Here is a 72,089-nt window from a genome sequence, read left to right as displayed (position 1 = left end):
TTTCCAGCTTCATTTTTGTTGGTATTCCTACTGATATTACTTCCTCAGTTAACTAGCAACTACTATTCTTAAAAAGTCACCTATTGGAATCCACAGATGACCTGGAATAGGGCTTTTCTCACTGAGTCAGCTCTGAGTCAATTGAAATAAAGATAAGCCCTGTTATTAGGCCTTTTCCAAGGAGCTACCATATTGCTCAAATAGTGAGAATTCTCTGAGAGGAGGGCTTTTTGGGGAATTCTGCTTCCGTCCTGTCCCCTCCAGTGACTTGCTAGGCTGCTGGTTTTCACAGCTAGCATTATTCTGAGGCTGTGGTTTTAAGGACTACCAGGAAGACGAGAGGCAGGAGAGGGGCTTGGAAATAGGACAAATTAAAACACCACAAAGCTTGTTGCCAAAAGTCAGCCATTTTTCTTGAATAAATGCTTCTTACATTGTTGCAAGCCTTTGGTTAATTTCCGGAATTGTGACAAGGTGGTTCTGACAATGTTTTCCAATGTCCTCATTGCTTTCATGGAGGAGCAGATTTTTGGAGCCACTTCGTATATCATTCCAGAATGCCTTTGCCCTTTGTCTTTCTTACACAAACTATTTTTGGAAAATCAAATAATTCTTCAAGGGAAGTTATTATTTTCAGAAGAATACCAGACAGTAAATTAAGAAGAAATAATAGGATTAAGAAAACCATGATTGTGGAATCCTCAATGGTATGGATCTAAGTAAAGATCATGAACAGATTCTGAAATTCACTAGAAGAAACGTTCATGAGAAAATGTGTAATGGATAGACAAAGACAAAACCTAAACACACTGCTCAATTTTAATGTCACTGAAATAGGACCACCAGTCATCAAGTGCCCCCCAAAGTGATGCAAAGGGAAGTGGTCATGAAGCACTTTGCCAGAAAATCCGAACCTAATTCTAATCAAGCCTCCGTATATGACCACTCGTTTCAGAAAATTAGGTGAACAGAAAAATAAGTTAGATGACACCACCCAGCAGCAATTAGATAAATACAGAATGTGGAAAATTATAAAGGACAAATCACCTACCTAGTTTTCTCAGAAAGTATACAGCATTTTATAAAGGAGGGAAATTGCAAGTTTTACATAGACTTGACACAAAGCAACCAAATGCCTTAAGTGGACCTTATTTGAATAATGAGGACCTTATCTGAATAATCAAACAAACCATCTACAAAAAGACATCTTTGAGACAATCAGAAATTTTGAATATAGGTTAAGTATTAGACAAGATCAAGAAACTATTGTTAATTTTGTTAGGTTTGATAATGCTATTGTTTTTTTTTAAAGCCCTTATCTTAGAGTATATTTAAAGGTAAATGATATGTTGGTCCAGAGAAAAACGAACAAGGAGAGGGTAACTGATAAAACAAAGTTGCGAAGTGTAACTCTCAGGCTGAGTGATGGCTACATGGGATCCATCACAGTCTTCTCTGCGTGTTTGAAATTTTCCGTGATAAAATGTTAAACATAAAAATTTCAATAGCATCTCATCTCACTCACAGGTAAAGCCAAACCCTAGCAAAGTCCTGTATGCCCTGGCTTCCTCTCGTCACTCCCCACTTCAGCCATTCCCTCCTCCTTGAGTACCCTCGGAAACTGCCCCACTGCTGTTCCTCACGCTGGCATCTTCTCTTCCCAGATATGCACAAGGTTCTCTCCTTCACCTTCTCTGGGCCTTTGATCACATGTCCTCTTTGCAGGAAAGATTTTCTGACTGCCCTCATTTTCATTTCTATCCACATCCCTATCTCCCTTCTGTACTTAATTTTTCTCCTAAGCTTGTATCACTCTTAACATACTATGACTTTTCCGCATGGATCTTGCCTGTTTTTGGTTTCCCCCTTCTTAATGTAAGCCCGCAAGAGGGCAGGGTATCTCATTTGTCTTCCTCACTGCTGTATCCCCAGCATTGAGAACAACGCCCGGCATGTACTGTCACTCAGTAAAAATTTATTTAATTAATTAACTGGCAAACACCAAACATAAAGGAGCTCATCACACATTAATCCTAGCTACTATTTATAATTAGCCATGTCATGTGAATAATTTAACAACTTAGACCAAATTTCATAGTCATTCATTTGTTCCTACATCTATGTGTTGGGACAGCTGGTGAACACTGAGTGTAAAAAGTAAACTGTCAGGTTTAGCAGGAAGGACGTATGTATACCTGACTGTAGCAGGGGAATGTGTTTGTAAAACAACTGTAGTCTTCAAAGCTCTGTAGCATGAGCCTGTGAGGCACCTGTGCTGATACCATCTCCACTCTACAGGAGAATAAACTGAGGACCGAAGAAGCTGGACCCACCACATCTTGTAGAAGATTCTTAGTTGCAGGGGACTTCTTCCCATTTGGGAGGAGGGAGGGGTCTGTGCAGTTAGAGAAGGGGTAGCCACGTGATCAGCCCCCGGGGAGCGTCAAGCGCAGCCTGTCCCCCCTGGGTGTGCCCAGGTCCAAGGACAGAGAGTGATGCTCACACGGACAGGACGGGGCATCTCCATCCGCCCCCGACCCCACCCTCAGCCTGGAAGCCTGCAGGCTCAGCGCTGTCTGCGCGGTCCCCTGCTCACGCAGCGCCCCCCGCAGCCGCACTCTTGGCGACAACCGCAGAGCTGGAACCGCGGGACGGGGGGATCAGGGGGCGATGAGGGGGAGCAGCGCCCACCCGGATACCCCGGCTGCGAGGCCCCAGACCGTGGGTACAGCCCACAAGATCACGCCCTTGTGGGCCTACAAGTGAGTTTAGGGAGCCTTGGCCGGGTAGTCGCCGGTGCTGGGAATAAAATTACACTGGGGGCAAGTGTTCCTAGCGACCCCTTAGTAAGAATGCTTCCCAAACCACTTACAGTTGGGAAGAACCCAACTACTCATTGTGCTTTTTGTTTATTCCTTTCAGTACCCCTTCTTCGAAAGTATGTTTTCAATAACTGACCCGTTTTACACACACAACATCCTCTCACATAAAGGTAAGCTGGCTAAATTATGGAAGGAGAATACAGAGTTTAGTGACTTGGGGATCCCCGGGTCATGGAGCAAGTAGTCGCAATACTGACTCTTGCCTTCCACCTTTTAACCATATTTCCACGTTCTTTGTGGTTTAAGAGATGTGTCTTAGGTCTTGCGTTAGAAAACATATGAACGTAAACACACATTCCTGAAGATAGGAGTGGTGAGTTAAGAGTTTCCCTCTGTAGTCCATCTCTTAGCTGAGTTCACAAGCACTGTTTGGGAGATTCTTTAATTGCAGCCACTCACCTGGAACAGGCCGCAGAGAGTTGAAAAGTGGCTTTTCCAGGAATCACTTCCTGCAAATCAGCTGAGCCGCCACAGAAATTCAGTTTGACCCTCAACATCAAAACCAAAGGCTGTTTTCTCTGCCCAAGGCTTCTTAGTATATAGCATGTGTCCCGATCCGTCTGTTCTTTTTTTCTTGAGTTCACTTGCTCTGCAGAATGACTATCTTTGTCTCTGTGGTAACCTCAGTATGGCCCAAAATTAGTTCAATAAATGCGGAGAACCTACACTGCAAGGCTGACCTTCCCAAATGTATGTCACATGACTGGTATAAACAGATCTATCTACTTACACACAATGTGGTAACAGACCAACAGAGAGAATTTAATTTTGTTTCTCAGATTGATTTAACAAGCAACTATCAAATTCCAACAATTTACAAATAGCGTTGCTAGAGCCAGACACTGTGACACCGTGTGAGGTTTTACAGCAGCAAAGATGTTTATGAGAAGGTGCTTAAAAACGTGAGTATACTCTCCCATGATAGTGGAAGTGCCAGTGGTCAGGAATGGATGGTGTGCCATGTGGGGAGAAGAGAGTGGAGGTCAAATCATGCTCAGCTCTACAGAGCCACACAGAGGAATGTGCGCTGGGGCCTGCAGGCAGCAAGGAGCCATTGAAAGATTCTGAGCAAGTGATTTCACATTGGATTCCCAGTTTAGAAAGGTGATTGTGGTCGTAGTAGAGAGATTAGATTTAAGGCTTTAGGTCCCTCCACTGTGGTTATTGGGTTGTTGTTTTGTATTTTTCTGTTCTTTAGCAGGTTATAATTAAGGGGCATAACCAATTTTGACTGACAATTTGGGGTCATGAAGCTGTCGCATTTGCAATGAGGGCCCAGCAGAAGCACCTTGCTGGAGCTGGAGGGCAGGTGCAGGCAGGCAGAGCTCAGTCTCCAAGCCTGATGGAGCCACAAACATGGCAGCAGCCGCTACGGTATCTGACGTGTAGTCTCCTGACACCTTTGTGCGAGTTGGATTAATATAGAAGCACACTAGGATTGCTGTAACCTGGGAATAAATACATGATGCCCTATACTCAACTCAAAGGAATAATTTAAAAGAATGGCGTGAAGTAATCAATGAGCTTGTTTCCAACAAAATACAGAATAGGAACTAAAAGAAGCATCCAAACCTATGGCAGAGGAGTGGACTCTGATAATTAAGGAACTGGAGAAAGGTTAGAGGGAAACGGGAAGGAACATTCAACTATGAATTCTTTCTAACATTCAACTATGTGTCAGTTCCTGTTATTTCCCTCTCAAAACAACTCTGTGGGATCAGAAAACTAATTCTCTGAAAAATTAAGTAGAATTTAGGTCAATTAATAATTGATATAAACAAGATTTGAACTCAAATCTATATCATGTGTTCCACAATATTATATTCCATTTTCTCTGTTTCATGGTACATCCATTTGGTAGCTTATCCTTGAGAATTGATGGTTGATGTAAACTGGAAGAGAAGTTAGTGTCAGTAAAGATTTTGAAACCAAGAACTTAAACATCAGTGTTGGCTACCCACAAAAAGCTGAGGAAAAAACCTAAACCAGGGAAAGAATGAAGATTCATTAGATTTTGAAGAATCAAAAAGTGAGTTCTCAAATCATAGAACAATAGTTATAAGAAAGACAAAGCAAGGGTGAAAAATACTTCGGTAACAAAAGAAAAGTCATGTTAGCTTAAGCAAAACAAAGGAAAATGTATTTTAAGGATATGAGTGTGTTTCCTAGCACCCGAGAGCAGGAATACATCTGAGTTTCAGGAAAAGACTGGAATTAGGAAGTTGAAAAGGCATCGGTTTTCTTCTCTATTTCTTCATTTCTGATTTTTCTGGATATCTTCTCAGCCTATATAGTAGAAAATGTCAGTGCTCTTTGTTTCAAGAGTTTATATCTACTTATCCAAAGACAATCCCAGATTAAATTATACGTTTAGAACAAACTATCTTTGTTCTAAGTATACAATTCCTGGGAAAGAGACACCGATGGGTCCAACCTAAGACAGATTTCCCACCTCCCTTCCAAATAGGTATGATCAGGGAGAAATTCCTACAGACGCCAAGCATGAAACTGAGGTGAATGGAGCACGTACTCCAAAGGGTATTCACAATAGTTAAGTGATGGAGATCAGTTACTCATGGCTACCACATCTTTTGAACGTCTCCTCTTTTTTATTGGTTGCTAAGTTGTGAAAGCTACCTTTCCAAAAGTTGAATCCAAAAAACTTATATTCCCCAGCCTCCCTTGTAGTCAGAGTGAAGGCATTTGATTTCCAATCACATACTCTTGCACGTAGTTTGATTTGGAAGCGAAAAACAAGAGACTTTACACCAAGCAGCAGTCCTGCCTGCACAGATGATGGCCCAGGCAGGCAGGGAAGATTTGACCATCTGCAGCAGAATTCTGAAGTGGGACATAGCAAGGAAGTTTTCTCCTCAGTCTAGATTGGTACTTTGGCTCTGGGCATCATTCTACAAGTTTAACCTTCGCAATGATTCTGTGAGCTCACTAATACCCTATTTTGCTTAAGCCAGCCAGATTAAAATCTGTTGTCTGCCTCTAAGAATCCTAAGGACATGCCTTTAAAGTTGGTAAAAGACAGATAAACTCTAACAGGAAAATTAAAATTTTAAGGGGCCATTAGCTTCGTCCAAAAGAGCATATCAATAAATTGATTTTAAATTCTTATTTCAGGGAATTGTTTCATCGTGAAAAATTAGAGAAAGCAAGAATAAATTTCTCAATGGCTCTTAAGTGCCTTATCTGAGAAAATCATTATGTTTATTTTTCTATATTTTTTTCTAGAAATAGATTTCATTCAGTCTCTCTAATGCCTGTGTTATATTTTGGATAAGATGCCACCACGCTGCATTGTGTTGAAAAAAGAAACCAGAATGTTGGGGGTAAGGACTGAGTGCTACTTGATTGGATAAATGATGTTGCATGTTCCAAACATTTTAAAACAGAGACAACTACCCAATGGAAGAGAACTGATGGATTGAGTTGCCACAGTCATACCTCTGTGATGTTCTTTTTTCTATCTGTGTATGTCTCTAAAGAGTTTGGAGTAAATCTGAGACTCTGGGTCCTAAAGGAGATGGTGAGGTCAGGGGTTGTAGTCAAGAGAGAGTCTAGATCACAGGGCTTTGTGGACATTGACCATCTCACAGCTTTGTGCTCCTGATACACTTCTTGCACATTTATCTTGGGAAAAATGAATTTGTAGACCACTATTTCTACTCGTTCACCCCAACCAAACCTAGCATGCTGTATCTTTCTTCATCATGCAGCCTAATTAGTGGGGCCTTGAGTCAGATCAAAAACCAGGGCTGTAAGATGATAAATTGTGGTTCAGGAAAGTGTCTAAGATCATCGGAGCCAGAATCTTAGGATTCAGCACGTCTGGTTGTGATCAGCCCTCCCCCCTCATGGTGCTGAAAGTCAAAATTGCTACCAGAAGAAGAGCATTGTCCTATTAACTGACTGAGGAGGGTGGAGATGGTGGAAATGAATCAGACAAAAAAAACTGGAACTGAGGGTGGTATACACAAGACCAAACAGACGAGAGGAAGAAGAGGCAGAACATGCAGAGGCTGCAGCTCTTCTCTCAGAGCTAGAGGACCCCAGGTCTCGTCCTTCTGACCTGGTGCGTAAACACGTCCCTAGATGTCTTCATTTCCCTGCAAGCAGCCACACCTTTACAGATCACTAAGAACCCTCGTCATTAATCCCCGTAGGAAGCACAGGTAGAGATTCCAAGTGGTTTATGGCTGCCACCTTCCTCCTTCACCTTGGTTTCTTCCCAGTTTGTGAATTTCTAAGGCTGAATAAGAGTAGCAGCAGAGATTCTATGATTCAGAAACAAAGGAGCTGTGCACCCCACAAGCCCTTGCTACCACCCAGTGTGTAACTCTCTTGAAACGTTATGTCTGGATAATTGATTTTGATATTCTTTTCCTACAGGCTGCCCAAGTAATGATCGGTGTGATCCACTGTGCCCTGGGACATATCTGGTTGCATTTATATTTCACACAATTTGAAGTACTTTCAGTAAACTATAATCCTTTCATCTTGCTATCAGGATACCCACTTTGGGCATTCTTCTTTGTGAGTAAATTATCTCACTGGTGATCATTCATTCATTTTTTTTTCAATATTATTTAGTGACTGCTTCTGTGGCCAGGCAACATGCTAGAGATACCATCTGTGAAAACATCCAGTCCTTACTGTCAATACATTCTTGTATCTGCTGAATTTATTTTAAAATGATATATTTATTTATAAAAATCTTCCATACAAAGATTCTATTTAATTAAGTGAATTTGGGGGCCAAGGACTGGTAAGATTCCCAAAGGGCATTTTAGATGAGTAGTAAATGGCTGGTGATGAACAGAGAGGTAGTTAAGCAAAAAATAGTTGATTCTGAATGTATTCTTATAATACAGCCCGAAAGGTTTCCTGGTGGAGTGGCTATGGGTTGTGAAAAGGAAGGAAAAAAAAAGAAATAAAGGAAACTCCACAATATTGGTTCAAGCAATCAGAAGAATAGATTCTCCAATAACTGAGATGGGCAAGGCTACGAGTTTGAAGGGAATGGAATTTTAGGTGCTCAATTTGAAGCACGCTGGGTTTGAAAACTCTTTGGACCAATTCACGATATCAAGTATCCTACTGTACATATGAGTCTGGAGTTAGAGAAAGAGGTGTAAATGGGGTCATTGGCATTCTGATGGTATTTAATGCTGTGAGACAAGATGAAATTATCAAAAAGTGATCTCATCTTGTGTACATAGACTAGAGAAGAGGACCATGGCCTGAGTTCTGGGGCACCTCCAACATTAGAAATTCAGGTTGAAGAGGAGGGATGAACAAAGAAAATTGAGGATAAAAACAAGAGAAGCCAACTGAAGAAAGCAGAGTCAAGGAGGAGGGAGAAATCAACTGTCAGACTACAGACAGGTCAAGTTCGATGAAGTAAGATCTAAAATGGCCAGTGGATTTTGCAACATTGAGGTCATTAGTGATCTTGACAAGAGGAGGTTCATTATCAACGTGGAGCTGAAAACCTGGCTGGAGTGGATTTAAGAAAGGATTGGAAGACAGAGCAAGTTTAAACAATTCTTTCATTGAGTTTTCCTGCAAATGAAGAAAAATAATGTGGCAGAATTTGACAGAGCACGTCCAGTGTGTGTTTTCATTCTGACGCAGTGACTCAGTCTAGCTTCAGAGTTACCATGGGAACCCAATAAGGAGGTTGAGAACACTGGCTACCCAATGTAGTTAAGCCACACGTGGGTTACATGTATTTACATGCCGTATTATTATTATGTTACCACACAGTTAAGAAAGCCACCAGTAACTCATAGTCAAAAGTGAATCCCAGAGATTGTTCAGGGACCCACAATACAATTTCCCTGGATGAATATTACAGTGGCCTCAGCTGGTTCTGTTTACCCTCATCATCCCCAATGTCTTCATCTATCAATTACTTCTAGTCATTAATTTTTTGACTTAATGTATGCACTCAGACAAGTCATCTGCATTTCATTTTGAACTAAGGGGCAAATAAAGAGGCAAATAAATGTATATAATTTTTTAATGTATTTAAGAGTTATTATGGAAACAGGGACCAGAAATACTTGCAGCCACTGGTCACCAACAACTGGGAGGAATAAGGGAGCCTTCCTGACAACTGTCTTCCCAACCAATGCCAGAAAATAATAAAATATTCAGGATAGGCTACTTTTGGAAGACAGCGTGTGATTTCTACTTTTAAAATTAAACTTCAGATTAAATGTTTTTAAAGGTTGTTTGTTGTTCATAAAATTGTTTTAAATAATATTATATTTAACAAAGGACTAAATTATAACTGTGTATTTTCTGGTAATAAAGCTGGTGGATTCAACAAGAAGTTATTAAATGAAGCCAATAACATTTTATTTACTCTCCACACAATAAAATCATGTTAAAAATATCCCATTATTCCATCCTATATACAAGTATAACATTAATCCAATAATGGCTCTTTCCTCATCTCTATAATAGAAAACAGTGGGATTTATTACGAGATAATTTTACCAGGGGCTGTCAGAGAACTACAGTAAGAATGTCGGTATTTCATGCAAATTACTCTTTGGGTGAGCTTCAAAAAAGAAAAGAAATTAGTTCAAATTCCTCAAGAGAAAGGACTTCAAAAAACGTTAAAAGCTAGATTACTCTTTGGGGAACCTAAGAAAATAATTGTGACACAAGAGAGAGAGCCCTAACTCATTTAAGCAAATATGACAGCCATAACTTTCTGACGTATAATAAAGAATTTGGCTAGCCCTTGGCGCCCTGGTTTCTGGAGGTAGCCTCTAAATCCTTGGAATTCCTCAAGTGAGAGGAATATCTTTGTTATTCCTGGTGGGCCTCTCAGTCCATACCTGAGTTTTGGGGGACTGGCCGTGCCAGAAAGACAAGACAAGCCATGTATATGTAATGAAACCCCCTAATGAAACTCTGGACAGGTGAATTTTGTAGTTGGTGATACACATTCATGTGCCAGGAGGATGCTGCATACTGAGGACGCAGAAGCTTTGCACAGGGGACCATCCCAGAGGTCACTCTATGCATCTGTTCCTTTGGCTAGTCCTGATTTGTATCCTTTGTGATAAAATTACAGTAAGTATATCACGCTTCTGAACTCTGAGTCATTGTAGCAAATTATCAAACCTGAGATGGAGAGTGGGACCCTAAATATTTGTAGGCAGCTGGTCAGAAGTACAGGTGGTCTGGAAATCCCCAAACTTACAGCTGTTATTTGAAGTGAGGACAGACTTAATAAGTGAAAATGAAAAATCTAACCTATAAATTATTTTCAAATGTAATGAAACTGTTGTGAATCCTAAATTTAGCAATTAATAAAGTTGATATGATGTTACATTTTACAGACCTTTTGTTAAACTTGTTATTAATTTTTAAAAAAGAAGTATGCTATTGAAATTGCAAAAAGAATCTCTTGGGTAATAATGAAAAAAATACTTACGTGTGCCTCTTTTTGTTTTCAGTATGTCACATCAGGAGTTTTAGCAATAGAAACAGAGAGGAGGCGTTCCCCATATTGGGTGAGTCAGAATAACTGAAGGAATTTCAAAAATAGAAATTTAATTTGTCAAAAACAAGAATATCAGTAAGGAAGAAATAGACTGTTGCATCTTAAATCGTAGAAATCTATCCAAAATACTAAAATGTAAAATATTGCCTTATAATATTTTATGATATATATTTAATGGATGTACTCCAATAGAGTTCTTTGCTAATTTCATAAAACATTAAAATAATATAGAATGTATGAAACAAAGCAGAAAATCAGAAGGGGAAATTTAAATAGGATATGTCATTCATTTCAAATTAATACATGGAATATGATAGAAAACATGTGTATATGGATACCTTGAAGCAGTGGGAGAGAAAAAACATGTGAATAACATAGTAACAAGTTAAGATTTATTGAATGGTTTCTATGTGCCAGATACCTCAGAGTTTTTGCATATTATCTCAAACACACACACACACACAAACCCTATCAAGGTGTGTAATATTATATACTCATCTTATTTATTTCTAAAATTGAAGTACAGTTGATTTATAATATCAATTTCAGGTTACATCATAGTGATTCAGTATTTTTGTAGATTATTCTCCATTAAAAGTTATTACAAGATAATGGCTATAGTTTTCTGTGCTATACAATATATCCTGTTGCTTACTATTTGATACATAGTAGCTTGTGTCTCTTATTTCCATACCACTAATTTGGTCCTCCCCCCTTTCTGCTCCCTTTTGGTAACCACTAGTTTGTTTTCTAGATCTGTTTCTGTTTTGCACATTCATTTATATTATTTTTTAGATTCCATATATAAGTGATGACATACAGTATTTCTCTTTCTCTGACTTATTTCACTACACTTAATACCGTCTATGTCCACCCATGTTGTTGCAAATGGCAGAATTCTATTCTTTCTATGATTGAGTTATGTGCTTTGTATAAATGTATCTGCTTTATCCATTCATCCGTTGATGGACACTTGAGCTGCTTCCATACTTTGGCTATTGTAAATAGTGCTGCTGTCAACATTGGCGTTCATGTATCTCATCAAATTTGCGTTTTTGTTTTCTTTGGATATACCCAGGGGTGGAATTCCTGGATCATATACTAGTTCTATTTTCAGTTTTTTTAGGAGTCTCCTTACTTTTTCCACTTTACATTTCCACCAACAGTGTAGGAGGGTTCCCTTTTTTCCTCATCCTTTTCAGCATTTATTTGCAGGCTTTTTCATGATAGCCATTCTGACAGGGAGGGGTGATATCTCATGGTTTTGATTTTTACTTCTCTAATAATTAGTGATGCTGAGCATCTTTTCAAGTGCCTGCTAGTCATCTGTGTGTCTTCTTTGGGAAAAATGTCTTTTCAGATATTCTGCCCATTTTTTGATTGGCTTGTCTGCTTTTATAATATTGAGTTGTATGAGCTATTTGCATATTTTGGATATTAACCCCTTGTCAGGCATATCATTTGCAAATATTTTCCCACATTCTGTAGGTTGTCTTTTCATTTTGTCAGTGGATTTCTTTGCTATACAAAATCTTTTAAGTTTAATTAGGTCCCATTTGTTTGTTTGTTTGTTGCCTTAGGAGACAGATCCAAAATAACATTGCTACAATTTTTGCCAAAGAGTGTTCTACTTACATTCTCTTCTAGGAGTTTTATAGTTTCTGGTCTTACATTTAGGTCTTTAATTCATCTGTAGAGCATCTGCTCACCTCTCTGCTGTCTTCTTTCTCAGTATTCTTGGCCCTTGTATATTCTTCATGCCTCAGCAGCTTTCCGATGTCTTACATAGATGAAACACTTGTTATATTGTATTCTGTTTTTCTAGTTCTCAGAGGGACCGTTAGTCTGCCATAAGCTTTTTCAATATACCAGGAACATAAAGTCTTACCAATGTTCTGAAGACTATAGGATCTAATATTTTTATGTTTATGATATTATTTTGTCTTCTCTTCCTCTTAGTCACACCAGGGTTATATTACATTTACTATCTTAAAGAAACAGATTTTAGGTTTTTAATCCTCTCTCTTGCATGTTGTTTTCTACAACATGACTTTCTATCTTTGTCTTTATTACAGTTGCACCTTGAACAATGCAGGTTTGAACTGCATGGGTCCACTTATACACAGATATTTTTCAATAATTAATACTATGGTACTACAGAACCTATAATTGGTTAAATCAGCGAGTGCATAAGAACTGTGGATACTTAGGGCCAACTATAAATTATATGTAGATTAACCCTTGTGTTGTTCAAGGTCACCTGTAGTGACCCTATTTCTCGTATTGTTCATCAGATTGATGTTTCATCTGCATCACTGAGAGCTGCATCTCTCAAATTTTAATATGTGGTAACTTCAATTAAAATATTTTATGATTTCCAATGTAATTTTCCCTAAAATATTACTTTGTTACTATTTGTCTAACTAGTGTTTTCCTGAAGTTTAGTAATTTCTTTTTTATGTGTAGTCTTAGTCACCTTCCATATCTTGTTTTTGAATTGTAAAATTGACATTTAGCACACATACAGAGAATATATAAAACATAAATACCCATATCAATGATTTATCACAACATTTGTGCCCAAGGAACTCCTCCTTCAAGGTCAAACATATCAAAAGCCCTCTTCATGCCTTCTTTTACCCTCCCTCCTTTCCCAAAGTAAGCATTATATATAATGATTTACTGAATTGTGGCATATAAACACAACACTGCTGTGTAGCAATGAAAAGGAGCAGACTGAAGTGACATACTATAACGAGAATGAATCTGAATGTTGACTGAAGGAAGCCAAAAAGAAAATAATTAATACACATTGTATTATAGGCATATTTTAAGTATAATTGCATGAAAATAATTATACGATACACATTCCATAATTTTTAGGTCCAAAATTCACCTCATTGCCAGAAATGGAAATCTTTACAGGGTTCTTAAATTTTCATTTTGCATTTATGAGTTTAATTTGTTTAGAGTGTTATGTCTTGAACAAATGAAACTCATTGTGTAAATATGAATGAATATTGACTCTGTAAGATATTAACAATAACATTTTGCAAATTTCAAAACATGCAAATACACCATAATACAACAATAGTATATAGGCTGAAATAGAGGTACAGTGAAGTGGTCTAAGGCCTCTGCATTGTCTGGACGGATGTTGAAGTACCAATCACTATTCTGCTTCAACATTTAAGAATTTTGTATTAAAGGAGTAAATGAAATGCATGCTTGTGACGTCAAAAAAACAGTCCTACTGGGACCCTGATAAGCTTGGAGGTTGGGGAACCCATACAGTAACCTTGAATTCTGGAAAGGTCAGAGATTATAACAAATCATCCGCTATAACATATTTGCCAGGAATGCAAACTGATGACTTCATTCCAACTTGTTGTTCTATGTATGACTAGTTGACATGTTGTATCTGTTCCAGCTGAAGTATGCCATAACGACCAACACCAACAGTTCTGTCCTGGCAGTGATTGGTCTAATTCTAGTTGGATTTGAAATTACATTCTTTTTAGTAAAACAGAGGAAAATGTTATGGCCAGAGGTAAGTACAGGTTATATATATTTTATAATTAGAGACTATACTTTAAATTCTTTGTAAATAAGCTGAGAGTATTTTGGTGTTGTACAAATGTGGAGGTGATAGAGGGCTTCAAACCACTGAATACATTTCTAAACCTATGACCACCCAAAATTCAAGGCCTTAAATAAAGGCTATTACATGAAAGAAAATAACAAATATCTAGATTATCAAGATTCAGATAAAGGATATTGGTGAAGACACAAAAACCTTAAAGAAGATACCTCTTCAAGACTAGGATAGACCTGAGGTTGGCAGGTTCATTGACTCAATGTCTTAGATACATTCCAGTTATCTCTATCTCCATAATACCTATTACAATGCCTGGAAATTAATGAATGTCTTATAAGTGTTCATTGAATAAATGAACGTTCTTAATTAAGCATCCACCAAATAGTATTCACAGATTAGCATATAAAATACTCATGGGCATTGGTAATCAGAAATTCTTTGGATACAATAGACAGATGAGTCTTAAGTCCCCTGAGCATGCCATAAATTCCCCTTTTCTTAACATAACACTAATCATTTGGTTTTAAACTAAAGACACTGGATTGGAAGTTGAAATAGAATTAAAACAAGCTGATTGGTAACTGGTTAAATTTATATAGGGTTCCTAATTTCTTAAAGTTATGGCATTATGTGTATTAATACACTAATGCTTAAGAATTTCAAAAACTTGGTGGAATTAGAACAAAAGAAGTCAAATTCTTTTCCAGCAAATTTTCAAGAAGACAGGTTAAGTCAGGGCAAATATTCACAGTCCAGGATCTTTACTATCATAAACATTATTGGCAGTTTTGTAATCTCAGGGCTGCACTTACCCTTTATGACACCATGTGTGTGTGGCATGCCTTATGCAGTAAAGGCAAAGCCTTAAGAATTCTACCTGAGATCTATCAAGTGTTCATATCTCTTTTTCAGTGTCCCGCTTGTGCTTTATTGATGTGGCAGCTCAGTACATATGTGGAGGTTCTGTTTTTATAGGTAATAGGAATAAATAAATAAGACCACTTTAAAATACTTGAATGAACAACTAGCTTCTAGGTCCTAGACGATATCACTCACATATGCACAAACACAAAAGGTATAAAGCAAAGTCGAAAGGAGTCACAGTGCATTCAGAGGTCAGCCTCCCACACTTCTGGAAGTTCCTCTTGTGGCTGAACTTTGCCAAGAAAGCTTAATGACAAGAATGTTTTGAAGGGTGATGGCTTTCCATGCCCAAAGCTATTGTAGAGTTATAATAAGAATGGAAACTCTGGAGGGGCAGCTAGAGTATGGGAAACCTCTAGTATAAGTTTTCTCATTTTAATTCCCAAAAACCATTTTTCATGACCACGACTGGAACATGCCAAACTGGAACTCATACTCCATGTTCTCAGTTGCTAGCATCATCTGTACCTAATAGATTCATTTCCAAAATCCAGAAGTCTCAGCCTTCATGAATATGTTGCTCAGGGCTAGTGTATCAGACACAGCAAGCTCTGAGGTTAGGAGCCATCACAGCCTCTTCCAGTTAGGAAATTGCAAGATCTCGGTTCCTTCCCTCCCAGGAGGATTCTCTATGAAAATTTGCCTACATCATCCCCAACAACCAGCTCTGTTTACCTAAAGCTTCCAAAATGAGCATCCTTTGTCATACTCAGCACCTGTTCTCCTAAAGAAGCCATTTAAGTGTTCAAGAAAGAGTCAGAAAAGATCTGCTCCAAGATTTCTGAATCTTTCCAGACAAAGAAATAGCAACAGCTTCTCTTGATAAAAATAGTTCTAGTTTCTCTTTTTTCTCCTTAGGCACACAGCTATGTATTCTCATAATAGATTTATTTTTATAGTAAATACTGACTGAAGATATATACACAATATATATTATAATATATAATAAATTATAAATGAATTACTTTTTAATATTCTCTCCTGTTCCACATAGTATTTGGAAGTGCTTAAATAATATCTATAAATTAATAGAACTAATTATAATTAAAATAAATTTTAAATGAACAAGCATTAGGGAAATGTGTATTAGCCACCATTGTTACAATTATATAGTATGGTTTTATATATATATATATATTAGTTCAGAAGGAAATTGCAGATATTAGATGATTTTTAATCTACAAAGATATCAATTTTGTATGGTTCAATCTGACATATTAAGCTATTCCAACATATGCAATTTGGAATATGTTCCTTGTGAAATCATTAGGAAAATAATAATGTAAATATGTAGCTTTTAGGTCCTATGAATTACCAAAATTGACTCACGGTTTTTTCTCTAAGCATCCTGGCAGGCAAAGTAAAAAGAAAACTCAACCATTACATGATTATAATCTATTAGGCAGAAATGTTTCAGTCCATCATGGATGAAGAGATTCCTACAATAGTATGTTGCTCTGAAATCAGTTGCTCATGGAGAGTTAAGTACAATGTACTAGAATTCAGTGAAATAGACACTGTGTCATGAAGTAGACTAGTAGGTAAGCCCCTTCAAGGCTATGATGTTGTCTGCTTCAAGTACTGCTGCCCAGCACCCAGGACAGGACTCGGTACGAAAGGGGCACTCATTGTATATATGCTAACTATTCACTGGTTGTGAACAGTCAGCATTCCTACCGCAAAGGCTAGAGCAAACTCCATAAAGCTATTCCCTATTTGAAAAAAAAATAATAGTTAAGGAAATACTACGGAAACCCTGAAAGTACCTTTTCCATAAAGAGCCAAGAAATTGTGAATCAAGAATGGTGCTTTTAGTGGTCTGGTTTGGTCAAGAGAGGAGGCCCAGAAAACTGGGGAGTTAATCAGATTGCATACTCCCAATAGTAGTTCTTAAATAAATCTTGGGTCTTTGATCAAAATTGGTTATCAGACCATTCTCAGGTGTATGTTATTCTGGAGTGACTCAAAATGGTATGAGCGTTGTAAAAATTAAATAGGCAGGTAGTATGTTTTATGTTCTTTAATGGCATTTGAAGAGCAAGGTTTTCATATAGATAAATGGCCAGCTCTGATGCAGTCTGAAGTCGTTATAGTTATAGCTGGGGCTTTTTTTTATGTCCACACTCCACCAGATAAATGAGTTCCAAGTATTTTATACCATAAATCAAGTTTAAAAATATTTTAACTGAAATTAGTGCATAGGTGTGGATTATGTCACTCAGACCAGGCTTAAGGGAACAGTAGCACTTTTTAAAAGAAAATTTGTATTCAAGGATCATAATTTCCTAGCCATCTGATGGGGAAAATTAGTTGTAAAATTAATCAGAAATTAACTTAAGAGTGCTTACTTCAGCAGCACATATGCTAAAAAAAAAAATGACTAAAGAAATGGACATGGGAAATGTACAAAATTATTAGATAAAAACAAGGAAATTAAGGGACATTTACCCAAATTAATCATTTTGTTTTAAAATAATTGATATCAAAAATTTGAGTAGTAATCACTGCCTAACATGACCAGTTATCAATGGAGACCACAATGAAACAATGTCAGTAGCTTTTAGGAGAACACCTGTCCTCTATTCCACATAAAGCATGCCTGGATATTTTCCAAAAGGTATTCCAATCATTCAAATATCATTTAAACCCAAGAGAGACCATACACAGCCCATTTTATCCTATTGCCTATTAGATCTTTTTTACCTGTCTGTCAGAAGATCAATTTCTGCTCGTCCTAACCCTCAGTCATATTCATAAGGACCCCTAATTGTGAAAAATATATGCCATATAATCCAGTTTGTTCCAATTTGCAGAAAATGAAAAGAGGCCATAAGCAGCCCTCTTGAATGTTGATACTAACACAGCAGAGTGAGGTGGAGAAATAAATGTGGAAAACAATTGGGCAGTATTTACCATAAATCAGGTTTCTTGAAATTCCTTTTCATCATTCAAAAGATGGAGAGAGTTGTATGAACCAAAAATGTGTAGCAAACTTAAATCATATTTCCATTTAAATATTATATATATTAATTATTACAATTATAAAGATTCTATATAAATATAAAATAATGTCTAGGGCTTGATTTTAAATGAAATGAATGGGATGATATACCATTTACGACTATAACAGTGTTATAGAAACACACATATGAGAAAACAAATTATAAACTTTGGAGTCAGGGAGTCATCAGGACTAGGAATGAAGAACCAAGAACAAGAGTAGAATAAGGGAGGAAAGGGAGCCTGGAACCAAATCCTGAGCGACTCCAACATTCAGGATGCTAGCTTTGTTATTTTAACCACCTCATTTTTCTCTATTCTAAAATGAGAATAATCATGCTAACAACCACAAAATGTTGAGTGGACTCAGTGATAATGCATATAAAATATTTACCATAAATGCCTAGCCATACAGTAAGTACTCAAAAAATCTCTCTATTGTTACAATTATTACCATGTAAACAGGTAAAAATCATCACAATTGTATTAAGATGGTGGGATATTACAGGTAACGTTTGCTTTTCTATTTTCTAAGCATTTTGCAATTTTATATTACCTTTATGATGTTAAAAATTTTAGAAATGCAAAGATCCGTGAGGAATGTAGATTTTCTTTTTATATTTAGCAAATTGCAATAATTCTCTCTATATATTTGTGGACATTCTCCATCTTGGAGTTGTTACTGGCAACTAAAGTGGTCGAATTGGGGAATCAAGCAATTTATCGCCGCAAATGTCGCGTGTAATGTAAGTATTTCAATTCTCTGTTGAATTAAGAAGTATTGGCTTCTGAGCCCATCCCAGGGGGATTAAGGTGTCAGTAGGATTGTTTTACTTAGTATTACCTCTAGACACTGAATATGAGCTGGAACCATCTGGGTTATATGTCTGTATGCAAATGAACTTAAACAATTCTCTCCAGATAAAATTTTAGGATTCAAGGAGCATGTGTCCATAGCCTCATGAGAAAATATAGTAGGAGATGTATCCTCTTCTGCCTCGGGTCCATTTCATTTGAAGGATAATCCTATGGAGAGCAAAACACTGGGTCTGTGGCCTCTAATTATCAAAAAGTTTAGATCCCTGAGATGCCTAGGAGCAGAAGAAAGACAATGTATGTTCAGAGGGAAGAGGAAATAGGCAATGAGAGGTCCTCTTACCAAACACTGTGGGTCCTGGGAAAAAACAGTGATACCCAAATCATTTATTTCTCCACTCCAGGTATCTCCCGGGAATACACCAGCAGCAGTCTTGGCGTTCAAATCCATCTACAGCTGAATGAAAGTACGTCAACCATTAATCTGATAGGAGAGAAGGAATGAAAATAAAGGACCCAAATTATGTGAGGAAATGAGAGAACGTCAGGTCTGAGCTGTAGACTGGTAGCTGGAAGGAAGGCTTAAACCCCAGTTACTCAGCACTCACCAAACCCTACCCAGGACCGTTGGGATTCGCGTGATGCATATTAAAATAACCCAAAATAAAGGAAGACTTCTCAAAGGGATATTTAGCACATGACTGGAAAAATTATCAATAGTGAGGATAAAGATTTAGGTAACAATTTAAAAAGCCATCAGTGAACAAGAGATCAGGATCTCTAAGCGCCGCAGTCTCTGGGATGAAATTCAATCCACATCTTAAGATAAAATACTTGGGGCTGTGTGTATAAAGACGTAGCCTCAGAACATGAAGGAGAAGAGGGAAGTAGCTGAGTCCCTACCCAAGAAAACAAACGTTAACATCTGATCATTTCATTTCTCTACCTGCATTCACCAAGTGCATCGGGTTAATTCAAAATAAAAATAATTTAATTTTAAAAACCTTCTCAATCAGAGGAAAATCTAAACAGGATAAGGAGCTTGATGAGGCTAAAACATGGCACTGAAGAAGATAAGAAAGCACATGAATCTGAGAGGCTCATGCCGTGCTAGTGTACCCAGGTTCTTACGCTGTAAATCATGCCTGCCTGCCTAAGCTAGAATTGTGGGGCATGGAGGTAAAGAAGACAGAATTGAAACTTGTATCAAAAGATTTCTACTATTATTTGTATCTGAGAGTAGCTCTCATGTAGCTCATCAGGGCAATCAAATGAGCAATGATAGGTGCTCCAATTTTTTTTTAATTGAAATATACTTGACACAAAGCATTGTATAAATTTTAGTGGTACAACATGTTGATTTGACACATTTATATATTGTAACATGACTACCCTTATAGTGATTGTTAGCACCTCTATCACATCCATAACTGTCATTTCTTTTTGTGGTTGGAATAATTAAGTTCTAGCCTCTTAGCAAGTTTAATGGTTATAATACAGTATTATTGTCTATATTCACTCACAAAAACCTACAAGCTAATTTCAGTCCCTGGGTTCTTAAGTCTTGACCCTCTTCTGGAGGGCTGATGTTACGCAAAGGAGAGAACCAACAGAGAGTGGAATGTTGGGAAACAAGGGAGAGTGAAGAACATTCTGAATGTTAGAGTATGCTTTGTGTGTTGTAACAAATGCCACTGGGCAAAGTACAATTTTATGTTGACTACAATGAAGTAATCAACTAGTTTCCATTTACTCTGAATTCTTTCATCGCACAGTAACCATTAAGCATAGTATTAAATTCTTAACAGTTTAAATCTGATTACTTTGACCAGAAAACTAAATATCCAGTATGTTTAGTCTAGATATTCCGTGTTTATAAAGCATGGTCATTACCTAAAGGGGAAAAGAAAGCATGGTTTCTTACCTAAAGGGGAGAAAAAAAAAACCTCAAAAAGGGAAGTGTTGATGCTAGGGGAAGAAAACCTTCAATGGTGAGACTGTTCCTGTGGTCTGACATAGTCAGTCCTCTCTAATCAGCTCTTCAGATATGACTTATCTGTTCAGAGATGAGATGAAGGAAAGAGGCTTGGGTTCTCTCAGATCCAACTAAGAACTAACATTCTCGTTCATGAATAAGTGGAGAAGAGAGAAGAGAACATGCTGCGATGAGTGATGTTTGTCTTAACATGATTGTGTCCTTTCTCTGAGTCCCTGAATCATCCTGTGTCTCTGAATCATCCTACCAGGTCAGAGTAGGTACTTAATTGGGAAGAATCTGGAAGATTATTTAGTAGGAAAATTCAATGACTTAGAATAAGACCACTTTTTAAGAATGTGTTAATGATCAATTTACTAACACTCCACTTGTCAGGTTCATGATCCAAGAAGGTCTTTTTATTACCTATTAAAGAACAGAACCATCATGGCCTCAGTCCAGAATGAAAAAGTTTAATGATGAATGACGTAATAATGTCATCGTTTTGTTCAAGCAGCTTTCTAGAAACACATCTTAGTGAAGTGTGCCCCAATGTTTCTGTAAATAAAAATTAAAATGGATGGCTCAGGTTATTTTTCTGTATGGGGGATGCTGAATGTAAAGTTTCCTCAGTTTGGATCTGGTTGTCTTGAGTTAAAGAATTACTTCGTTCAAGAAAACCCAGTGATGCCACCTGGACCTTCCTCCCCCAGCAGAGGTCCCAAAGCAAAAAGCAAACCTATTTGAAAGACATGCACTTAGAAGATACCACTAGATTCTGTTCGATGGAAGAAAGAGAAAGTGAACAAACATCTTTCAGGATCAAAACCACAGCAAGACCAGAAAGGGGACTTTTGAAACTCTTACGCAAGAAAAGTGGGCATGCAACCAGTGAAGATTGCTGTGGCACGTGGGGCTGGTGGTAACATCAAAGCTTTCCCATTTCCAGATTTTAGGTCCAGTGGATCAGAATATAGGGGGGAAAAGTACTGAGAATCCCTCAATGGATCCTTCACTCACCAAACAAGATTGCTTCAGAAACCCAACTTGTTCTTGCAAATGACCTTGACCAAGGAACAGCTGTGACAAAGCATACTTAGAGCTGTATTGTCGTATTGTCAAGGGGTAAGATGAGGATCGTATATACATATATATCCCTGAGGAAAACTATTATAAATAGCTACACGTAAAACTAAATCAACATTAGTGTGTGGTTGTGGGCTGGCTTTTTGAACCTCAACATTGGATAAAGGGAAATGAAGACTTTCCACAGCATTACAGAAAAAAACAGTAAATTTGAAGGAAAATAAACACGCTAAGAACAAAAACCCTTCCACCTTGAAGTCATTCTCCCGGTATAACTTTGAGCATGTTCATATTTAATATGGATGTGAGTGTTATGCTTCCTAGGCATTTAGCTTATTAATTCATTCCAGTGTTCTTAGATTAATATACACTATGTTAGGAGTCAGTTCTGTCTTGCCATCTGTCTTCCAAAAACCCCAAGGCAATATCTAATATTCTTTAAGGCAGAGGATGAATTAACAAAATTATATTTTACATGTTGCAAATCTGAGTTGTGGAGAATCTGTGCTTAAACTATGATACAGAAGGTATCTGTCAAAGCTCAACAGGAAGAGAGCCTTAAGAGCAGTATTTCTCTTGTTCTATGGTTATGAAAATTAGGACAAGGAAAAAGGATTCATGTTCCCTGGCGTGGATTGTGATGGAGATGGGGACAGTCCGGAGTCTGTGTTTTATTGAGTACTCAGGGCTCAGAGATCCAGTAGTGATCCCAAGTGCCACACACACTCATGACCAGGTGGACTCAGAAAAAAGCACTGATTTAACCACAGAATTTTTTAAATACAATTTTTATCTTTATACAGTTTTTCAAGGTTACTTTCCATTTACCGTTACTACAGAATATTGGCTATATTCCCCATGTTGTACAATACATCCTTTAGCCAATCTTACACCCAATAGTTCGTACCCCCCCACATCCTCATATTGACCCTTCCCCCTCCCCACTGGTAACCACTAGTTCTCTGTCTCTGTAAGTCTACTTCTTTTATGTTATTTTCCCTAGTTTTTGTATTTTTTTAATTCCAGATATAAACAATGTCATACAGTATTTATCTTTCTCTATCTGACTTATTTCAGCATTATTAGCATAATGCCTTCCAAATCCATCCATGTTGTTGCAAATGACAAAATTTCATTCTTTTTTATGGCTAAGTAGTATTCCTGTGTGTGTGTGTGTGTGTGTGTGTGTGTGTGTGTGTCGCATCTTTATCCATTCATCTGTTGATGGACCATATCTTGGCAATTGTAAATAATGCTGCTATGAACATTGAGGTGCATGTATCTTTTTAAATTAGTGTTTGGTGGGGTGGGGGGTTGGATATATACCCAGGAGTGGAATTGCTGGATCAGATGGTAGTTCTATTTTTATAGAAGAACCTCCGTATTCTTTTCCACAGTGGCTGCACCAATTGACATTCTCACCAACAGTGTAGGAGGGTTCCCTTTTCTCCACAGCCTCACCAACATTTGTTATTTGTGTTCTTCTTGATGATAGCCATTCTGACAAGCATGAAGTGACATCTCATCGTGGTTTTGATTTGCAGTTCCCTGATGATTAATGATGTTGAGTTTCTTTTCATGTGCCTGTTGGCCTGCATTTCCTCTTTGGAAAAATGTCTGTTCAGTTCCTCTGCCCATTTTTTAATCAGGTTGTTTTTTTTTTTCAATGTTGAGTTCATGAGCTGTTTGTATATGTTGGATACTAATCCTTCATCGGTCATATCATTCGTGAATATTTTCTCACATTCAGTAGGTTGCCTTTTTATTTTGTCAATGGCATCCTTTGCTGTGCAAAAGCTTTTCATTTTAATTAGGTCCCATTTGTTTATTTTTGCTTTTATTTACTTTACTTTGGGAGAGGAATGTTTAAAAAAATACTGTGTTCTACCTCTGTTTTCCTCTAGGAGTTTTATAGTATCTGGTCTTACATTTAGGTCTTTAATCCATTTTGAGTTTATTTTTGTATATGGTGTTAGACAATGTTCTAATTTCAGTCTTTCACATGTAGCTGTCCAGTTTTCCCAGCAACACTTATTGAAGAGACTGTCTTGTCTCCATTGTATATTCTTGCCTCCATTGTCATAGATTAATTGACCATAAGTGCATGGGTTTGTTTCTGGGCTCCCTTCCTTATTCCTCTTTTTAAAGATTAACTTAGCATTCAAGAACCTTTATTCCTTATATAAATTTAAAATTAATTTACCAAGTATCTCCAAAAAAATCTAACTGAAATTTTTCATTGCAGTAATATATTAATTTTGGAGGAATTAACATCTATATAATATTAATTGGTCCCATCCAGAAGCATGGAATGTCTCCCCATTCATTCAGCTCTTCTTACTCATCTTCTATGTCTATTATTGGAGCTTTAAAATTTTCTCCATTAAGATTTTATATTTGGTTAAATTAACCCCTGGATACTTTACTGTTTTTATTATTATGAAATGTTGCCTTATTCTTATTACAATCTGTAGTTGGATATGGTTGTAGAAAAATGATATTGATTTTTGTAAGTTGATTTTGAATCTGAAAATGTCGATAAATTATTTCTTAGTTCTAATAGGTTTTTTTGACAGATAGCATTGACTTTTCAAAGTAAACTTCACCACTTTGTATTCTTCCCTTTTATCCCTGGCCAGTTCAATAATAAATAATAACAGTCATAGTTACGGATTCTCCCAATCTTAAAAGGAATGAACCTCAAGTTTCCCCTAATGCATAATATTCTGTGTAGGTTTAGGTTATAGTTTTCACTAAGCTAAAGAAGTTTTCTTTAGACTGCCTAGATTTGTATTGGCAAGGGTCTGGAGAATATTCCAGAAATACAGGAATTCACTGGATCAAATTCATTGGCAATGGTGCACTTATCCACGAGTAAAAATTTAATGTATTAACCTCAAGCACTGGAAATGCCTTATTAGTCTGTTGGTTACCAGCTGGAGTCTGGCTTGCAGTTAACAGCATCAAACATACTAGAACTTTCTTTGCATACAGTAGAAAAAGGAGTCTGAAGATTCTGGGAAACAGGAACCTTGGAATGACTCTATTATATACAATAATATATCCTAGTGACAGTCTCTAGAAGGTTCCAGAGGGCGCCACCCCCGCCGGGAATAATATATCCTAGTGACAGTCTCTAGAAGGTTCCAGAGGGCGCCACCCCCGCCGGGGCACTAAGACATGCATCGGTGAAAGGGCAGTGGCGTGCTGAAGAGTTTTGTGGTGGCTGTCGTTTCGTAAGCCAGAGGTGGCCGCGGATGATGCAGCATCAGAACTGAGTATTCTGGCCTCAGTGGGAAGTATGGGATCCCAAAGCCTTATACCATTTTGGTGAACAGAGTAATTAACACCAGAGAGATGAGACCAGAAACTAGGAGGTGGCCTTGCGTTCCACGCTAGGCTACTGGGATGCGTTCGTTTTTCAGAATCTGAACTTGCAAGTCTCACATAGGCAGGTACTTTGTCAGTTCAATAATTTAAAAAACATGTATTTACATATTATTTGTTGGGCATTCACTGTGTGCTAGGTAAGTGCTTTACCCGCATGCGTTCTCTCTGTCCTTTCTTTTCTTGGAAAATTATGCATTGAGGATGCTATCCCAGCCCAAAAGAATCTATACTTAGCCATGTTTCTCACCCCTGCCACCACCCCAGGGTATCTAAGGATGTGCAAAGTCTAAGGCAGTCTCCTATTAGACTACTAGATTCCAGAGAAGAATTTTTTGGGTTGCATCTTAGAACAGTCACATGGCTTGGACAGAAGCACCACTGGATTACATTCTGATTGTGAATCAGGGTGCTTGATAAGCAAACGAGTTTCCGGACAACCCCACTGTGAGCCTGCCAGCTCCTGTCCCCTCCAATATTTTTGGACCAGACTCTCTCTGCAAGCCCCTCCCATGTGGAAACTTCAGAGTCTACACTGGTTTATTTCTAAATTCTTCCTTCATTGCAAAATGTACAAGTACCCTCAAGAAGAGCACCTTTACCACCATTACTGCCCACAGTAACATTCCACCCACTTGTCAGCCGATTTTTTATCATCTCTTTCTATCTCTCTTGTATTTTAAATTCTTTAAAGGCAAAAGCTTTCAATGGATTTATGATTTCTAGTTGTTCTGAAACGTTCTTATCAGAACTTTATACCACTCCCAGACCCCTCTTTGACTTCAGAAGATCTAGAAGGCTATGTTTGCATTAGCTCTTCCCTGTGCCTTTTTTCCAGATATCTGACATGCTCTAACCCTTACCTCCTTAGGATCTTTGCTCAAATATCACGTTTGCAAACAAAGCCTCTCCTACCAGCCTCAATTAAAAAGGCAACCACACACTCACGCACTCCCTAATCTTCATCCTTAATGTATTGTCCACCGCAGCGCTTTTCTTTGTTTACATACTACCTATTTCACGAATAGATCGTATTTATTATCAGTCCACTCCCTCCAGAATGCAAATTCAACTGAGGTCAAGGGTTCTTATCTACTTTTTCACTGCTGTATTCCCAGTACCAAGTACAGTGTCCACACATACGTCAGTGCCCTATAAATATCTGTTAATAAATTAATACATAAAACACAAATCCTTACTCATAACTGCGTTTCTAATAGTCCTCGTATGCAAGACTTTTAGCTTTTTAGGTGGAGCCAGGGTATAAAAGAGAATCTTTAAGTAAATGGATGACTTTACGGTCCTTTTGTTCGTTCATGATTTCACCCATTCTTACTGTGTGACACACGGTGCTCTAAACAGCCGATCGCCAGGGGCTTGGGGGGAGGGAGGGAGGAATCTGGGGAAGGCAGAGGTAAAGAAGTCAGACAGGGTCTCTGCCCTCATGAAAATCACCATCAATGAGGATGCTAAATATTTGGCTCACGGTTTCGACTTAATCAGACTGAAAGAAAAGAGTAGTCGCCGGTTATAGTGGTAGATTACATGTGTATAACAACTTTGATCTTCTGGGAAGCGGTACCTGAGCAGGTAGTATCTCCACTCCACAGAGTAAACTGAGGACTGTGCTTCCCAGTGTTGTACCCACCACATCGGGTAGAAGATTCCTGGTGTCAGGGAGCTTCCATGGTGGGACGCTTCTTCAAAGCGATGTCTCTGCATTATCAGCCCCCGGGTGACGTCAAGCGCAGCCTCTCCCCTCTGGGTGTGCCCAGGTCCAAGGACAGAGCGCGATGCTGACACAGACAGGAAGAGCGGCGCACCTCTGGCAGCCCTCCACCCCACCCTCCTCCCGGGGGCCTGCAGGCTCCGCGGGGCTTCGGGGCCCCACCGCCCAGCGGGCGTCCGCGCGGGGCTCCTCGCGCAGCGCCCCCCGCGGCCGCGCGCTCGGCCACAACCGCAGGGTTGGGACAGCGCGAGGCGCGATGAGGCGCACAACCGAGGAAGCAGCGCCCGCCCGGTTGGTTCCCCGGGCTGGGAGGCCCTGAGCTGCCGCTGCCACCTGCGGGATCACACCCCTCTGGCCCTGTGCTCAGGGCACGACGTGAGTGTAGGGCGTCTGGGCCGGGTTGCCGTTAGGACTCAGACCCGGTCACACCGAGACTGGAGGCTGCCAGGCCCTGGCAGCCTGGGACTCCCCCGTCCTGGCTCTCCCGTCGCTAGGAAAATTTTCCTGGTGACAGTAGCTGGGTCGAGAAGATCCATGCTCATCATACATATTTCAGCTCCATCCAAACATTGCCAAGGAAGATCGTCTATCATTTTAGGAAAGTAAACGTCCGCGAGAGAGTTCACCTTGTGAGTTGCAGCCTTGTTACAAACCAAGGCTTTCAGTTAGCAACCACCCAGCTTGCGTTCAGTTTGAAACCGCTGTTTGTCTTCTCTTCTTTCATGCTAATACTTCACATCTCCGTAGGAGAGTCTCTTGAGTCTGGGTTTCAGCTGTTTATCGCCTGGTGTGTCCCCAGGGTCCCTAAAGGGAACTGTGTATATTCACTTAGCTTAGACTCAAGTCATTCCCTTCCAAGCATGCCATCTGAATTTGAGAAAAAGTTAGCTGGCGTTCCAGCTTGCTCTTTAGAACAGCCGTAGTAATAAGCCAACCATGGCTACATTTAGTGTACACCTACTGGGTAACAAGCACTTTTCTATTTTTTTTTCTCTTTAATATTAATTTCACAAATGGCATGAGCCCCTATTCTAAGACCTATCAATTCAAATACCATGAAATGGGAGCCAGTTCAGTTAAGTTTGCAGGCTGCAAGAACACATAAAAATTTGTGTTTATACAGGTATTCAACAATCTCTGAGCTCCAAAAATGTGCCATATGCAGGGCTTAAAATTTACAGGTAAGAGATGAATATGATACAAAGAAGCAAACAATAGAATATGTATGGACTATTGGTGGAACCAAAACTAATTAGATGTGGCTGGAGTATGGTTTGAGAAATCAAGCTGCAAAGGAAACCAGAGGGCACGTCATGAAAGACTTTGTATGTTTGGACACTGTTATGAAGGCAGTGGACATATCGTGAGTGATACGCTCAGATTTGAAAGATGACTGCTGGACTGAGGTGTGGGGAATGGGCTAAAGGGGCAAGGAAAGGAATAATGAGATATCGGAGGAAAGAAGACCAAACTAGAGGCCTTTGCAATAATCCAAGTAAAAACTGAGTCACATGTCAGCTCAGCTACTGCTCTCTTAACTTTGTCTCCCACTTCTGGCTCTGCATCTACCCCTCAATATAGCCACAGATTTGACTTTTGGCTTCTCCTTGTTTTGCTTGGTTGGTTGATTTAGTTGGATTGGCTTGGCTTTGAGGCAAGAAAGGTAGAGGGGAGGAACACTTCCCCTGTGTTTTCTTCTGGAAGGTTTGTGATTTCAGGTCTTATGTTTAAATCTTTAATCCATTTTGGTTTGATTTTTGTATATGGTGTAAGATAAGGATTCAACTTCATTCTTTTACTGAATATCTGGTTTTCCCAAAACTATTTATTGACGAGATTATCCTTCTCCCACTGCATATTCCTGGTGCCTTTGTTGAATTCTGTTGATCATATATGCATGAGTTTACTTCTGGGCTCTCTATTTGATCCCATCGATCTATGTGTCTGTTTTTATGCCAATACCATAATGTTTTAATTACTATAGCTTTATAATATAGTTTGATATCAAGAAGTGTGATGCCTCAGGTTTGTTCTTCTTGTCCAATATTGCTTTAGCTTTTCAGAACTATTCAGGTCATCCCAGAACCACCAGAGGGATCTTTCCCCCAAAACTTTATGCCCACACTTGCAACTTAGAGGGAAGACTTAGTCCTGGCCTTCTCTTTTTGTGGGGGTCACTTCCTCCACACAATTTCTCTCCAATTCTCTCTTCCTTTGCTTAGCCAACATGAGGAGAAGCCATTACATCTCCTGCCAAACAGACACCAACAGGGAAGTAAAAGCTATTCTCACATTTTTGAAGGACTGCTTATTCTCTGAGTGTGGTGGTTCTATCTTCCCATAGCTTCACCAACACTTCATTTTCCAAAATTGTATCTTCTCTTCCAGTCTCCTTCTCATATGTTTCCCAGAGGTATTGGTTGGTGCTTGGGTATTAGACAGTGCTGCTAACGTAATAACCACAAAGTGTCAGACTTACAAGAACAAACATTTATTTTTCTATTACTGGAGAATTGTAGGCTGTAGGTAGACTACGCAACTGCCCCATGCATCTTTATTCTGGAATCCACACTAAAGTACAGCAAAGTCCTAAGAAGTGATCTTCTCACAACAGAGGGAAGTGAGTAAGAAAACTGACAGGAACTAACATTACCTCAGGGTTTTAGCTCAGATGTGGCAGGTGTCATGTCCCTCACGTTGTATCAGTCAAAGCATGTTATAAGGTCAAATCCAGTGTCAGTGAGTAGAGAGCTTCTCCTTCCATGGAGGGGCGGGGTGGGGCACTGCAATTGACAAGGTAACATGAAGGTGTGTAACTCTCAAACAAGGAGAGGGGAAAGAATAATTGGGAACAATTATTCAACTGACCATAGTCACTTCTCTGAACCATCATCCACTTCCAGTAAGCCCTTGGGGAAGGCTACTAGCTGCAACCTCTAGCAATGTTATAAACTTAAAATCCAAAATACTGCCTTCTATCCCAAGCTTTAAGACTCAGCCATTATTCTGGGACACTGTGAATATTCTCACTTGATGTACATCCTCTAACACTAGTCTTAACCAAAAAAAAAGAGGAATTTATTTTAAAGATGCAGATGTGTCTTATAGGCAGGTCTAAAAAGGCAACTAGAAGCAGGGCACTGAGGACCATCAGAATTTGTAGGGAGTGCTCTCCTGCTGTCTCCATTCTACTGTTCCTCTGGGCTTCTTTCCATGAAGCGGAATATGGCAACACCACTACTGCTTGTTCCAGAGACGAGCCCAGATTGGGACTGTATTGTTTTAGGGTTCAATGCAGTGTGCTTCACCTTATTTTGTTTTGCAATACTGCATTTTTTTTTTTGGTGGGTTTCTTTGTGTTTTGTTTTCCACAAATTGCAGGTTTGTGGCAACCCTGCACAGAACAAGTCTGTTGGTGCTGTTTGTCCAACAGCAGTTGGTCACTTCATGCCTCTGTGCCACATTTTGGTGATTCTCACAATATTTCAAATGTTTTCATTAGTACTATATTTGTTATAGTGATATGTGATCAGCGATCCTTGATGTTACTATTGCAAAATGATTATGACTTGCTGGAGTCTTAGATGATGGTTAGACCCTTTTTAGACATAAAGTACTTTTTAATTAAAGTGTGCACATTTTTTAGACAATACTATTGTACACAATAGACTGTGGTATAGCATAAACATAACTTTTTAAATGCACTGGGAAACCAAAAAAATCATGAGGCTTGCTTTATTGCAATCACTTTACCACAGTGGTTTATAAAGAACCTGCAGTATCTCCAAGGCAAGCCTGTACGATTTCCTGGGAAGGGAAGTATGATTGGCTCAGTTAAAGTCACATGTCCACACCTTGTCCAGTCAACCATGGCTAGATTGAGAGATACTCTTGTGAAGACCAAACGTGGCAACCAGGAACACAAACCTGGGTGACCCTAGGCATTTAGGGAAGCAAGTAATTCCTAGAAAAGTGGAAAATAATGGGAGTGGGGCACCTACATCAAAAGATATTTACTCAGTCTCATTTAGAGACTTTGATGGAAGCATAAAATCTGAGAAGTGGCTCTTAGTTTTTGACCGGAAGTTACTAGCTATGTTGTAGCCGTAACATCAGTGGGTTGATGCCAAAAGCTTCCCACAAAGAAAGGAGCAGAAAGCCAGAGGCTGCATCATTAAGTGCCTTATCTCAAAAATAATTAGTATTTTTTCTCTATATTTCTCTACAGAAAAGGAGTCCATTTATTCTCTATAATTTCTATACCATATCTTAATTAAAATGGCAAGAAGATATTCTTTAAGACTGGAGACCAGAGCATTAGGGGTAAGAGCTAAGTGCTGCTTGGGTTAAGAAATGACAAGTGTTGCATCTTCCTAACATAAAGGGGAAAAGACCCTGACCACGCGTACAATGAACTCCCCTAAGGAAGGGAAGTTGGGTGAAAGTCTTCTGAGATGGTGTCAATCATGCCAGGGCTATTTTGGACACAAATTATGGATCCACAAACCATTTCTGAATAGTTCAACATCATCACAATCTACCCAGGGACCCAGGGTTCCAGCAGATACGCTCTGAGATTGCTCACAGATCTCCTAAGCAGTGAGATCTGCCTTCTTTGTAAACAGTTTGAAACAAGCTTATAGGTCATAAATGAGGTCGCCCAGTGAGAAGCCCCAAACCAGAAGGGGCTACAGACAAGGGGGCTGTGTGGCCTGTGGCCATTTGACAACATTGTGCTCTCAACACGTTCCCCATATATTCAGCTCAAGGAGGTCATATCCTGCCTCTGTGTCCTCCCTCTCACGTCTCCTCAAACTTAGAATGCTATACCCTTTTGTATTATCCACCAATATTTGTGGGGGCTTGAAGCACATTTGGATCTGAGCCAGCAAGATTAAAGTCTGTACTAGGAAAATCCCCAGCATCTCAAGTCCATGATTATCTTCAGCTGGTTGGGAGCCACCCGGACCACTTCCAGGATGCAGGGCACACCTCGATGCGGCAAAGTTCCTAGGGAGCAGAGTCGGGGGCTGGTGGTTTCTCTACCCCACCACCCACTACCATGGTGCCTGAGGTCTGGATTGCTGGTTCCTTATCTCCTAATCTGGCCTGGAGGGTGTTGAGGTCAGTGTGTGAGAAGGCATAGGCCTGTCACTGGTCACCCCCTGACCTACCACTAAATCCACCACCTTAAGAGAGGATGAGGGTTTAGGATCTTCTATTAGGTCCTCCTCCTAAACTCTTCTGGGTCATTCACTGAACTCAGATAAGTCAGTGGATTCATGGCCCAGAAAGAAGCTGAAACTGAAGAGCGTGGCATTTGTGGGCAAGTCCATCTGATCCCATCACGAACTGCCCTCCGCCATGTGCCAGATGGAGGCAGAAGTCACCAATAAATGCATGGTAGTGTGTTGTCTCAAGGTCAAGGTAAAATTTAAGGGAGAGGAGTGTCATCACCCCATAACCACATCTTCAGTTTCTGTAATAGCTAATGCAATGTGTCAACTTACCTGGCCCACAGGGTGCCCAGATATTTGGTCACATTATTCTGGGTGTATCTGTGAGGGTGTTTTTTGGGAAGAGATTAACAGTTAAATCAGTGAACTCTGAGTAAGGCAGGTTGCCTTCCGTAATGTGGGTGGGGCTCATTCAATCAGCTGGAGGCCCAACTAGGACAAAAGACTGAACTTCCCCACCTGCTTCAGTGGCCACAAGCTCCCTTGTCACTTGTCACTCACATGTGTGTGGCTCTTCGTCAGCTGGAGAATAAGCCCCTGCTCCAAACAGGGCCCCTGAGAGCACTTCACATGAAGACGATAGAGAACCAGGGGTCCTCAGAGAGCATTCCTTCATGGCTTTTCCAAACAAAGCCTAGAGCTCTGGTCCAGCCTGTAGGGACAAAAGTCAGCAGAGAGTGTGGGAGCAGGTGGATCAAAGGGAAGCACAAGTCCAAGTCCAAGACAAGAGAGGATGAGAGAAGGAAAATGGGTCCAAAAGCACCCAAGTGCGGGCTGGTGGTGGCGAGCACAAACTGACCCACCGGCTGGAGGTGGCCTCATGGAGCCAGCCTCAGGAAGGAGAGGGGTGCCAAGGCAGAGCCTGAGACATCCCCAAAGCCAGCGGCTCTCCCTTGGCTGCATGTCCCGAACCAAGCAAATAGGCATCTGCTTTTCACTTAAATAGAACCAACTAGAAAATTGAGTATCAATTCTCTCTGAAGCTTACTATGAAACAAAAACAAAAACCCCTTGTCTAAGTAAATGTGGAGACCCCACCATCCCATCGCGGCCACCTTTTCTCTTGTTTCCTCCCTGCCGCATGATCCTTTCGTCACTGCTTCAGACATAGCAGGGCAAGCTGGACAGCCCCATGGCCTTTCGGTCACTCAGATTGTGTTTGTCTGTGTGCGACTTGAGTACTGATGATGGCTTTCTCTTCTCACAGGCTGTGCAAATACTTCTCGCCCTAATTCACTGCGCACTGGGGGTTCTCTGTGATCGTCTGTTTGTCAGAGAGGAAAAGACACAAAATGCTGGTGTTGTCCCTGTGTTAGTCATAGTAGTGTATTCACTGAGCACAGCACCATTTGTGAGTAAACCATGGTATTTTTTTTTATTTCAGTTCACTTCTTTTTCTAATGTATCAAGTGAATTCCTCATGAGATCAAGCAATGGACTGAAGACCCAATCTCTGACTCTAAGGAGCTCATTTTCCTGTGGAAACAGCCTTAATAAAATGGAGGGTGGGATGGGGGCCAGGGTGGGGCGTGTACACTCAGGAAAAGCCTTTTGCTGTTTGTTCCATGTTTGATAAATTCTTTAAGACGAGGGACATGCATGCATAAAAGATCTTGAAGGGGTATGCTTGAAGAATAATAGAGTGGCTATTTGGAGTTATGAGGCAGACCGAGAATCCAAAGGCCTGAGCTTAATGGCTGGGGCTACAGTAGTGATTTTTTTTTATGGAGATAAATTACTATATTACCAAAAAAAAAAATTCAGATATAATTGACATTGGTTTCAACTGCAAAACATAATGATTCAATATTTGTACATTGCAGAATGATCACCACAGGTCCAGTTAGCATCTGTCACCATGCGTAGTTACAGAATATTTTTTCTTGTGATGAGAACTTTTAAGATTTATTCTCCTTCCTACTGTGGTTCCCTCTCCATGTTTCCAGGTGAAGCCAATCTTTTTTGCTAGGCTCCAGTCTTTTTTCTCGATGGCTGTTTAGCATTCGGTTGTGGTTTTGTTGTAGTTGCCAGGAGAGGCGAGCTCGTGGGCCTACTACTCCGCCATCTTGACCGGAAATCCAAGGCAGTGATTTTATTTTTTAGAGAGGTTGCAAGGAAAGAGAAAAGAAGAGACACGGCAGGGGTTTGAGGGGGTTTGAGTAAGGAAGGATACTGTAATAGTTCCATAGGCATAGTTGCCAAGGTCCCCACCAGAGACACGACCAATTAATTACCAGCCACTACACTCAGGGCAGCCTGAAGTCATGGCTTCCCACAAGTTATTTTTGGCTCATAGTTACAACCAATCCAGAAGCCATTTGTCAATCTGGGGTCATTTTATTCATTCATGATGTGGCCTAGTAACACAACTGACATTCCGGATGTAATCAAGTTTCCAACCTGAATGGAGCTAGAAAGTTGACCCAAGGCCACATTTCTCTTCAGAAGAGGAAGGGTTTTATTCACCTCTTACCGACCCTTTTGCTCTCCTCAACCAAAAACTGGGCTTCAGGAGAGAAGATTTGACTGTAACCCAGTCCCTGTGCCTTGTGAAAAGGGCTCTGAAATGTGCTACTACAGTAACCGCACCTTGGGGAGGGTCCGGCCAGCAGTGCGCTCTCTGGATGAGAGACATTGCCTCAGAGGCCCTCCTTTAGTGCCGGTCCTCACGTGGAGAGCACTTATGGACACGGAGAACCTTCTGGAAGGGGCCAGATGTCACAAAGAGAAATGCTTTAAACTGAAGTAACACAGTGAGTCACGCAATACAAGGCATCTAAAAAGGATCCTAAGTCCACGAGTTAGAAGAGATGCTTAGGGCAGGAATTAGCCACAAATGGTAACTGTCCGATTTCATATCTTTGTGTATCAGGCATCTTCCAAAAATGTTTCAGGTCCGTTTTCTGTAACCGCCACAACCACCCCATGAGACAGCTATCACTGGTCCCCATTTTACCAATGAGGAAACCAGGACTTAGCAAGTATAGGTAACTTTTACAGAGCGAACCAGCGATAAGAAAAAAGCTACAAAGCTTCAGGTCAAAGGTTTTCTGAAACTATTTTCCGTTGATGGAATCTTTTTTTCTACAGCAGGGTGGGGGAAATGTTCTTGCAAATGACAGCCACCCCACTGGCCACAAGAGAGTACTGTCTAACCATCTATGTCATGAGCTTAATAAGCGACAGCCAAAACAAGTGAAGCAACTACTGCTCGTTTCTCATAAAACCTTTGTGAGATCCTTAAGCCCCATCACCCATCCAAAGGTTTCATCAGTGCCAGAGACTTTAGAAGGTCTTTTCATCTCTGTGACAGAGAAATAGAGAATCCATTTCTTAGCGAGCCTACTAATGGTCAGCACAGAACTGACATACACAGGGAAAACCGCTTTCTTCAGAGAATTCAGGGGTACGTTAGATCTCAAGAAAGCCACAGGCACTATGAAAAGTATGCGTTTAGGGGGCCCATCAATGCGAACGGGTGCTTACAAATGCCTGCTTCTACCCCCAGTTCCTCACCTCAGGATCCATGAGCGTGAGCGCGGAGAAGAAGCCAATACGGTACAAGGTATGCCGGAACGCTGGGAGCAACACCAAAGATAAAAAGATTGCCTGGCACAAACTGAGAAGAAGTTATTGCTTCTGAGCCAACTTCTCTGAGGAAGGGGAAATATTCTTCCAAATGTTTGAGTTAAAAAAAAAAAAAAAAAACCTCTTACTTTTTACAAGGGTGCACACTAGTGCATCTTTTTGCGTATGGGTGTTGGGGAAGGCGAAGAGTGAGGAATGGGTTTTGTAAGGTGTCAGATGGGAGGGTTTTGATGGGATGCGTCATTTCCAGCCTGTCGGGTACCAGCCTCCCACCCAAGCACTTGTAACAGTTACCTGCTTGTTTGTTGTGGTGGTGGTTGTTTTAAAGACTTACAGAAATATTTTAGTGAAATCTGTTTCTCCCCCTGAGTTTGAAGTTGCTCCTTGAAAGGCGGTGCAGCTCTGGGTGTACCTGCAGTCATCCCTGGATGGCATTTATTTTAGAAGGGCTCTCTTTGACTGTCCTTTTTCCTGTCTGTAACTTGCCATTAAGGTCCGCTAGCTTCCTGCTGATTGCTCTATTGTTTTCAACAATGCTTGAGTCATGGGCTAATCCAATCAAATGTGGGCTCTTTTAAAGGAATTGCTCCCCAAATCAGTATGTGCGATTTCTTTCTGAAACCAGTACCGCTCTTCCTGTTTCTTTCCCCATCCCTCTGGCAAGTGAGCTGGCCTACAATTAAGCCTGTGCCTCATCTCAATCTATCAGTCCCTCCCAATTGCCTTTCGTCACAACTCCTATTCTTGAGAGTACCCTTACGTCTAGACTTCTCCATACTCTGTTGTAAATGAAGGTCACTCTTCTGGGGGAGACTGAAGCCCTCTATTCTATGGCCTTCTTGTCCCCTGGACAAAATCTCTGAGCCAAGGCTCTGGTGCTAGGATGTGCTGGGGGACAAGGACAATGAGGTGCTTCTCCCCGAGTGACACCTCCACTTTAAGAGCTACGGGCTTGGTGAAGAAGGACAGCAGCCCCAGGTCTCTTCTGTTTGCCTCTCATGTTGTGAAACCCCTACCCCGTAAGCCAGGGCAGGGGTGATCAGGGCCTGGTACTCTCACACCCAAGATACAGCCTCCATCCCTTGAGTGGGGACTGGGCAGAAGAAGAGAGCCCCCCTCTTTTGCCTCAGCAACAGGGAGCTGGGAGCAGAGTCAGCAATGCTAATTAGATTACCTGCCCCTCCACGGAGGACAGCACTGGACAAAACTCAGCCTGGGACTTGAGGGGAATGGGGGCCCTGCATTCTCGGCCGCACCAAACTAGAGTGGTCTTGCTGAGCTGAGAGGAGGTCAAGAGGGTGCGGATCTCGGTTCAGACACCACAGAGACACTTTTTACTGAGTTTTAGTAGATTTCCTTAAATAAATGCTTCTTCACGTACTGCATGCCCTGAGGACTATTTCCAGAGATTTTAAATCATTGGGTTTATTTTGAGTAACGTTCACAAGTTCTGTTAGGTTGTTGGTCCGTAAAGTTCCTCACCCTCTCACGCTAGAAGCAGAACCCTTCAAAAGTAATCATGTTGTATATTAAATTCAAATGCTTGATTAGGATTTTTTGGAACATAAATATCTTTCTGTAGGTGATCCTGGTTCATAAGCCTCTCTGACCTCATAAATGGACATAGGGTAAGCATGTGGAGGCAGTATCAGTGTGCATTTTCTGGAGCGTGCCACAACCTGGATTTTTGCTAAGGAAAAATCTTTCTAGCTGATACTCCTAGTAACATCGTTCTACGTCCCCCTAAAGATAAAACTGAGACTCCTTGGCACAGCAAACTAGATTCTTCATAATCTATCCCCTGCCCACTTCTCTGGTCATACTTTATCCAACTCCCCTTCAGTGCTCCACATTTCAGCCACATCAAATGCCAGGTGTCTTCCTGGAGCTTTCCCACGCTTCTGAAATGGTGCATACACTCTTCTCTTTTCCATAATACACTTTCTCAATTTTGTCCACCACTGTGAACTGAACCTGGCTATATCAGGGAAATATCGGGATGATGCAAGGCTCATAGCATCCACAGGAGGTGAAGGACCAGGCTTAGAAAATAAATGGAGGAGAGGGTATGGCTCAGTGGTAGCGTGAGTGCCCAGCATGCATGAGGCCTGAGGTTCAATCCCCAGTACCTCCATCAAAAATAAATAAAGCCTAATTATCCCTAAAAAAATTTTTAAAAAGAAAAGAAGTGGATCTGAAGAAGTTCCAGAAAGCATAGACGCACAATAGCTGTGTTTTAGCAAAGAATATCCGGCCAAGTTGTTCCCATCCAGCACCCAAGCCTCCCACTATCCCCTATGTAACATCACAGCTGCCACTTGTAGGAATGAATTCCAGGCTTTCATTCATCTTTAAGTCACTTGCTCAAGATTTACAATCCTTAGGAGGAGAATTACACGGGCCATGGCCCAGCCCTGGCTCTTAGACTGAAGAGAGGGAGGACCTCCCTCTTCTGACTTTCACAGAAGTTTGATAAACTTCCTTCATAAAGACTAAACCAATGAGGAGAACCCTCAAAACAGGAAGGGGGCTGCCTGCTGGACAATCAAAAGTTCGCATGTCCCATTATGGCTTTTCCTTTGGTTAACTGGCATCAAATCACAGCCCTCTTCTCATTATTTAAAAAAAAAAAAAAAAGCCTCTTTAAAATGTAACTATCCTCACACATACATACAAAATGCATGCTGCCCCTTTGCAAAGGGATATCGCCTCTCTTCTCAGCTCATGCAAGCCCTTCAGTGCCATTCAAAAGAGTCTGGATGCTCTCCTGAGGGAAGTTGGGACCCTGGAAAGGTTTTAAGTCACAAAGTGACATTACTAAGGATGAATGACACTGACAAATCCTAGACTGGAAGCTCACCCATATCATGACATTTATCGAATTTTATTAAATGAAACTAAGTGTTTGTCATTTTATCTCCCCCATTCGATTGTAAGATTTTTGAGTTGAAGTCTGAGTTTGTTCTTAGCACAATGTTTAGCGTGTTGTAGGCACTGTATAATTATTTTTTGCATGACTAAATAAATACCTTGGCTGAAAAAAAGAATTTTTATCCTGATTAGGTTCCAGACAAATGGAAGGCAGACTCATGATATCAATTGCAATAAGAGTCCAGAAAATCAGGTTAAAATGTTCCACTTGAATGTCCCGGCCAGTACTACACGCTGATTGCTTCATCGAAACCTGTTTGTGCGGCCCCTGACCAGTTTTCTCTGTGTGTCTGTTACAGCTTATCTCTGCCAGTGTTATGAACATCTTTAGCGCCTGCTTATCTGCACTTGGTACAATCATGTTATGCATTGCGTGTTTCTCTTTCAGTTCCGAAAAGAATGAATATGTTTGGTCACATGTAAGTACCACATTTGATAATAACGGATCAAAATTTTAAATTAAAAGAAAAAAACTATGGTGAATGATGTATATTGCAGTGAGTGAGGCATAGAAAAGGCAGCCAAAGTTGTCAAACATCTCAGGAGAAATACAAAAACAAACTGTATTTCCTCAAGATGTTTGTCGTGGAAGTATTTAAAAAATCAGTTTTCTTCTGAAATTTGGAAACGCTAGGAACCTCGGAGAAAGAGGTGCACCTGGGGCTATCAGAGCTGGAAGGGGGAGGAAGAACCCTCCCCTGGGGGCTTTGGAAGGATCGTGGTCCTGCTGATACATTTCTTTTGGACTTTTGCCCTCCAGGACTGGGAGACAGTTGTGTTAAGCCACCTAGCTGTGACATTTTATTACAGCAGCCCTAGGAACCCAAATGGCCGTTCACACTTCTCTCACGGTCTGAACCAATGGAGCTAAGACACAAGAATCAAGCAGATGCAGATAAAACTATCAGCTCTGTTGGTGGTTGTTGCAGGTGACTGCTACACAGAGTCTCCTGTATACAGGAGAAGGAGTTTTAAATCTTTGGCCAAGTGAGCTTACTGACATACTGATACCTCCCTTCATGAATTAAACTCATCCCCCTAGTTACAGATGGACCACAGGCCTCCCTGAGCTGGGCCGAGACAATCACCAGATGTGGAGGAGAAGAACGTGAGGCCATAAGCACCAATCACTCTGACAAAAAAGAGAACGCAGAAGGAGTTAGGTTCCTTCTCTCAACATCACCAGTTAGATAAGCCCCTGCTTCTCGCATGGGGAACTGTAAGTGAAGAGCTTGGAAAAGCACCAGAAGCCATCCCTACCTGGTTCTAAGAGAGCAGAAGCTCCTACATTGGGTCGCGGTAGAAATGTGGAGAGGGAGAGTGGTTCCACCCAAGGCAGGTAATAATGCCCATGCTGTTTAAGTCAAAAGAAAACAGAACGTGCAGATTATACGTGCACTGTTGGAAAAGCACAAATCACAGATCACATGGTCATTCTCACCAACAGAGGGAGTATAAAGACAGAAAGAGATGGGCACCCAGGAGAGTATCTGGTACTATAGCTTCTCTCTCTACTTTTCGGTCCACTCTTCCTGTGTAAAGTAGAAATAAAAGTATCCAATGTGTAGGGTTGTTGCTGGAAGTAGAGTGCTTAACCTAATGCTCGGTACCTATAAAGCACTCAAGAAATTTAAAACATACTTTGTTGTTATGAAAAATACCCTGAAAGGAATCATAGTTGTGTGAGGCTGATAAGATGCATGATATTCACTCTGTTTTCTAAGTGTTGTATTGTTTTTAAATGGTTCATTAATATGAGGAATATTTCTTTTCTTTTGGATTCAGTTAGCTGGTAGCATGCTTTTACAGTATTTACTCTTCAGCACCATCTCCGAACTGCTCGTTACAAGCATAACCATCGTCTGGATTGTGAGAGCACTGCATCATCCAGAAACCGGTGAAGAGAGTAAGTCATTTTGTTTCTGGCTGACAGATCAAGATAAAACAGCTTCTGTTAAGAACGGTCTCTGAGGGACTCAGGTTTAGCTAGAATTGAGAAACAGAAGTTTGCTTCTAAACTGAGGTCGGGGGGCTGCTGAAACTATGCCAGAATGTCCCTTGCTTGATGCTGGGTAAAACCGAAGTCAAACAACTTGTCTTAAGCAAAGTTATGTGGGAGAATTCTGTCTTTCAGACTTGCATCTCCCAGGAGATTAACAGAGGCGACTTCAGCTGAAGAGGTTTCACAGGTCATACCAAATACAGGAACACCAAATGCTACAGACTCTGAGATTCAGATTTAGCTATGAAATGTTAGTTTCCAAAGTTTGAGGTCTTCAAATGCCTTCAGAAGGTAAAGATTTTAGAGGACATCAAAAAGATTACTTCTGGAATCAAAGAATAAAGATCTCTAAAAATCCTTTCCTCTGTAAAATAAATGAGAACATTGGCAAAAGGTGTTATATCTATATTTTCAGAACGCTGGAAATCACAGAAAATTGCAACAATTCAAGGAGCACTTATTCAAGAAAAATGGCTGAATCTTGGTAAAAACAGTGAGCTTTGCGGTGGTGTCATTTGCCCTATTCCCATCCTCCTTGCCCCACCTCCACAGCAGCCTTTAAATGAAACAACTGTGCAACCACAGTACTTGGGAAAAACACCTGCCTAACAGCTACCATATGAGGGGAAACAGGATTGCAGTGCCCCAAAGCCCCACCCCCAGAGAACTGTTTCTGACTTCTCGGCAGCTCCCTGGATATCCCCACTGGCAAGGCTCTTCTTAAGTTGACCTCATTCAAAGCTCAATCGCTGTGAACAGCTTTTTTCCCTGGGATGTTTTCCAGAACAATCAGTGGCACTTAACATCATGTTTGCCTAAACCAAGGATGACAGCTGGGGAAAACAAGAAGCTGACGCAAAAAAACTTAGAAGACTGGGGAATACAATGTCCACAGGGGACTTTGAAATTATGACAATACCTGGAAATAATAAAGGCCATGTGCATGAGCAAGGATGTATGGATGCCCAGGAGAAGCCTGAGCGTGACCTGTCTCCCACCTCTGGCTGACCTGAGGTCTATCCGCAAGCCGGAAGCTATGGCTAAGGCAGAGTTGCAGACTGTCTCCCGGAGCTTTAACGACTCACCCCAACACACACACGCAGACAGCCTCTCAGCAAAGACTGAGAAACATATTGGTGGAAGGCAGTTAAGGAAGTCTTTGTCCAATCGTTCAATGACCACTAAGCTAACAGAGCAGAGACATCAGTGCCTACACGTGACAAAGATGAAACTTTACACAATTAGTCCAGGCAAGTCGCTAAACAGAATAACAAAAACAACAACACAACAAACCGCTGGGAGGATCTGATTTCCAACAGTAACACATTATATTATTTTAATACCCACTTTTTAGCAAAAGACGTTATGAGACATACAGAGAAACAGAAAAGAATAGCCTAAACACAAGGGGAAAAAGTAATCGAAAGGAACTGGATCTGAAGAAGCCTAGCTGTTACATTTACTAGAGAAAAAATAAACTTTAAATCAGCTATTATAAGTATGCTCTGAGAATTAAAGAAACCATGTCTAAAAAAACTAAAGGAACATATAAGAGCAACGTCTCATGATAAAGATGTCAATGAAGAGAGAAACTATTCAAAAGAACCAAATAGGACTTCTAAAGCAGAAAACAAATAACTAAAACGAAAAATTCACTCAAGGAACTCAACAGAATATTTGATCTGACAGAAGAGATAATCTGCAAACTTAAAGATAGGTTGAAGATTGAAATTAATCAGTGAAATAGAATGAAAACAAGTTAAGAAAAATGGACACAGCTTCAGACACCTTTGAAACGCAATCAGTTATACCAAAATGTGCATAATGAGAGTCACAAAATGAAAAGCAAGGGGGGGAAAATGCAACACAAAGAGTTTTTGAAAATATCTTGGGTGAAAACCTCAAAATTTGATGAAAAACATTATTTTATACACCCACGAGTTCAACAAGCTCCAAATGGGATAAACAAAAAGAGATCCAAACCTAAACACATTGTAAACAAAACGCCAAAAGACGAAGACAAAGAAAAAAATCTTGAAATCAGCAGAAGACAAGGAATTTATCCAGTAAAAGGGAGCTTCAATAAAATTAGCAGCTTATTTCTCATCAGAAATCATGGAGATCAGAAGACTGAGTGAGATGACCCCTTCAAAGCACTGAAAGAAAAATACTGTCAACTGAGAATTATACATCCTGCAAAGCTATCCTTTGAAAATAAAGCAGTAATTAAGTCATTCTCAGATAAGTGAAACTGATAAAGTGTCACTATAGCAGACACATCCAACAGGAAATTCTAGAGCTGGTCCTTCAGACTGGAAAGGAAAGGAAACTGGAGAGTAAACAGAATTGATCAGAAGAAACAGAGATTCCCCATTAAAGATAACTTCATAGGTAAATATAAATTTCAGTATGAATGTATTTTTGTTTCAAACCCTTTTCTTCTATACAATTAAGAAAGAACTCATAAAGCAATAATTATAAAACTGTTTACACTTATAAGGTATAAAGATGTAATTTATATAGTAGTAATAGCACAAAGGTGGAGAGCAGAGCTACAGAGGGGCAAATTTTTATAGACTATTGAAATTAAATTTGTATAATCTGAAGTGGATTATTATAAATTAAGATTTTAACTCTAATCTCCAGGAAACCACTAAGAAAATAATTCAAAAATAATATAATAAAAGAAATAAAAGTATAATTTAAATGGTATAAAAGAGAACATCTATTTAACATAAAAGAAGGGAGTGATAGACAAATAGAAGAACAGAAAAAACAAGATATAGAAAGCGAACTGCAAAGTGGCAGACAGAAATCCTATCTTATCGGTAACCACATTAAATGTATGTAAATTAAACATTTCAATCACAAGGCAGAGATTGGCTAAACGGATTCTTAATTATGTGCTCCAATTAAAAGTGGTATGCAAGAGGCACACTTCAAATTCAAAGATGGGGGAGGATATAGCGCAGGTGGTAGAGCACATGCTTAGCATGCACGAGGTCCTGGGTTCAATCTCCAGTACCTCCTCCAAAAATAAATAAGCCTAATTATCTCCCCCACCATCCTGCCAAAATAAAATAATAAAAAGGTAATAATTAAATACAATAATAAAGAGATTTTTAAAAAATTCAAAGACACAAATAGATTGAACGTAAGTATGGGAAAATGTATATAGAAACCAAAAAAGAGGTGGAGTGGCTATAGAAATGACAGATAACATAGATTTTAAGACAAAGTGTTGCTAGAGATAAAGAAGGACATTTTTATAATGATAAAAAGGTCAGTCCCTCAGGAACACATGACAGTTAACAAGCATGTGTGCACCTCACAAGAGTCCCAAAATATATGAAGCAAAAACTAACAGCTTTGACAGGAGAAACACAAAATTTTTTACATAACAGTTGGAAATTTCAATACCCCACATTCAATAATTTGAATAAAATAGAATGCAGCAAAAGAAAAAACAGACAAATTGGACTTCATGAAAATTAAAAATTTTGTGCATCAAAAGGCAGTATCAACAGAGTAAAAAGGCAACCCACACAATAGGAAAAATGCTTGCAGATCATGTATCTGAATATAATACAACATAAAAAATTCAACAACAACAGTAACAACCCAATTCAAAAATGGGCAAATGACCTGAAAAGACATTTCTCCAAAGATGTACAAATGGCCAATAAGCACATCACTAATCGTTAAGGAAATGCAAATCAAAACCTCAGTGAGATACCATCTTACACCCATTAAGATGGCTAATATTTTTTTAAAAAGCCACAGAAGATAACATGTGTTGGTGAGGATGTGAAAAATTGGAACCCTTGTGCAGTGTTGCTGGGAATGTGAAATGGTACGGCCTCTATGGAAAACAATATGGTGTTTACTCAATAAATTAAAAATAGAATTATCATATGATCCAGCACTTCCACTTCTGGATATATACCCAAAAGAATGAAAACAGGGTCTCAAAGAGATATTTGTACACCCATGTTCAACAGCAGCAGCATTATTTACAATAACTAAAACATGGCAACCCAAGTTTCCATAGACAGATAAATGGATAAGCAAAATGTAGCCTATTCATACAACGGAATATTATTCAGCCCTAAAAAGGAAAGAAATTCTGACATATGCTACAATATGCATAAATCTTAGAGATATTATGCTAAGTGAAATAAGCCAGTCACAAAAAGACAAACACTGTGTGATTCCACTTATATGAGATACTAGAATAATCAAAATCATAAGACAGAAAGGAATGGTTGTCAGAAGCCAAGGAGAGGGGGTAATGTGGAGTTACTGTTTAACAAGCATAGAATTTCAGTTTTACAAAATGAAAAGAACTGTGGAGATGGATGGATGGTGGTGATGGTTCCACAATATTATGTACATACTTAAGGCCACTGAGCTCACATTTAAAATTAAGGTGTTATATATTATGTGTATTTCAGCACAGTTTTTAAAAATTGAAAAAAAAATCAATCAATATAATATACTACCTTAATAGAATAAAGGATAAAGACAATAAGTAAATACTGATGGAAAGAAATAGACTGTAATGGCTGATAAGCTCATCTCCTCATCTCTGAATTCTTTCCAAATAAAAATAGACAATTAATCCCTCCAAAAGAATTGCATATTAACAAAACAGCCTACAACTCTGTCTGGATCCAGAAGAATGGCATGTTTGTGCCATTGTGCGTGGAGGAGAGTAATGGAAAGTGACGCCAGTTCTAAATAGGGCTACACCACCTTACTGAAGAGTTTGGGATTTAGTCTATAAGTACCAGCATGCTATTGAAGGGCTTCACACAGAAGAGTTTCCTTATCAAACTTTATGGTTATTTTATTTCCTGCAGCAAATTACAGATCCCCCCACCAAACTGCTGAATCAATCAGGAAATATGTCCTCTCTTACAACAGCAAGTCCACAAGTAGGGGACTTCAGGATCAATTGGTTCAATAGCTCAGTGATGTTATCAGTGACCCAGATTCTTTCCGTCTTCCTCTGCAATCTTCATCTTTATCCTAAGGCCATAGGATGGTGAGGGCAGCCTACTTCCTGGTTCAGATGCAGCAGGAGAAACTGGCTTCTCTTTCTCAGAAGCCAAAAGGAATCCTCTCTACTTCACACTGGCCCAGTTGCCTTCGGCCAGCCCATCTCTGAACTGAGTAGTGGCAGAGGGGCTGGGATTGCCGTGAAGAATTCAGATAAGTGTGCAGTAGAGTGATTTTGAAGGAGTCATTCATCAGAAGAACAGAGATCGGATTAGAGAAGGACAAGGCAGGAGACAGGGATAATTAAGGGGTTGCTCCAACAGGAAACATGTTAGCCAAATGCAAGTCCCTAAATTTCAACAATAGGGGATAAAGAGAAGATGATAAACTTGAAAGATACTTAGGAAGTTTATTAATGTTTTGTATATTAGTATTCACACTCGATGTTCCTGGATAACTAATGTCTCAGATTTAACTAAAATTAGTTTCATAAACTGCTTCTCCTTTATTTCTAACTGCTCAACAATTGTTGTGCTTAGCTTTGAATATGGATCGGTTTTTCACTTGATTATAAACCTGTTCAAAGCGTTTGTGAATTTTCAGGCTTTTTGTGTCTGTGCTAAGACAACACAATATTCTTAAAACTTAAAACACAAAAAGCAAAAATGCAAGCGTTTTACTCAGGAAAATAATGACACTGTCCTCATTAGAATGTCTTCTGCAGTGACACCCCAAAATCGTGTCATCTGAGCCAGATAGCTCTCTGCTCCATTGGTTGTTCAGATGTTTCTCCTTCTGACCCAGAACGGGAAGCAGAGGACCCAGGAGGAAACTTAGGACCCACCAGAGTCCAGCTGGAGATTGAAGTGATTCTGCAAAGAGTAGTAGTTTAGCTTAATAAGGTTGTTGTGGTTCATTGAAACCTCGGGTTCCTGATGGACCCTGGGTCTGATGTGCATTTGACTCCACTCCAAGACAGAGTAGATACAACCTCCTCATTATGGTTTCAACTGGTCGCACTCTAGGTTTACATGTTTGTTTCTGGTTTCTACTGTTTTGCCTTGTTTTGACTCAGTGGCTAAGGACAAGGCTTTTATTTCAGAGAATAATAACAAGTAATTTGCTATCACTTAACTCACCCCAGGTTACTCACTGTCGGAATCTACTATCTCTTCATAATTTGCAAAGACCCAGTGTGACTCCAGTGAAGACAAGATTAATTGTGAATTAGTGACGAACTCCGTAATTTTTTTTCAAGAGGCCTCATGGAAAATGCATTCGAATGAAGTCTTTTCCACTACTCTTTTTTCCTACTTCTTCAATAAAGGATGCAATTTGACCACAAGTTGACTCTTCCTTTCTTAAGAGCCAGTCTGAGTTGACAACGGATAAACACAGCCAGCTGGGGCAGTGTAGGAATGTAATAGTGAATGTCCACTTGCACTCAAGTTGGAAGAGGTTGGCCTGAGTGAAGGGACTCCTTCATGTGAACGAAGGAAATAGTCTAACCTTGGGAGCAGGTGTAATGCCGGTGTAGTAAGAGCAAGACTCCTGATGGCTCCAGGCTTTTATTTTCTCACCTACAAAACAGAAACAATAGTCCCAAGCCCAGTAGATGCAAAGATCAAATGACAAAACATCATTACAAGGCTTTACAACAGCTCCTAGTTTACAGTAATCCCTCAGTAAAGTATTATTTATCATTTATTAGCTCTTATCACTGTATCTGCAGCATGATGATACAGGAGGCTACATGGAATTTTTTCTATTTTTCAAGAATTGGTGACAGAGTCCACGTCTGAAGATGTACTCAACATTCTAACCCCCCAAAAATCAATTGAGATCTTGCGGAGAGGTGCTGTCATGGGTTGAATTGTGTTCCCCCCACACACACTAAAAAAGGCTACATTAGAGGCCTAGTCCCCGGTGCCTCACACTGTGAGCTTACTTGGAAATGGGGTAACCAAGTAATCAAGTTAAAATGAGGTCATCAGGGTGGGGCCTTTTCCAATATGACTGGTGTCCTTATAAGAAAGGGAGATTTGGACACTGAGGCAGACACACAGGGACGATGTGAAGACATCGGGGGGAACATCTTGTGAAGACAGAGGATTGCAGTGATGCAACTGCAAGCTCCGGAAAACCAAGGACTGCAGGAAACCCCCAGGAACTGGGAAGAGGTGAGGAAGGGTCCTTCTACAGGTTCCAGAGGGAGAGGACCCTGTCACAACCTTGCCTGTGGACTTGTGGCTTTCAAAACAATAAGACAATACATTTCTGTTGTCCTAAGTCACCCAGTTTGTGATGCTTTGTGACAGCAGCCCTGGAAACAAACACAGGTGCTTTCCCACAATACCGGGCACTGCATCCCCCGCGGCCCCTGGAGGGTTATGGGTTTATGAGGGGAGAGTCCCCTCTCACTCAGCATCCCACAGCGAGCGTGCGGCACTTGAGTGTGTCTGCTCTCTGGAGGTGAGGGAGAGGAAATGCAGCCATAAAGCTTGTGGGTGTCTACAGGAGAGCCCCCATCCCCCACTGACGGGCTTCGAGCCTTGGGTGGGACATTCCAACCTGTTCCAGAACAGCCAGAGCAAGAGCTGGCAGTGTTAAGAGAAGGCATGGCTGTGTGACCAGGTAGAGGGGCCATGGACCACCCCTGGAGTTCAGAGTTTGCAAGAGGGAGAAAAGAAAGATCCCACCAGTGCCTGCAGGCCCCAACACTGGGCCACTGGAGAGAGATGAGGCAGGAAGCTTCAGGCTTCCTGGGAATTGCAGCATGGAGAGCCACGCAGAGCAAAGCCTTCAGCAAAACGCTGCCAGTTGAGGGTCAGTATGAAGATGAGGCCAAATTACGAAAGGGGCCACCAAGGCCTAAGAGAACAGCTCAGAGTTGAGTGGCTCTTTATTGTGGCCGGTATGAGCCTTCACATACTCAAATAGATTGAAGAGATAATCTATAGAAAAGGGACCGTATCTTGACATGGGGTTTTACACAAGGGGAATAACTCATAGCAAGCAAGCAAGCAACTCATCTCTCTATGAATAGCCATGTGTCAGAGATTCCCTTGGCACCCACACTGCACATAGAGGAGACAGGCGAGAATGAGGCTGTCCCAGCCGTAGTCCCAACCATCCCACCGTCGTCTACATTTGTAACTATCTCATGCAAGTATGTTATAGAAAAGATCTGAGACAGCTTTAACTTAAAATCAATTATTATTAAATTGGAATAAACACGTGAAATACAGGGAGCTCATTTAATTTCATTTACTTAAAAAAAAAAAAAGAGTAACAAAGGTTGTTTAAAAAAAAAAAGAATTCATAGTATTGCCATCTGTGATGGGTAATTGTATGTGTCAACTCGAGTGGGCCACAGGCTGCCCAGATGGCTGTTAAACATTATTGCTGGATGTGTCCATGAGGACGCTTCCAGAAGAGGCTCGCATGTGAACTGGTGACCCGAGTAAAGCAGGTGGCCCTCCCCGGTGTGAGTGGGACTCGTCCAGGGCTGGAGTGAAACCAAAAGGCAGAGTGGAGTTGGATTTGCTCTCTGCCTGACGTTGAGCTGGGACACCGTGCTTCTCCACTTGCCCATCCAGATCCATGTTCTGCTCTCAGAGCAGTCAGGTAACCGGTAGGACTGAGCTAGAACATTCCAGTGCGATCACCTGATGGACACTTAATACGGGAGTGGGGAGGAGTGTTGCAAAATGTGGGCAGGGAATAAAGAAACCACAAGTGATAGAACAATATGTCAAAGTTGTTAAGAGCAGAAGCAAACCGTAATCATCTAAGCCTGAAGAGGCAAGTGAAAATCATGCTTGCCTGGACCTCAGGAGAAAGCCACGTGGGGAAGCCCACTTTGACAGGAGCAGTGACCTCTGCTCAAGGGGCCCACCAGCCCTTGGCAACATCACGGTGGGTGGGGAATTGAGAGAATAAACAATTTGCCATTTCTCTCCTGCAGTCTCCTAATAGGGTGTCCTGTTTCCTGCAGCCAGCTGGAGTAGAAGGGCAAGGGTGCCTAGTGACGAACCCCATATAAAGATCAGTCCCCAGGGACACAAGAGACTGGAAAAGGATGGACGGGAGAGCTGGAGAGGCAGGCGAAAGATAACCAACACAGCCCTTCTCTGCCTTGCTCTGGACCCTGAAAGGCTAGCCCACATGGGCTGCCTCATCTCCAGTCCTCGGACTTACCCTTCTGGTGATGTTCAGCCAATGAAACTAGGGGTCAGGAGGAGACAGAATTCCCCTGTTCTGATCATGGTTTTGACAGTAGGCTCAGTTCCTCTATCTAAGGTCTCAGTACCTGTGAGGCAGCCCACATCCTTGGCTGCAGCTTTTCCTGCTGCAGTGACATGGTTCCTGCTCCTTGCCCCTTAAGTCTCAGGGGAAGTAATAGCCTCCGTGTTATTGGTCCCCAGTGTGTCAACAGCTGTTTTGGTTCCCATGACCTGCCCACATTTCTATCACTAGTTCCTTCATTAATCTTCTTTAGGTAAACCTCTAAGACTGCCTTCTGTTTTTCTTCCAGGACCCTGAGTGATACAAAAATGCACAAAAGTTTACACAAGCCATCAGCATGCCCAGAATGAGTGGGCTGCATGCCCAGAATGAGTGGGGTGGTTGTGTAGTGACTGAATCTTTGGGGGGATACGCAGTTCTCTCTAGATCACTAGGGCAAGATAACCCATTCACCTCCTTTCCCCGACAAGAGAACCAGAAGTGCTTAGCACTGACAAGGATGCTGTAGAAAAGACGTGAGCATCATCTCGGGGACGGGAAGGGTTAGACTAGCTATGCAGGCCCCATGATCTGTTCTGGTCTTCAGGGTCTCGTATTCTCATTCTTGGCAGTTGTTTCAAAGCCCAAGGCAGCAGGTGTCTTATTTGGGGTTCCCTCAAAAGCCAAAGCTGACATGAGGATTCGGATATTGTGAGAGAATGGAAAAGTGATACAGGAAGGGAGGAAGGTCAATGATGTATGCATCAATTAATGAGTTCCTGTTACAGGGAACTGGGTTTCAATCTTTTTCTCCTCCCGCACTGTGCATCTTGTATCTGCATTAGGCATTAACCAAACTCCCCCATCGGCAGGAATACCTGCTCAACCATAAAGAGTAACGTTCTCCTGTTGCATCAACTAGACAACTCAGTAAAAGATAACATTCATTCTTGATCTTGTATGGAATTTCATGACCCACCACAATGATGATGACACTTAGATCTGGATTATGCAAACTGTCAATAATACATTATTTGATGTACAGCCCTCTGTCTCAAAAAACACTTATATAACTGTGCCTTGACTTCTAGCCGGTGGAACAGTTCTCAGAGCTTTCTGAGGGGCTCTTCCCAGGTTATAATCCTCAAATTTGGCTTGAATAAAAGTTGCCATTTCTTTCTTAGGTCAACTGATTAATTTTTCATCAGCAGGTTGGCCCCCAAACAACTTGGGCTTAGTAACCTATGGGTCCCCATTCAGATGCCTCATTACTTTCTCCTGTAGCAGTCAGTTCACATCATTCATCTTTCCAAAAATTGTCAAGCTATGTTATGGGGGTATACAAATTAATAGTAAAGTTTATAAGGAAAAAGAAACAAGCAAGAATAGCCAGAAAAATAATGAAAAGGAAAAAAACCTGTGAGGGGAGACCTGCCCTATATTAAAACATACTACAAATCCTCCTTAATTAAAACATTGTTGCACTAACACATGAACAGAAAAATAGACCAGTGGAACAGAAGAGAAAGAACAGAATTAGGGGCAAATACATATGGGAATTTAACACACTATAAGCATTGTATTTCAAATCACTGGAGTAAAGATGGACTGTTTAATAAATGGTACCAGACAATTAGGTAGCCTTTTGGGAAAATATAAAATTACATTCATATCTCATACTGAGGCGGGAAGCCCCATAAAAAGATAGGCAGGACCCCCAAGCAGGGCCACTACTCTCCTGCCAGCACCATCCAGTTCCCTGGCCCAGAGGCTCTATCTCACTTTTTGCCTCTGAAACGGCTTACTTACCCCTGAAATTCTATTGGTTCCCTGAGCCCACTCCTGATTGATTATTTCCTTCACTCCTGATTGGTCCATTTCCCTCACTCCTGATTGGTTATTTCTCTCCCTCCTGATTGGTCCATTTCTACAAAGCTTGTTCCTAATTAGTCAACTTTTGTTATACCCTATTTGCATATGATGTTGCAAAGTGTAAACTGGCAGCCTATAAAAGCCTCTGTAAACCTACAGACGGGTCCCAGAGCTTGGAGTGTTAACTCCTGTGGACCCGCTGGCATAATAAACCTGAGTTCTCCAACTCTCTGAGTGCTGCTTGGTCTCTCGTCCAGATCCAGGTTGCTGTCACAACTGAGCTGTAACACCGAACTGTAACACTGAGCTGTAACACATTTTTCTGCAACAATACTATACATGAGAATGAACTCTAAGTGTATTAGGAATGAAAATGTAAAAAGTAAAGTCACATACTATATTATTTATAAAAAGAAAATTAATAGTTTGGAGGAAAGGAAGCATTGCAGTAGGAAAAACGTACATTGACACCATACACCTACTGTCAGTGGAGAAAATAAAAATAAAGCTGACTTAAACTACCTGTGAATTGGTAAAATTTTTAAAATACATACATGTAAGATACATGTGGTGTGTATAGATATTCCCTGTAAGATACAGGCATCACTAAAGTACCAGGAGAAAACACAGGTGAATTCCCATTTAATCTTAGTTGTTGAGTTGTTGTGACTGGCTTTTTAACAATAACTCAAATTCCATAGATAATTGTCTTAGTCATTTTGGCTGCTCTAACAAAAATACCATAATGTGGGTGGCTTGAACTACAACATTTATTTCTCATGGTTCTGGAAACTGGGAAGTCCCAGGACCATGGCACCGGCAGACTTGGTGTCTGGCAGAGGCTTAGTTCCTTGACAACAGATGACTGTCTTCTTGGCGTGTCCTCACACGGCAGAAGGCGTGAGGGAGCTCTTGGGGACAAATCACAATGGTGTGGATTCACTTACATTACAAGATCTGAAATGAAGCTGGGGGCCATTAGGGAAGTAGAACTTACACCACACGCTGGTGCTATATAAATCCTTGAACCGCCCATCCTGGGGACCATAGGGAACTTCTTTCTGTGGTTACCCACTAGAAACCACAGCTTAGCAACCAATCTGCTGAATGCCTGCAGGCAGTAATCATAGTTCTGTAAAAATAACCTGTGTAACTTTTCTGGAATGTCCATATTGCCTTCATAAATCTCTGTCATTTTCTGTTTCCCTTAGAGTTTACTGGAATCAGTGCCTCCCAAACTGAAACTTTTAAGGTTTCAGATAAACTCTTTTTTCATTTGTAGCGTTCATGGTGGGGAGGGGTGAGAGAGTTGACACCCTCTGGGGTCTCTTTTATCACGGCACTAATCCCATTCCAGAGGTGTCCACCTTCATGACCTAATCACCCCTCAAAGGCCCCACCTCCAAATATTATCACCTTGGGGAGTAGGTTTCAACATATGAATTGCAGAGGAATTATAAACATTCAATCTATAGCAGAAATGATACCAAGCAAGACCCCGTGGGGTCCTTCCTTGTACAAATCTTTTCCATTTCCCCTGTTTCGTGTCCATAAGTAATAGGCTTCTTTCAGCCTCTTCGACCTTCCCTGCATTCCAAAAGGCAGATTCAAACAGTTGCTAATCAGGGAAGGGAGGGAATGCAGAAATAAGAGAGGAACAATCAAGAAACAATACTGCAGCCTTGGGGCAGGACCTTGGCTCCTCCTCAGGAATATACATAACAACACCTTTGAGTTCTTCTGTAGGATCTAGGGTTCCTCTACCCCCTGCGTCTTATTTATAGAAAAGCTGGAGTCTCCCAGGCCTTAGATGGTTTTGGGGGGACATGGGGGCCCAACAAATGGCTGGCATTTTAATTAAAAGTAACTTTCCTTTTTGTTACCAAGGCTGTTGTCCCCAGGACCATACCCCTGCCCTCCCTCCAATAGAGCCCATTGCTCTTACCTAAGTGGCTGCAAAGAGAAGAAACAAGAACTGGTCAGAATTGAAAGTCTGCCATGGTGGAGGATTTGACTTCCAGTGGACCTTAGCCTCATACGCTCATTGTAATGTATTGGCATGCTAAATGACACACCCACTAGCACCGTGACAGTTGACGGTTGTCATGACAACAGCTGGAAAAGCCTGTACAAAGACTGATTGGCTCCAACACACCTGGAAGATGGACATAATGGCAGAAGACTTCCATAAACATCCACATGGCCTGACCTGAGACTGGAGCTGTTGTGAAGGAAAAACCGGGCTGGTCTAACAAGGTAACTCACAAGTCTAGGAATGTGGAGAGGCTGGGCTGGGCTAACAAGATCACTCACAAATCTAAGTATTGGAATACTGATATGGGTTCTGCTGGACTAACTTGTAAATCTAGGTTAATTAGTGTTGGTTTGCTGTTCATGTTTTTTGCTAGCCAGCTGGGTTTTCAAAGATACATATCTGGCTTTGGAATGTTGGTTTGCTGCCTCCCTGCCTCCACTTTTGTGATGATAATGCTGCTAAAGCTGTTCCATGCCTATAGGCCGAATACCCCAAGCTTGTACTTTACCCTATAAAACCTCATGCGCACATCTTGGAGGTGCTCAGAGCTTCGGAGCAGAAGCCCCTCTGAGCCCGCCGGCGTAATACATCTGAGTACTCCAACCCTCCAAGTGGTGCTTGTTTCTTGGCTGGCCTGTCGTTTCTGTAACAGTCTCATGATTACAGCTAATTTCCAGAAATCGTCAGACTCCTTTGATCAGCAGCAGGTGGCTCCATGGTGACCGTCAGGAACAGGAGTGGGTCTGTGAGGGGAAAGGAATGCATGAGAATTTTCTGCAAGAAAGCTCAGGAACAGATAAGGTTAAAACTTAACAGTTAAGCTTCTTGTCTTGCGGCAACTAGGTGTACTCATTAGTGTAACAGAGATGGAGTTAACCTTTTATTCCTGCAAGCCTGTTCCCCACCTCCCCCGGGACTCAGGCCTTTGATCTTTAGCTTACAAAACCTGTTTTGCCCAAGGCTGTTTCCTGGTCCTTTTGCAAAGTGGCTGTAATCTTGTCTTCCTGCCTCAATAGAAATTCAAATGTGAATGTGTCGTGGACCATTCCATCAAGATCCTCATGGCCCAGTACAGTTCTTGTGCGTTCTGCCTGTGCAAGTCACACGATGTCCATCACAGATACATCTGGATACCTGCCTACCCACCATGTTTTCTGCTTTTTCACAGGCTCTGACTTAGAATAAATAGACTTAAGTTAACTGCAATTCTTTCGCAAGCTGTGACTCCCCTCTTCCCATGTGGTTTATTGATTTCAAATTCCACCTTCTGTGGAAAGTCTCTCCTCATCTGTTCAAATCCAGTCACTCAGGTCAGCCCCCATTCTCCTGCGAGAGACTCTCGTGTCTCTACTGTGGCGTTTGTGTCATTCTGCCTCATGTCACAGCCACGCACACGACACCCACGAGTACCAGCTCATTTCTGTGTCTCCCAGGGCACCAAGAACAAACACCATTCAACACTTGCCCAACTGAACTGCAGTTAAGTGGCCCCTCTTTCAAAACAGGAAATAGGTGGGGTGGGGAAGCTGAGCTCTAAGCGGCTGGTAAGCTGACCGGCTCCTAGGAGAAAAGTGGAGTGGACTTCGGATCTTTCTAAACATCCTTCGTTGGAACCCAGTGCATTCATTCCCTGCGGAAAGACAAGCTGCCTACAGCAAAGAACTGGGGAGAGGAACAAGAGAGACGTGGCTGCTGGCAGAGCAAAGTGAGTACCTTCACTCGGTGGGTGAGTGAGGAGTAAGGCTCTGCCGCCCAGCGAGCCTTGGAGGAACCCAGGTGTGGGTGGAGCCCATGGCACGGCTTATTGTACCAGTTGCTCCAAAGAAACAGAGAGGAAAAAGAAAAGAAAAAAATGTTTTAAACCAGAGCAGAATTCACAAATAACCTAGAAAACTGAACAGCACGAGACACTCAGTGGTGTCTACACCGGCGGCAGGGCTCCAGTTGAGGGTGATGCTCTCCATTTAACTAATATTTATAGGACTGGGACCCTGGGGAATGCGTGTCCACCCGTCCAGCCTCAGCTTCCTTTTCCAGAAATTGAGAGAATTGGACTCACTGTTCTCCAACAGACTTTCGACCTCTGAAAATGTTGTAATCAGATAGTGCTACTATATGCAAAGCGCCCTGATAAGCATTATGAGAGACACAAAACCAAAAGAGATACAGTCCTTGCCCTCCAGTAATGCTTAACTTCTTTGGGCCTTAGTTTTCTCGTCTGTCGAGCTGTGCAGGTGTACGGATTAAAGGTGATGTATTTGTAAAGCACTGACTGCCTGGCTCTCTGTAAGTGCCCTATAACTGGTACCTAGTAGTGTCTCTAAAGTGGGATTAATAAACTCATGGTGGGAGGAGATGCTCAAATGAGCTAATGGAAGCAAAAGTCCTTTTTCAAAGTAATCATGAGTGCACACGAGAGGGACAACTCTGTTGCTTTTGTTTTTTTTAGCAGCATGAATCCGATGACTTCAGCGGCCCCCCTGGCCAACTCTGTGTTTGTGGTGGCACCCCAAAATGGGTACACTGTGTTCCCGGGGGGCATGTCTCAGGTGCCCCTGTATCCAAACCAGCAGCCCCAGGTGCACGTAATTCATGGGAACCTACCTGGTTCACAACCATTTGTGAGTGAGCAGCTGGCCCAGAGGACCTTGAAAGAAGGCAAAACCTTAGGGGTAAGTGAAATTTCACTCTGTAGGCAGGGGCCACGTGGGTAGAGTGTGATGAGCACAAAGATTTATCTACAAGATGTTCATCACAGTGTTATTTACAATATGAAAATAATAGGGACAGTCTTCCCTGTAAATTATCTCCATTCTGACCACTCCACATCCACACCGTGGAATCTGGGCAGCCCTTAAAAAACATTTGAAGAATCCTTAATACCATGAGGATGTGTTCATGATGAAATATGAACTTAAACATAGAGAGATATGTTGTATTATCAATATGTAGATTTGAAAAGAGTGATGGAAGTTTAGACACCAAAACGTGAGCTGCTCTTTCCTCCGACTGCTGGGGGAAGGGTGTGCAGTTTTTATTTCATGTTTATCTTTTCCATATTCCTTTGTAGACCAGGAAAACAAAAGATTTATTAGAATAAAAAAGAGGCACAAAGGGGAGGCCAGGTCCAGCCTCTGAAACAAAGGCTTCTGTTTGTGGTTCTCCCGACAGGCCGTCCAGATCCTCATTGGCCTGGTTCACATCGGCCTGGGCTCTGTCTTGTGCACCGTCCTCTTGGGAAAATACACAGCTGTCTCACTCTACGGGGGCTTTCCGTTCTGGGGAGGCATCTGGGTAAGTAACGCCAGCCACCCTGCAAGTAAGTCCCCGGGAGAGGGCTCCCACACGTAGGGCCACCTTATCAAGCCGTGCTCTGCAGAAGGTTCCCAGCCCAGGGAGCAGGCAGGGTGTGAATCCAGCTCAGGTCTGGTTCGCCAAGCATTTCACTTTGCCCGGGCTGCCATGACAAATGCCACTGACTGGGTGGCTTGAATAGCAGAAATGTATTACCTCACAGAGGTCTGAGATCAAGGTGTCTGTAGGGCTGGTTTCTTCCGAGGCTTCTCTCTTTGGCTTGTAGATGCCCATCTTGTCCCTGGGCCTTCACACAATATGTGTGTGTGTCTGTTAATCTCCTCTTGTAAAGGCATCAGTCCTATTGGATTAGGTCCCACCCTAATAATCTCATTTAACCTTAATCATCTCTTTAAAGGCCCTGTCTCCAAGGACAGTCCCATTCTGAGGTGCTGGAGGTTAGAACTTCAAAAGATACATTTTTAGGGGACACAATTCAGCCTCTAACACCAAGGGGCAGCTCTGCCAGGCAGCATTCACCCAGAGGCGGCGCCTTTTCTAATCCACCCACCCTAGAGGCCAGGGAACCTTTTTCTAGTTTTTCAGCGCAGAGGTGGCACCTTTTTGTAATTCACACAAAAGCACCCACGTGTAAAAAGATGTACTGGGAACAGCCCCCAAGCGTTGTTTAACATACGACCACAGCCTGAGCTCTGGGGGGAAAGCCTTTCCACGTGTGGTCAGGAGGCACTAAGCCATTAAGCAGTGGGGAACTCAGCCCCCTGATGGGTTTCAGAGTCCCCATTCTGGGAAAATACTTCATACGTTAGATATGGCAGTTTTTTTTTCTGGCAAAGTCCATGGCTTTCATCAGAATCTCAGGGTGACCTGTGACTCCCTGAAAGGTTAAGAACAGCAGGTTCTTTCTCTTCTCCAAGTTACTGCCTTTATGATTCTTTTGCATTCTCCTCAGTGTCCTCCCCCTCCACACACACACACCCACACACACACTCCCGCTTCCCTTCCCCACCCACCACTCTCACTTTTTCTCCCGGTTACAGAGTCTGTCCCTTGACTCACACACCTGTCTGGGACTCAAATGCAACCTTTCTCGTAAACAGCAAAACTCCAGAGTAACCGAGACGTCAGCCCAAGTCAACCTTCTCCCATGAGATTTAAATAAAATAGCCTAGAGTTACCCCCACCCTCCTACCCACACAACTGCTGCGAGATGGCAGAGCTTCTGTTCTTGGGAGCACCCTTCTCTGAGTCCCTGCTCTCTCTCGTTCCCATCCGGGGCTCGTCTCCCGAGACTGAGGCTATCTCTCCGCTCTGCACAGACCTAACTTGGAACCAGTTCCACTCTCTCCCCTCAAGCACTGACTCACAAGGCAGCTGTGGAGTTCGGGGCAATGAAGAGGACTAACACGCCAGCCACAAAATGACTCGCTATTGAGTATTAGATTCCAATGAGTGTTATATGCCAGGCAGGAGGCTGGCCTGGCATCTCAGATGCCTCACTGGCCATCTCTCCTTCGCCAGGATGCTCAGCACCCTTCAGCTCTCGTGACCACCCCCCCCTTTTTCCTGCAGTTTTGTTGTTTGTTGCTGTCTCAACCCCAGGACGATATTTCTGTTTCTTAGAGATCACTAACATCCTCTTCCAAAACAAAGTCACATCTCCTCCTTCAGGACCTCAAAAGGACCGGCAGGAACTTCAGAAATCCAGCCTTTTGTTCCCTTTCTTCCTCATCAAGTCTCTCTAAACAGAAGGGTGTACAGTGGAGATTTGTTTTTCCACTTACAGGGAAAATGCCATTCCCTTTAGAAGGCATATGCAGCTAGAGTAAGTTTCCACATAAAAAACCATTTCCACTCCACTGCAAAAGCATCTACCCTGAGTGGGAGGGAGCACAGGGTGAGGGTTAAGAACATGAGATCGGGAGTCAACCACGTGTATCTGATTCCCAGCTCTACTACTTGCTGGATGGTCTTGGGTGAACTGTTTTCAATCTCTAAGTCTCAGTCCATGCATCTATAAAATGGGAAGAATAATGGTGCCTGATGGGCCATCAGGCAATTCAATAAAGCAAGGTTTACAAAAAGCACTTGATGTAGTGCTCAGCAGAGCTTTTCCAAAACCATGGCTGATGGCCTCGCAACCCACTGTAGCTACCACACTGGGCAAAGGATGGCAGGTAATCCCATCAGCCACTCTGCCTGCAGATGCCAGTGCTGAAATAAGCGCACACAATCTACCTCATCGTCTTCATATTTGATACTCAGCGTTGTAAAGAGGCAGCATTTTTCTGCGTAACTAAAAAGTACTCACCCAGATGTGCAGACAGGCAAGGACTGATGTTGGGCGCAAACATTTAGAAGCAGAGCAGACGCTGGTAACCCCTTCCTTCTTCCCTGTAAAACCCCTGTCCCTGACTGAACCCTGAAATAAGGATGGGAGACCAATGAGAAGCACATGTGGGAAAATAAAAGAAAGGAAACAAGTGACATTTACTGAGCACCTCTTATGTATAGGACCTACTATGTGCAAGATAGACTAAATGCCAGATGCAGGGCATAAATTACCACATGATGATGACGCTTAGGAAGACATGTCCTTTTTCCATTTTTTCAGATGAGGACATGACTACTTAGAGAAATCAGTGACTTACCCAAGATCACATGAGTTTCAAGCCAGAATTTAAAACCAGGTCTGCTGATCCCACTTCACTGCCCGGTCATGTGGTGCCAAACAGTCCCCTCATTCATTCATTTATTCATTCATTCTTTTCCCCCGTGTTGAGCTGGGGTCCCAGTGGAGGAGCCTAGAGCCCATGAGAGAATGTGTGTGAGAACAGAGTCATGGAAACCTGAAGATGGGGGCCTTAACCTCTGACCTTTTTCTAAACCCCATCTCTCCCATACCAGTTCATCATCTCAGGAGCCTTCTCAGTATCAGCAGAAAATCAGCCAAAATCTTCTTGCCTGGTAAGTCACCTCCTGAGACCGGCTGTCCCAGCTGCGGACCTACGGGAGAGACACACTAGGGGAAAAGAAGGTTAACACACCATCCTTCCCCATCCTTGCACCTACTTATAACCAGACACGGGGCCCTGACACATGCTCACTCATCCTCACACACAGGACTGTGAAGAAAAAGCCGGGCTGGGCTAACAAGATAACTCATAAATCTAAGTGTAATAACTGACGGTTTACTGATCTAAGTTCTGCTGGGCTAACTCATAAATCTGAAGTTTAGTGTCAGTTTACTGGGCTAACAAGCTAACTCATAAATCCAAGCTCATCAAGTGTCAGTAACGTGATCTGTTCCTAATAGATAAGTTCCAGTGTACTGATTCCTTGGTTTTGCTGTTCAAGCCTTATTGGCTAATAGCCCCAAGCTTGTAATTAACCCTATAAAACCTCATGCACACATCTCGGAGGTGCTCAGAGCTTCGGAGCAGAAGCCCCTCTGAGCCTGCCAGCGTAATAAATCTGAGTACTCCAACCCTCTGAGTGGTGCTTGCTTCTTGGCTGGCCTGTCATTTCCGTAACAGGGCCACATGAACCTGGCCAGAGTCCCAGGAAGGAAAGAGTCCAGAGGATTCAGGGGAGGGAACAGCAACACAGCCACTTTAGTTACGGCATCAGAACGTGGAGACAGAGACAGAACAGCTTCCCCGAACAACTGTGAGAGGGGCCAGGACGAGGCACAGAGCTCCCGGGGACCAGGGCTCCTCTCCAGCCGAGCGGGACACTGACAGTGCCCGCAGCACACAGAACAGACCCCCACTGTTTCTGCAAGGAAGCTGGGAAGGCTCAGGCACCTGCCTCCCTGAAGAATCCCTCCAGCTGATCTCCGTAAACCAACACGGAGGAGGCTTTGTGGTCCCCCAGCAATGGACCGAGAGTGTAGCGAGAGTTCCTCTCGCAAGCAGGTTATCTAGGGTAAGGGGTTTCAAGATGGCCAAGTCCCTACATCAGATGAAAGCTGTTTGAAAGTCTCCAAAGAGAAGCTCAGAATTCTGGGCATGTCTTTCTGCACATGGCCCAGGATCTTGGAGCATCAGAGCCTGTCACATCCCAAGGTACTGGGGCCAAGCCTCCTGCCTATCTCCTGGGGCTTAAAAGGCTCACGTGTTTCCCAAAGATTATTCTTGGGGACACTTACTCTGTAAAGGCATACTTGGGGAAATTTCTGTTTAGTTATCCCCTCTCTAGAAGATCCATAATCCTCGTTAAGGGCTCTGAAAAGTCCTGCAGCAAAGATCTGTTTAGCTTTTTTTTTAAGTATAGTCAGTTTACGATGTTGTGTCAATTTCTGGTGCACAGAATAATGTTTCAGTCATACATATGCATACGTATATTCCTTTTCATATTTTTTTCTTTGTAAGTTACTACAAGATATTGAATATGGTTCCCTGTGCTAAACAGTAGAAACTTGTTGTGTATCTATTTTACATACAGTAATTTATATCTGCAAATCTCAAACTCCCAATTTATCCCTTCCCACCCCCTTCCCCCGGGCAACTATAAGTTTGTTTTCTATGTCTGTGAGTCTGAAGACCTGTTTAACTCTGTTCAACCTAACTTTTTTCTAAGTTCATTTACCCCAACACCTTTTTGCACAGAACACAGCTTCACTTGCTGCAGGACTTGGGTTCTGGGAATTCACATTAAGAAATACTTGAGTTGCTGCTCTTCTCAGAGCAGTTTGCCTCTTCCACTCTGACCCTCTGTGTCTTCTTCAGCTGAAGGGCAGCTTGGGCTTGAACATCGTCGGTGCAATCTTCTCTATGACTGGAATCATGCTCTTCATCACAGACATTTGTATATCCCCGTTCTATGTGTACCCCAGCTATCCTGACTATGCCTTCTGGGGTTTGGTGAGTATGCCCCCTGACCAGTGCTCCTCTGGGTTCCAGCTTAGCTTGGTTTAGAAAATTGTTACAAAGGGCCTGACAACCGAGCTTCTCCACCAAGCACCATAAGAACTGGAATGGTTTAAAGTCCCTGGCCTGTAGTTTTATTGTTGTGTTACTTTAAGAATGTGACTTTCTAAGCCTTAGTTTCTGCTTTTGTAAAACAGTACCTACCTTGTAACAGTGCTGAGAGAATTTGATGCAATTATACATATAACGCATATGTACTTGCCAATCTGCACCTCTGCTCACTTTCTTGCCTTCCTGACCATTACTAGGGACAAAGAATCAGCAGAGATGTTCCGTAATGTGTCCAAGAGTATAAATATTTACAGCTTTGCAGGCCATCTGGTCTCTGTTGCAATGACTCAACCCTATCTTGCAGTCAGAAAGCAACCATAGGAAATGCATAAACAAATGAGATGGGCTCTTGCTGATAAAATTTTATTTACAAAAATAGGCAACAGGCAGGATTTGGCCCATGGACCATAATTTGTCAACCTGCACTATATACAGATCAGCCCCATCCAATCGAAATAGAATGTGAGCGGCGTATGTGATTTTAAATGTTCTCACCACCATCCTGTAAAGGTGGGAAAAAATAAATGAAATTCATTTTAATATCTTATTTAACCCAGTATATCCAAAAGGTTACAGAACTTATGTAAAAAGATTCTTAGTTTGATACTTTGCATTTGAGATATTAAGTCTTTGAAATCAGTGTGTATTTCATACTTGCAGCACATCTCAGTTTAGGACCAGCCACATCTCAGGTGCCCAACAGCCACCCGGGACCGAGAGCTCCCGTGTGGAAGGATGCAGCTAGAGATGAATCCCACATAAACTCACTCTCCCCATCTGCATAGGAGTCCGTCCTCACCCGCCCGCTCCAGGCTGTCACTTCCGGTTCCCCTGCCCTCCTCCCACTGCCTCTCTTCTATATCATCCATTCTCCCTACACCCTACTAGAGTTTTTCCATCAGCATATAAACAGGCTTTTGTTTCTTCCATCATGAAAAACAAACCAACCAACCTCCTCTCGGTCCTATTTCCCCTGCCAGCTTCACTCCTGTTTCTCTGGTCCTCTTTGCAGAAAAATCCTTAAAAGAATTATCTGCACTCACTGCTTCCAACACTCCCCTCTCAATTTCTCTCTTGAACCCATTCTGATCAGACTTTTGGCCACACTTCTCTAAAAACCACATCTGTTTCAACTCCCCAATCAGGCCTCCTCTTTGATGGAGGTCACATGGCATCCAGGCTCCACCTGCAGCTGGTCCTCCTCAACCCTCTCTCCTCTGTCTCCTTTGCTTCTTCTCTGTTTCCCACTCTCGCAGGCTCAGTCCTTGGTCCTCTTTTTGTTCCTCTGCATGCACCGCCTTGGCCCTCTCACCCACTGGTGATCACAAAACACCTTCTCGACTCTAGAGTGAGGAGCCCCAGCCAACACCTCTCTCCCCAGCTCCCATCTCTGGTATCCAGTTGTACCGTCAACATCATTTCCTTTTTTTTTTTTTTTTCGTAGTGGAGGTACTGGGGATTGAACCCAGGACCTTGTGCATGCTAAGTATGCACTCTACCACTGAGCTAGGGGGAGGACATAGCGTGTACAGGATCCTGGGTTCAATCCCCAGCACCTCCATTTAAAAAGAAAGTTAAAAAAAAAAAAGTAATTTCAGTTCTGCCAATATCTGATCCCAGAAAGAAAAATATTTGGTTTTGCTTATTTGCAAAACCAAATATCTGATCCCCCATTCTGGCTGCCCACCCCACCCTCGGCCCTTGGCCTCCCATCTGAACAAGGAGAGCTGGACTTCACCAGAGCTTTGCAAATCATGATCCAAGGGAGGGGGTGCTCCAGGGTTTGACAAGCATGGATTAATGCCCATCAAACGATAGATATCTAAGCTGCTTCAGGGACCCCTTCTCCATGGAAGGTCTTCGTTGTAAAAGAATAATTTTGTTAAAAATACATTTGAAAAGGACCAGCATCATCTGTAAAAGCCCTTTGTCCTTCCTAAGCCTCTGTGATTCATTGACTAAGACGTCATCATTCTGCCTTTCCGTTTGCCTAGGACACCCTCTCCTACCCCCACCCTCTCTAAATCTTCTAGTAAAAATTAATCTCTCTCTCCCCCACTTCTCAGTGCCCCTGAGGCATTTTCCCTCCCTCTTTTATAGCTGTTACCTTGTCTGATATAGATTACAATTATCTACATCTTTATCTCTCTCCCTCACTCGACTGTGCCTCTCGACTGTGCCTCTCGAGATGCTTTTCTGGGCCTCTGGTGGCACCAAATAGATGTTTAATAAATGTTAGCTAAATTGAGAGGGAGGAGAAGGGAAAGAGTGAAGAAGGGGCCTCCCCTAAAGGGAGGATGCTCTAAGCAGCTGGCTCCCACCAGTGCCATTCTTAAATTATAATTGACAAACATGTATTTGATACCAACCATGTGTCTTATGTTCATATTTATTGTCTTAAGTAATTAGAATCCAGATGGGATCATTCAGCCCTTGTCCTTTAAGATTAAGATGGATTCAACCAACACTTTCTCCCCAGAGGCGGTGGGAGACCCCCATTCTCCTGAGTGTTCCTGGAGAACAGCAAGGGGTGGGCTTAGATTTCTCCTGATCCTTGGGTGAAATCTACTACTGCTGAACTCGTGAAAATTGAGGGTCCTCTCATGTACTCTTTTTCCCAAGTCCCAATTACTTCCCTCCATGAAATGCCACTGTCACAAGCCAAGAAGGCTGTCTCAGCTGCTGCCTTTCTCTAAAGGTTCAGACAGGTGGTAGAGGTTTACATCAGAGCCCAGGAAACTCCTGATTCCTGAAGGTCAGACATCCCTGTCTTGTAAAGTCTTAACTTCTCAAAGGATGCCTTTCCCTGCAGGCACCACCTTCACGTCACACCGGTCAGTCCCATCTTCCTCCTCTCACCAGATGGCTTCTCTCTGTGGCTTGTCCATAGTCCCAAGTTTCTATTCCCTTCCTACAGGGAACACTGTTTCACTGTCCGACTCCAGACCACACCCTCAGGTCTTGCCCCCTATTCCTGAAACAAGTTATCAACGCATTTCCCTAAACCGGAACAATTCTTTCCCTCAGCAGAGCACTGCCAGTGAGTATTAAAATAACAATTCTTTCACAAACACACTTGACCTTCACAAAAACCCGGCCAGTTTCCCCAGAAGGCTGAGACGAGGTGGAAACGAGGTTGGGGGACTTCCTCAAAGCCATAGAGATGTCCGCTGCAGACCCAGAGCTCAGACCCCCAGACCAGGACTCAGGTCCTTCGCATGCATTCTGGTTCCAGGTCCCTGGAAAGGCTCTTTCCGGCGTGCTGCTCGTCTTCTGCTTCCTGGGGTTCTGCATTGCATGTACACTGTCCCACTTTGGCTGCCAGCTGGTCTGCTACCAACCCAACACCGTGAGTCCCGGAAGCTCCTCAGTGGGTGGCAAGAGGTCCCCAGCGGGGTGGAGACTAGAGGGCTCTGCAGAAGCAGGAGGAGCGCGCGCATGCGCAGTCCTTCCTGCACCCCCAGCAGCCCGCCTCTCGTGTGTCTGTTTTTCCAGGTGGGCTTCGTCTTCCCGAATGTCTATGTGGCAAACCCAGCTGTCATCCCAGAACCAGCAACCTCGCCACCAAATTTTTCCGAGACCCAAGAACCCAAATAAGCAAAACCAAAGATTCTAGAAGCATTTTCACTGGAACCCAAAGAAGACCTTCCCTTTCTAAGCTTTGGAAACCAGATTCTTCCCTCTTTGACAATCTAAAGGAGCTGTCTCTCCAACCGCGCGCATCCTAGCCGTGATTCGTTTCAGCCTGGTAATTCTGCTGTTCCTCTATTAAAAAGGAGACAGGAATTTTAAACGGATTTTAACAAAAAAGGGCATCCGACAAGGGGCCCTTGTGTTCACCCACCCATGTCTAGACAACCCAAGCTCCGATCTTTCAATCATCCATTCATTTAATAAAAATGCACTAAGCATTTGATATGTTCAAGGTTCTATTCACAGCAGGAGGAGGGCAAACATTGTGTACACAACAGTCCTTGACCTCAAGGAGCGTCTGGCCTCAAGAGAGGACGATAGACAAGCAATTTTCTCTAGCATGGGTCAGAGTGTGGGGATACGCAGAGAGAGAGCAGAGAGGGGTGTGACTTATTCTGGCAGTGATGCAAATAGGAATGTGGGAAGCAGAGAACAAGCCAGGTTGAGGAAGCAACATTTGAGTGGGGCACCAAGGGAGGGCGAGGGCTTTTTTAGGGAATAAGGAAACACACACCGTTGGGAAGACCTTTGAAGAGAGTGAATCATCCACTAAAATGATCAGTGTTTTTTGTTTTTTGGGTTTTTTTTTTGGTGTTATAACTGAGGCAATAGTGCTCCTGAGTAAACACTGTCTTACAGTATCTTCCAAAGTTGTAAACTGAGGGAGGATTGTATAGCTTGGTGGTAGAGTGCGTGCTTAGCATGCACAAGGTCCTGGGTTCAATTCCCAGCACCTTCGTTAAAAATAAATGAATAAGTAAGCCTAATTACCTCCTCTCCCCACCAAAAAAATTAAATAAAAATTTAAAAGTTATGAGGTGAGAAAAGAAATTTTCACATATTAAGTTATGTGAAAGGGAAGACATTCTGGCTTACATATGAATTGAATTTTTTGCTAACTAAAATAGCCGGTTTGTGGCCTATCAAACACACACTGTAGATCTGCTTTAATTAGTAAAGAAAAGGGCATATGAACCAGAAGTAAAAGGAATGTCCAAGTTAAAAATAAAAATTAAATGCCTCTCTTCCTGGAACATCAATGCTGGTTCCCCTTTGATGGTAAGACGCCCTTCACAACTGCCCAGGCCATCCTGACATGCTGTGTACCGGCTGATGTGTGTGTGTGTGTGTGTGTGTGTGTTTTGAAACCTTGAAGAAATGTATCTCTGACTTGTTTAATTTTCTTTGTTCTGTCAAAATATAAAACTGTGCTGGAAACCCTGCTTCTCCCGATGTGATGTTTGTACTTTGGGCTCCTGGAGAGGGGCTGGCCTCTTTGGATCTTGGAGGGCTGGATGGGCAGAGCAAGTCTGGCCATCTCTCCATCTCCTTCTTTATTGCTGCTTCTCACTGCCCTGTCCGACCCCCACCTTTCACTCTATAGAACCCTAACCCTCAACTTGGCTCCTCCACTCCGTCTGCAGGGCCTCCTTCCTGACTTGTCTGACCTGGGAGTTAACTCAGCCTCGCCTGCTGTGTCTCCCCTCCTGTGGTGTGGGCCATCCCAGAGAAAGCAGCTCCTAACTCAATAGGTGCTCCTCTAGACAGGTCACACCTGCCAATGCCCTACTGAAGTCACCATTTCTTCTTGTTGGAAGAGTCCCTTTCCTCTCCCACCATCTGCACTATTAATCCTGTGTGCTAGGACCCTTATCCCAGAGGACCCCTTCACCAACCTGGGGTGATGGCTCACTACCTCTTGGGGGCAATGAAATTTTTGCTTGCTCTGCACCACCCCACAAACTATCCATCTGCACACCTCCATTCACTCCCATCCCCTGCAGAGCAATGGAACATAAGAACGGGAAGAGATCTTAGAGCTCTGCGACCCACTCAACTACTGGATAGGTGGGAACACAGAGGTGGAGAGGACAGAAACGTCCCCGAGGCCGTCAGCCCAGCTGGGATCCCCAGCAGGACTGGAACCAGAATTTCCGGTGACCAGTCCAGGGCTCCTTGCAGAAGCAGGGACAGGTGGTGGGAAAAGCAGGGTGATTAAGGTCTGAAGACCTCCTGAGCTCCCACCTTTCTCAGCCTGGCTTTTTCCTCCCACATCCTGATGTGGGTGACGAGGCTGTTCTCACCAAAGTGGCCGGGGCCCTCCCTGGCTCTGTGTCTGTCCTTATCTCACTGGACTTCGGCAGGATTTGACCCAAAAGATCACTCTCTCCTTAAAACACTGTCCTGGCTCTGCTCCAGCTTCTTCAGGAGCCCTCCTCACCCCCCTGCTGGCGCTCACCTCCCTCATTTCAGCCTCAAGCACTGGTCTCCAACATGGTGCTGCCCTGGACCATCTTCCCAGCCTACGTACTCAAGCCCACCTCCTGGGAGCTTGAGGTTCAAATCTCAAGTGAGACTGTGACATTCAATGGTGCCAATCAGTACATCAAAGTTAAACTGCTTTCCATGAGGCCCTGGATGTCAGAACTCACCATCCTCCAATCTGGGATGTCTTAAGAGGGTTTCCTCTACTTCCTAGTTGATATGCCTGCCCCACCTCCTCCACGTGGCAAGTTCAAGTGCCCCTTCCACGGGGAAGCTGTCTTATGTTCCCACAGCCAGAAACATCCAAGTGAAAAAGCAGGCTTGGGCTGGGAGCAGGGGAAGACGACATAGTGTGACCTGGCAGTGATGACATTATGAGTTTAACTTTGAGGACTGATTTTTAATCTTGCTTGGAAAAAAATTCTGATTTCTGTATTATGGCTAAAAAAAAAAAGTAGAACTGTGACTTTATGTTTCACAGTAGCTATTTTATACCTGCAATATTTACAGCTCCTCCCAACCTCCCTAAGAACTTTGGGACATTACCTTGGAGAGCATGTTCCATCTTTGGAATGTGCATTACAGCGTCCAGGGAATGTCATGTCAGGGAAGGACACATGCTTCCCCAGCCGCCCACCCCACACCCCATCCCAAGGCCATGCTATGACCCACACTGCCCCGACTTTTCTTCCCAGGACTCTGACCGCCCACAGTTTGTACCAGTCATTTGGATTCAGTCTTCCTGGTGCAGACACAATGTCTTCAACAGCTCCTAGCCCTCCCGCCAGGCTCAGTGTAAGTCCTGGTACCTAGCAGCTGTTCACTGAACATATCCTAGAATGAAAAGTGTCCCTTACTTCCAGGAAAGAATGCCACACGTATCCATTCACTCGGTAATTTGGCGATACTAAGTGACTCTTGTATGCCAGGTGCTGGGTACCCAGGGGTGAACAAAGCAGATCTGGCTCCTGCCCTCCCGGAGATTACCTGCCGAGGTGTGAGATGGCAAGTCACATGACCAGTTCAGCGACGAAAAGTGACGGGAGAACAAATTAGATGCTCACATAGACATTACTAGGGAAGGAGAAGTGGGGCAGAGTTTCCAAAGGGAAGGCCTCTAAAGAGGAGTCAGGAAGGAAGGAAAAGAAGTAACTAGTCACACGGAAAGAACAGTAAAACCATCCCAGGCAGAGAGAACAACTTGTGCAAAGTTGCTCAAGTAGACTAGAGCTCGGCGTGTCCAGGGAACCGAAAAGAAAGTGCAGCTGGAAAGCAGTGAGGAGATGGAGACTGTCTCAAGGAGGGACAGAAAAAGCAGGCAGTGGCCACGTGAAGGATTTGGAATTTATTCTAGGGCTACAAGCCATGGGACGGCTCTAAGCAGAAGAGTGATGCGATCGGATTTAGGGTCTGAAAGATCATTCTGCCTGCTTTGTAGGAAAAGGATGGGAGATGGGCAAAGGCAGGAAGAAGCGGGGTGGGGAGGAGATTTCCTGATAGTCCAGGACAGGGGCTGGCAAACAAAGGCCTGTGGTCTGTATCCGGCCCTCCTCCTGTTTCTGCAAATAAAGTTTTATTGAAACACAGCCACACTAACTTGGTTACATATTGTCCCTGGTTTCTTTTGTGCTACAAAAGGCAGAGACCATGTAACCTGCATAAAATAGTTACTGTCTGGCCATTTACAGGAAGAGCATGCCAACCTTGGAGATAGATGCACTGCTGCTGATGATGACGGAGGTAATGATGATGATAAAATCTTTGTTCTTTTGGTGCCAGAATCATGATGCTCCAGACAGCTCACTCACAGTGGGAATTAGCTGTGACCCACCTACCCTCTCTTGCCCTTGGTAATCAGACTCCCCTGGTGAAACCAATTAAGATGGGAGATATACACACAGAACCACGGTTAGGACAAGCATGCAGGAATAGATGTGCACAATAACTATCTATTGAATGCCTGGACCAGGTAGTCATGGTGCAGAAAGAGGCAGATTTGGGACATGGTTCAGAGGTGGGGTTTCTAGGGCTCATGGATGGTGTCAGGGAACGGGGCAGGGAGGTGGGTATTAAGGGCAATGCCAAGGTTTTTGGCTCCAATAACTAAGTGAACAGCCATTTACTGAGGTGAGGAAGGCTGGAGTAGGAAAAGTTTTCAGGAGAAAAACCAAGATTTCACTGATATTACCCTCAAGAACTTACAGGAGCATAGCATTTCAGAGGTGGCTCAAAACTAAAAGAGAACCTCCAGCTGATGCTTGAATACCCTCTGTAATTGCCCCTGTAGCTACAGCATCACCATCACCCGGGAGCCTGTTAGGCATGCGGGTTTTGGCCCCACCCTAGACCTACTTAATTAGAAATTCTGAGGGCGAGGCCCAGCAATCTGTGTTTTAACAAGCCTGCCAGGCGATTCTGCTGCCCACTCAAGTTTGAGAACCTCTGTTCAACAGTATCTTCAAATGTTCTTTCTAATTTTGAGCACCTTGTATAGTGGTACGTCTTATGATGGTGTCTTCAAAGGCAGCCAACGCCATCCTCAGACAACTCTACTGAGAAGCTCTTCTAAAGAATGAACTATGTCTGAGTGGAAATCCAGAAAAGACACTCCCCACACTATCACATGGGGGATTAAAAATAACCCTCCCCCTTTAGAGTTGAGCAATCAGAGGCAATAAGTCTTAGTCCTACCCATCTATCTCCCGTCAAAGCCATTAGTAAGCCCAACTCCCTCACCTTCCCGTCAGTACTCCTGCCCTCTTCCCGCCCAGGCTACACATCAAGTGTACTTCCACATGTCATAAAGTTAAATCAGCACCCAGACGTCATTAGAAAGAGACTGGACAAATGCAGAGGACAGAAGCAGCAAGATCAGACTTTGCCCAGGTAATGTAATAGAGAATAACCTTTGTTTTGTCAGAAGTTTACAGGGACACCATGACCTGGCCCACGGGGATGCCTGCAAGGACAAAGAACGCCTGCAGCAAGAAGTTTGCAACAATCAACCACACCCCCTCCCTTGTTTCTTGTATAAAAGAAGTCTGTATTCTGACTAGAGTAGGATGATTTCCATCCTCTCAGTCTGCTGGCTTTCTGAATAAAGTCTCTATTCCTTGCCGCAACACCTTGTCTCCCGATTTATTGGCCTGTCGTGCAGCGAGCAGAACGAGTTTGGACTCGGCAACAGTAAGAGGCCAATGAAACTCCATAAAGGACTATCCCCTGGCCTAGTCCAAAGGCTGCCAGAAGTCATCCTGGCATCAAAGAATACCCCCCACCTTCCACTGTTGAACACCACATAGGTTGTAAGTGCTTAAGAAATATCTGTTGAATGGATTCTATCTTCTGAAAAAAGAAGGAATTGACATTTATTGAGTCCTTAATGTCTGCTAAGTTATCCTTCTCAATGTCCTTTCACCTGCATTATTTCATTTCATATTCAAACAATAATTCAGAGTGACATTATCTATGTTTTAAAAATAAGAAATTTGAAAATCTGGGGCTCAGAAAGGGTAAGTCGTTGACCCAAGTCCACACCACTAGTAACTGATGGAGCTGGATTTGAATCCATGTCCCCTGCACATGCTCTTTGACCACCTCATCCTGTCATGTTCTCAGTGCTGGCCCCGAGACAGGAAGTAGGCATACGATGGTGGCGGTGATGATAAAGTCACTGTCCTCTGTGTGTGAAAACCATGATGCTCTAAGCTTCTCATTCACAATGGGAATGAATTGGCTGTGATCCCTCCAGCCTCTCTTGCCTTTGATAATCAGAGGCACTCCAGGCGAAGGGAGCTGGAAGCACATGAGCATGGTTAGGGGAAGGGCTCTATTTACACAAATAGGGCTTGACAGGCAATAAAAGTGGAGAATAAATAAATGCCAGTAGTGCACCCACCAATCTCTAAGGAGACTGGGTTACAGGTTTCACCTAATATCATTCAACAAAACACAAACACAGAACAACCAGGAATAAACCAGGTGGTAAATAAACAGCCAGGCAATAAAGA

The 72,089-nt window shown here is 42.2% G+C and overlaps 2 protein-coding genes across 4 annotated transcripts; both read left to right on the top strand.

Moving 5' to 3' along the window:
* Positions 1–31,209: 31,209 nt before the first annotated feature.
* Positions 31,210–46,869, top strand: LOC141578935 (membrane-spanning 4-domains subfamily A member 12-like). Its single transcript, XM_074373007.1, has 6 exons — positions 31,210–31,254; positions 33,376–33,519; positions 35,677–35,733; positions 38,987–39,106; positions 40,473–40,593; positions 46,835–46,869. Exons 1-6 carry the CDS (start codon positions 31,210–31,212, stop codon positions 46,867–46,869), a joined length of 522 nt encoding a protein of 173 aa, XP_074229108.1.
* A 7,098-nt stretch (positions 46,870–53,967) lies between these two features.
* On the top strand, positions 53,968–66,035 carry LOC105070086 (membrane-spanning 4-domains subfamily A member 8). 3 transcript variants are annotated; one of them, XM_074371959.1, is made up of 8 exons: positions 53,968–54,045; positions 55,330–55,529; positions 56,274–56,496; positions 56,996–57,118; positions 60,047–60,106; positions 61,870–62,004; positions 65,357–65,491; positions 65,617–66,035. In XM_074371959.1, exons 3-8 carry the CDS (start codon positions 56,278–56,280, stop codon positions 65,716–65,718), a joined length of 774 nt encoding a protein of 257 aa, XP_074228060.1. In that variant the 5' UTR covers positions 53,968–54,045; positions 55,330–55,529; positions 56,274–56,277; the 3' UTR covers positions 65,719–66,035. The 3 variants fall into 3 exon arrangements, with proteins under 3 accessions (XP_074228060.1, XP_074228061.1, XP_010954670.2); XM_074371960.1 differs by lacking the exon at positions 53,968–54,045 and having other exon boundaries at positions 55,151–55,529; positions 56,277–56,496; XM_010956368.3 differs by lacking the exon at positions 53,968–54,045 and having other exon boundaries at positions 55,241–55,529; positions 65,357–65,470.
* Positions 66,036–72,089: the final 6,054 nt, after the last annotated feature.

The sequence above is a fragment of the Camelus bactrianus genome, chromosome 10 (assembly GCF_048773025.1).
Source record: "Camelus bactrianus isolate YW-2024 breed Bactrian camel chromosome 10, ASM4877302v1, whole genome shotgun sequence".
Classification (NCBI taxonomy): Eukaryota; Metazoa; Chordata; class Mammalia; order Artiodactyla; family Camelidae; genus Camelus; species Camelus bactrianus.
This window is presented reverse-complemented; position numbering and strand designations above follow the sequence as displayed.

Excerpts from the sequence above, each read along its gene's own strand:
- LOC141578935 (XM_074373007.1), top strand. The coding sequence starts at position 31,210 with ATGGCAAGAAGATATTCTTTAAGACTGGAGACCAGAGCATTAGGG. Across the intron at positions 31,255-33,375 it reads TGGAGACCAGAGCATTAGGG|GCTGTGCAAATACTTCTCGC; the intron begins GTAAGAGCTAAG and ends CTCTTCTCACAG. Across the intron at positions 39,107-40,472 it reads ATGAATATGTTTGGTCACAT|TTAGCTGGTAGCATGCTTTT; the intron begins GTAAGTACCACA and ends TTTTGGATTCAG.
- LOC105070086 (XM_074371959.1), top strand. The coding sequence starts at position 56,278 with ATGAATCCGATGACTTCAGCGGCCCCCCTGGCCAACTCTGTGTTTGTG. Across the intron at positions 56,497-56,995 it reads AAGAAGGCAAAACCTTAGGG|GCCGTCCAGATCCTCATTGG; the intron begins GTAAGTGAAATT and ends TTCTCCCGACAG. Across the intron at positions 57,119-60,046 it reads CGTTCTGGGGAGGCATCTGG|TTCATCATCTCAGGAGCCTT; the intron begins GTAAGTAACGCC and ends CTCCCATACCAG.